The sequence below is a fragment of the Anser cygnoides genome, chromosome Z, assembly GCF_040182565.1.
Source record: "Anser cygnoides isolate HZ-2024a breed goose chromosome Z, Taihu_goose_T2T_genome, whole genome shotgun sequence".
Classification (NCBI taxonomy): Eukaryota; Metazoa; Chordata; class Aves; order Anseriformes; family Anatidae; genus Anser; species Anser cygnoides.
Window position 1 is genome coordinate 4,889,314 of NC_089912.1, and position 60,948 is coordinate 4,950,261.

Sequence of the window (60,948 nt, forward strand, 5' to 3'; positions counted from 1 at the left end):
GTGCAGCAAATAATCACCGCTGGGGGCCCTAGTTGTAAGGTCTTACTGTGTGACCTTGTGACATGGGGCAAAAATGTACCAAACATATGTTCTGGTCAATTGAGCTTCTATATGTGCCCAAGTTCTAACCCGGGAAGACCGTATTGTAACTATCCACATGAATACTTTTGTGCCTATTGGGGTTGTGAGACTATTGCCACAGACTGGAATCCCGGAGCTGGAGCGGACAAATATTTGAAGGTGGGTACGGACCACCAGGATGTAACCATAAGGGCGAACTACAGCATTACGCCACCCTCTCCAGGTCAGATTGCAAATTCCTATACATCAATGTAACCCAACCGGGAGATCAAAGGTGGACCCTAGGACAACGCTGGGGAATTAGGTTGCATGAATCCGGAGCTGATAGGGGAGGGATAATATATAGAAGGAAAGAAGAGATTAAGAACCCCCAACGGGTAGGACCAAACCAAGAACTGTCAGGAAATGTTTTAAGAATTCAACCTACACAAGCTTCTGAAATACGAACTCCAAATAGCCCAAAACCACTGAAGGTCATTAATAAATCAGTAGGCCAAAAATATGAAAAAAATGAAGGGATGACAGAGAATAACATGTGGAAAATCGTGGATGCTAGTTATTATTTATTGAATCAAACAATTCCCAACATCCCTAAACCTTGCTGGTTATGCCTTGATATAAGGCCTCCATATGATGACGCCACTGGGGATCTGGGAGAGGCCACCCGTTCACGTAACCCCAACCCTCCACAATGCAATTGGGGGAGGGATGTAGGAATAACATTGACGGAAGTAACTGGGAATGGCAGGTGTGTAGGTACAATCCCTAGTGAGAAGCTCCATCTATGCAGTATTACGGAGAAGGTTACACCAGGAAGTAAAGAAAGGTGGTTAATTCCCGCAAACAACGCTAGATGGGTCTGCTCATCGATAGGTGTTACCCCCTGTTTATCACTTGAAGTCTTTAATGTATCTCAAGATTTCTGTATACAGGTGATAATTGTACCAAGAATTCTATACCATTCTGAAGAGTACGTATATACACGGCACACGGTAGCAGAGAACCACTTAACAAAAAGAGAACCAATCACGGCTATAACATTGGCAACGTTGATAATTCTGGGAGGCACCGGGGTGGGCACTGGAGTTGCCTCTCTGGTCAGACAAAGTCAGGAGTTCACCTCCCTACGTGTGGCTGTAGATGAAGACTTAGCTCGAGTTGAACAGTCAATTACTGCCCTGGACAAATCGGCAAGGTCATTATCGGAAGTTGTTTTGCAAAATCGTAGAGGATTAGATCTGGTGTATTTACAAGACGGTGGATTATGTGCCGCCTTGAAAGAAGAATGCTGTGTATATGCAAACCACACTGGAGTAGTGAGGGATACAATGATGAAGCTCAGAGAAGGATTAGAAAAAAGAAAGCGAGAAAATGAGGCTAAGCAGAATTGATACGACTCTTGGTTTAATTATTCACCCTGGCTTACAACTTTACTGTCGACAATAGCGGGACCTTTGTTGTTATTAATGTTGAGTCTAACTTTTGGACCATGTATTCTGAATCGAGTAATCGCGATTGTAAAAAACCGTTTAGAGGCAGCACATTTGATGCATATCAGTGCCAAATATGAACCCATAACCACGAGTGAGGATGCTGAAACTCTAACGCTCAGCAGACAGGCATACCAGGAATTAAGGAACAAAATAAGTAAGTAAAAGAAAAAGGAAGGATTGTGGTGTATGAAGCATGTTTGTTCATTATTTCCCATGGCTATATTAAGAAGGAACAAAGGGAGTCGCCAGGTGGCTGTAAGGACCTTGAGGCTCCCTGCCTGTTGCTGTCTCGGACGGAAAGTTGAGAGAACTTTGTGTAAATACTATAACTGCAAAATTGATAACCCACTGTCCTATCTTAAGACAAACCAACATGACCGGTTAAGGAGGGAAAAACACCACATACCAAGCGGAGGAAGACTACGGCCTTCATCCGTGCGACCACCAGAGGGACAGGAGACGACCCCCTAGCAACAGTCGACGCAGCCGCAGTACCAGGAAGGGGGGCTACGTAATTTATAACAACGTGGTCGGAATTTGGAGGTAGACCTGTGTGGTGCCAGGAGTTGGACTCGATGATCCTTATGGGTCCCTTCCAACTCAGGATATTCTGTGATTCAGTGATTCTATGCCACCAGAACTGGGCAGCGTCCAGGCACCGACTGCCAAGTGTAATTGTGGAGGACGCTGGCTTCCTTAAGCATGAGGCTTAGTAGTTGAGTCCATGCAGCCCAGTTTCCCTCCATTCGGACTCTCCTTCGTGCAAATTCACCCAGTGACAGGGAGCGACCTGGAAGCTTCGCAGCATCTGTATGCAGATGCTGTATACAAGGAAAGCATAACCCTAACAAGCAATGGAAACAGCAAACGCTGTGTGCAAAACCGCTCTTCTGCTCTCTTCACGACTTTGAGAGCTATTGTGTCAAGGATCTCTCCCATGGTTTAGGAATGGGTTCTCTTTTTAAAGTCTGCTTTGCGCAGAGACTGCTGCTGTACTTGCCATCGTGTGTGTAAGCAGAGGCTACAACTTTCAACCCTACTCCAGCCAGGGATGGGTTTGCCACTTCACTCTGTGGGTATTTCTTCTTCCTCTGGACAGCCCTAATCTTCCCCCGATGTTGTGCTTAGGTTTTGAGATTTCTGTCCTCAAGAAGAGCTTTCTATTTCTTGCCTTGACCTAGTGTTCAGTGCATTTTTTCCTTTGGCCTAGAGAACAGCATTTTCAAATTAACCTCCAATTCTTCTGGTTCAGCCACAAAGGTTCCTTTGCTTCAGTCTTGGTCCCCATATGCAATGTGGAGGAAAGACGCTTCTCCTTCCGTATAGCCATTCCTAAATTTTTATTTCTCCTTTCCCTTTCCCTTTCCCTTTCCCTTTCCCTTTCCCTTTCCCTTTCCCTTTCCCTTTCCCTTTCCCTTTTGCCTTTTCACTTTCCCCTTTCCCGTTTCCTTTTTAAATGCAGCTTGCTTAAGGATCGAGATGTAAGACTAGGGGCTGCAAGAGAGCTTTTGTCAGCAATGTTGCCCTTCTACATTCAACAGAGAAAGCAGTGGATGGGAGCAGATTTGCATCTGTTGTGTACAAAATGCTTCACACAGGGACGTTGCAAAAGGCCAAAGGGATATTGCTTGACACAGGGCATGGTGCTGAATTATTACTAGGAACTGCTAGGCCAGGCTGGTATGAGGGCTGCTACTTGGGGATGGGATGGACATCTGTCAGCAGCTGGTCAGCGGTTGCACTTTGCCTCGCTTACCTTCCCTATTCTTTTATTCCTGTTCTTCTTATGAACATGAATATGATTTTCTCTTTATTATTATTATTATTATTATTATTTTATGATTTTTCAACTCCCCCCAATCAATTGGGAGGGAAAAATGGTAAAAACATGGTGAAAAGTATTCTGGGAGTTCTTAATATCACCTGAAGGACAATGCAGTCATTGATCACAGCCAACACAGGTTCATGAGGGGAAAGTGCTGCTTAACGCACTTGATTTCCTTTTCGGAAGTGCTCAACCGTCTAGTTGGCCAAGGGAAGCCAGCTGATGGCACCTGTTTGGATTTCAGCACAGCTTCAATATTGTTTCTCACTGTCTCCTTCTGGACAAATTGAGCAGCACACAGCTAGAGCAATGCATAATGCCATGGGTGAACAAGTGGCTGACGGGTCGCGCTCCAAGGGTTATCGTAAATGGGGTTGCATCGGGCTGGCGGCCAGTCACTAGGGGGCTTCTGCAGGCCTCCATTTTAGGGCCAGTTCTCTTCAATGTTGTCCTAACTGACTTGCACGCAGGACTCGAGGGCGTCTTGTGTCGATTTAGGCACGATGCTAAATTGGGAGGAGCGTCTGACTCCATGGAGGGGAGGAAGGCCTTGCAGAGAGATCCTGACAAATCAGAGAGCTGGGCAATCCCCAACAAGATGAGGTTTAGCGAGAGCGAGTGAGGGATTGCGCACCTGGCAACGGGCAACCCTGGCTGTCCGGACAGTCTGGGGGGAGGAGAGGCTGGAGCGCAGCCCTGCAGAGAGGGCTCTGGGGCTTTTGGTCGACGGCAAGTTGAACGTGAGTCAGCCGTGGGCCCTGGCAGGCAGGAGGGGCAACGGCATCGTGGGGTGCCTCCAGCACAGCATCGCTAGCCGGTCGCGGGCAGGGATTGCTGTGCTCTGCTCTGCGCTCTTTCAGCATCAGCTCGAGTCCTGTGTGCACTTTTGGGCACGGCACTATCAGAAGGCCATAAACCTCTTAGAGAGAGAGCATCCAAAGGAGGGCTTCAAAGTGGTGAAGAGTCTGGAGGGCAGGACAGATGAGGAGCGGCTGAGGTGCCTGCGTTTGTTCAGCCTGCAGGAGACTGAGGAGAGGCCTGAGGGCGACCTGCAGCTTCCTCACGAGGGGAGCGGAGGGCCCGGCGCTAAGCTCTGCTCTCTGGGGACGGTGACAAAAGTCGAGGGAATGGCATGGAGTTGTGACAGGGGAGGGTCCGCCTGGAGGTGAGGACAAGATCTTTCACTGACACGGGGCTTGGCCACTGAACCAGGCCTCCCAGTGAAGTGGTCAGGGCAGCAAGCCTGCTGGAGTTCACAAAATGTCTGGGCAATGCTCTCAGACACGTGCTTTGGTTTGTGGGGGTCACCCAGAGCCATGGGCTCTGAGGTCACCCAGAGCGATGGGCTCTGAGGTCACCCAGCAATGGACTCTGTGACCTCACGGCCCTCTCTGCTCATATTGGGGCGCAGGCAGAGCCCGTCCCAGCCTGGCTCGTGCCTGGATTCCTGCTGAGCGTTTGTGCGAGGCTTGGAGCGCCGAGCAAGGATTTGTTGGAGCTGTGCTGTGGGGCCGTCGGCAGCTGTTCTCAGTGCCCGTCCCCGCAGGCAGTGCCTGTGTTTCCCCGGCCCTGCCTGGCTCAGGCAGCCGGGGCCCTGTGAGGAGCACTTGCAGCAGCGCAGGTGAGCTGTGTGGGGCCACGTGCCCCAGGGCGGCCCGCGGGGGACGTGGGACCACCCAGCCGTGGGGCTGGGGCCGGGGGGTTTCCTGCTGAGGGGCCGGGGCACAGCCAGTGACCTTCTCTCTTCCTCGCAGCGTGCGCGATACCCGCTTCTGCAGTGCCGGTGCAGGGGAGTAGCTCATCACCATCAGCTCTCCCCAGCACACCTTGACGTGAAGATCATGGCCACAGAGGAGGCGTGGACGTGTCCCGTCTGCCGGGAGGGGCGAAAGGACGTGGCCTACGCGACACCATGTAACCACCGGTTCTGCCTGGGCTGCATCCAGCGCTGGGCAAAGCTGAAGGCCAGCTGCCCACTCTGCAGGACGGGCATGAGGACCATCAAGGTTTCCGTGCGGGGAGAGGAGGACTACTTGGAATGCATCGTCTCCCCTCCCGCAGTGCCCGTACCTGTTGGCTTCCAGGCAGGCAGCGCCACCGCCCCCCACAGCCCTGCAGCGCCGGCTGCGTCCTCTGTGCCAGCCGAGGAGAGGGATGCGGAGCCCGATTCCCGCGCTGCTGTGGGCGGCCTCCTGCCCGAGGACTGGGCCGTGCTGTTCAGGGAGCGCAGGGACATCCTCGACCCTGTGCTGCCCTGGCTGCGCCGCGAGCTCTCAGCCATCTATGGGACACGCTGGTGGCAGGCGAGAGCTGCAGAGAGCTTCCTCCTGCACTCCCTGTGTGTGATGGGGCTGGACAGGGACGCCATCATTCAGCACACACAGCCCGCCTTGGGGCCCCTCACCGTGCCGCTCATCGACGGGCTCGTCGGCACCATCGTGGGCCTCTGCGGAGAGGACGCACGGAGGCTGCTGGGCCTCGAGAGCAGCCGCCCTGCCAGGGCGCAGGAGGACAGCCCTTCAGCTGCTTCTGGGCACGCTGCTCCAGCGCAGGGAGCCTTCAATACCAGCCCTGCGCCCTCCAGCAGCTCTGAAGACCCTGACATGGACGAGATCCCCGGCACATCCAGCATGCTCCAGCGTGGGGGTCCTGGCGAAGTCCCAGCTGCAGCCAACCCCCAGGAGCAGGAAGAGCCCCGTGAAGAGCTGGGGCAGGAGGCAGCAGCAGGTCCCTCTGCCCGGGCCTGCAGGCGCAGACCCTCCACTCCTCACCGCTCGACTCGGGGGTCCCGGCGCCCCAGGAAGCGCACCCGGGCGAGCAGTGCCCAAGACTCTGCCCAGCCCTGCAAGAGGCCGCCCCCTCGGCGCTTCTAGCAGGGCTCCTGCGGGAGATGAAATAAAGAACAATAAAATAAATTGAATATACCACAGAAAAAGTCTCGGTGTGATTCAAACCAGAGCTGCCACAGCCCCGTGCATGCTGCTGCCTTCCCTCCCTTTTCCCGGTGCCATCCCCGTGCCCTGCTGGCCCCCACTGTCCCTCACACCCACGAAGGAAAGCGCCTCATACTTGCAATGGTAGAAGCAACCTTGGGATGGCCGGAAACATATCCTTTGTCCCATGCCACTGCCAGGAACACAATCGTGGGCTTTGAAAAACAAGTCCTACGGCAACATGGCACCTCAGAAAAAGAACTGAGTATCTCAAACAACCTCAGCGACACTCGGGCCAAAGAGCATGGTACTCAGTGGGTGTATCACAGCCGTCATCAGCCCCCAGCCTCCCGCTGTCCCTCAGACACGTTACCGGTCGCAGCGGCCGCCTCACAGCGCCGCCAGCGGCCGTTAGGGGCCGTGCGCAGAGGGGGCGCGTGTGCCTTCAAGGCCACCGGCGCTCGGCGCATGCGCGTCTGTGCGCCGCGCCGGGCGGTGAGTAGTACGCATGCGTCAAGGCGCCGCACCGGCCCCCTCCGCACCGCCCTGCTCCCCTCACACCGCTCCGGCTGCCCCTTGCGCCTGTCGGGCCGCGCGTCCGGCTCGGTGCCCGCTCCGCGCACCGCCGAGCGGCTCGCCTCGCACCCCCTCCCCAAACATCCAACGGGGCGACGCGCGGAGCGCTCGGATCGGCGCCGCCTGCCGTCTCCACATCCCTTTCTTCTCAGGCATCGCGGAGGGCAGCCCTTAGCGGGGCGGGGTCCTGGCTGCGGAGGGGTCCTGCGGTGACCTCGGCGGTCGGCAGCCGGCGCGGGGCCTGGCGGGGCGGAGCGGGGCCGGGCCGGGCCGCGCCGGGCCCACGGGAGCCGAGCGGGGCCGGGCGGAGCGGGGCCGACAGGAGCGGGGCGGATTTATGCGCTGCGAGCGGGGCCGGGCCGGGCGGCTGGAGCGGCGGCGGCGGCGGCGGGCGGGAGCAGCATGGTGAGCGGCCGGTGGGGGGGTAGTTAATTGGTTAATTAATTAATTAGCGCGGTCCCGAGGGCTCTGCGCGCCCTCGGGAGGCTGTGCGGAGACCTTGAGCCCCGTGTGCGGGTCTGTAGGTGGATACGGGGTAAAATCTACCCAAGTTAAAAAAAAAAAAAAACCTATTCAGCTCTGCTAATATTGAGATATTTAATTAATAATACTTACATATGTCTCTTGATCATGTACATTACGTGAAAGGAAGGGTAGCTCTTCACCTCCCTACATCCTTTTTTCCTTTCTTTTCATTTCTTTCCTGCAGAGATTAGAATACCGAATATCAAGGCATCGAAATAATTCCTGTAATTTGCAGTATTCCACCCATCTATCTCTGCATTCCAAGATAATTTGGGAAAGCTCTAAACAAATATCCCTTTTCCTTTCAGTGCAGGCCCTTATTTTAATAAATGGCGTGCTTTTTTTCTGTTTTCTGATGGGCTTGAGAAGTCAGTTCCAGTTTTCTTTGCTAGTTGCTGGCAGTGAGGACAAACGGTCCTTGCCCGTGGTTCCGTGGCATACGTGAAAAAACATTTTTTCATAGTCCGCGTGTAGGCTGTCTGTAAGCTGCATTCTCCAGCACCAAGTCAGTGGTGGAATGAACTGTGCAACAGTTGCTTTTGCATCAGTGGGCGTGCAAGTTAAGTCACTAAAACGACTGGAAAACACTGCTCCGAGTTGTGGCCACCCGCACTCACCTTTGCAGCTGTAATGCCTGTTACGCAGGCTCACAGCTTTCACTTCTGCACAAACATTTAAGATGTTTACATTTAACATTTAAATATAAAATTCACATAAACATTTAATACCGTGAGGTCGTGGTGCTTGGAGTGCTCAGCATGAGAGTCTTTAAACTTTTTGTTCTTGGAAAGATCCTTGTAATGGCAAAGCTTTCAATGTAAAAAAAACAAATGTTTTGATGAGAGGTTTTCAGAGTATCCAGCTTGTTTTTTGATTAGGAAAATATGGGTAAACTAGATTTTAAAAATCTGTTAGTTGCAATAAGATCTAACCTTGGATTTTTTTTTTCCGTTGTAGTAGATCAAGTTTCAGTTCTGCCTAAGGGATGTTCTTTATCAGTTGCTGCAGTAATAATGATAATTTTATGACTTTAAAAGTGCCTTGGTTCTGGTTGTGAGATTTCTACAGCAATAACTTGACTTGCCTGATGTTTGCTGGTTCTGTAATCACGATGCTTAGAGAGTACTCGTGCTTCTTGTTCCACTGAGAACAAAACAGAATCGGTTGGTGGGAAAATACATCTTGATGCAAAGGCAGTCGTGCTGCTGCTGACTGCTTCCATCTGCCAGTTTGTGACTCTCCTTTGAACGTGGGGAAGGACACTGGTCGAGGCAGAATTGACCTCTTGGGTGGGAAAGACCCATGGAGGTGAGTGGTTTGGTGGTAGTCCGGAATTCCTCACGTCTTGTTTCACACTGATTGATATTCTGTTCCTTTCTGCTATGTTGCAAACAGCAGAAGGAGTAGGAAAATACAAATTCAGGAAATTTTGGTCATAAAACAAAGAAAAAATCCAAATTTTAAGGAGATGTCTCAATGTAGATGTCTTTCCTAAAATCAGCTTTATGGGCTTTTGATATTTACAGATGGTAAGATATTCACTGTCTCAGATTGCCACCTGTATAAAATATCAGTCTGGCTTACAGGCATTTTGTTAAAGTACTCTTTTTCATAGGAAGCGTACATTTTAAGACTTTGCACAGTGAGCTCAGTTTTCTTTGACCATCCCGTGTAATATTTTATGATACTTAACAAGCAATCTTGAATTGCATTTGCATTTCTGCAGAGCACTGTTCTGCTTATACAAGCTTCAGCTTGAGCATGTATGCGTACATAGAGAGAAAACTCTGCCTGTGGAAAAGTCTGATTTAATAGTAAGAGCCACAATGTGCCATTGATTAAGTGGCATTTCAAATATATTGTATTCAGCTCTAAGGTGCCACAAATACCATCACGCTTTTGGAATTGTGTAAGAGAGGAGTATTGGCTATATCCTAGAAATCTTGCGGGTTGCTACTAGTATAAAAGCTTTTCCACATCTTGCCAAAAAGGTCATGAATTTTCAAGTACGTTTGTGTGCTGCCAAGGGGAGAGTTTGCTATGCCCTGCATTAACATCTGTAGGATACTCCAGTGCACTCGTGTAAAAATCTTGCTCTTGCAAGACGTGCACTTCAAAAAGTAAGTGTCGACACTGTGTTCGTGAAGCTGTGGATTGGATGCTACTGGCCGCGCTCTCGGGCGTGCAGTGGTGTTGCTGGTACGCCGTTCTGAGCAGTCCCCATGCTGTGTGCAGCTCTTGGCTTCAGACCCAAGGCCCTGTGCAGGGCTGGAGTTGGATGTTGTTGCAGACATGTAGTTTTAAAGTCCTGAGAAAAGCTGGGCGCTGGATTAGTAATATCCTGGTATGTGGTGAGACAAAACCTTGGAGGGCAGAAGATGAGGTAAAACCCTGACATGGTGCTACAAGAATAACCTTGGGCAAGGTCAAAATGAGGCTGAAGCCATGCCTTGGCATAAACCTCGGTTATCTTTGTTTTGCATGTTCTGTAAATAAGTTCATGATGAATAGAAAAACGTCCTTTAGAAGTACTACTTTTATAAATGTTTGTTTTTTTTCTTTTGGTACTATTACGAGAGAGCCGTAGTTGTATTATAAGTACACATCTCTTGTAGATAAGAGTATTGTAATGTTATCATAATTACTTTTTCTTACTTTTTGTTCTCCTAGTTATCACCAACAACATCTCCACTTACATGGTGTTAGAGGTATAGACTGTGAAGGCCAAAGTCTAGGTTATACTTTATTCAAACTTGCCATATTGCCTTTTGGGCTTATCATCATTTTTGAAGGCTTTAAGAGCCTGGCTATTTTACCTTCTAATGTAACTGCTAACAGCTCTCTTGTAGACCACTTTGGCATTCTCTGTTACGTTTTATTAAAAACGTCTTGTAAAATGTGTGCTGTGTTGCACAAGAAAAAGAAATAATTCCCTACTTCTTTCAAGGTCCTGGAATTCAGTGCTTGAGAGTTTTAAAACGCCTCTGACCAAAGATCTTCCTCTGAAACAGAATTTCAGCAACTGTAAAATTTATTAAACGTTGTAGTCCCTGGTTGTTCTGTTTTAGTCTCATCTTTGACCCCGGGGTTGCTTGCCAGCCTCTATTTTGCAGAGAAACTGGACGGTCGTTCCTTTGGGCTGAGTGCTTCTCAGCCCTGTTCACATTGACAGAAACGCTTCTCTGATCAGCAAGATACTGATTTATATCTCCAGTGTCTTGAATTTGGCTTTCAAATTCCAAGCTGCAGAGCTGAATCATGGCAGGGACATGGATCTATGTGGAATCAGAGGATGCTGCAGGCGTAGGAGATGAGCTCAAGTTCTTCCATTTTCCACAAACTGTTCTGTAAGTTTGTACAATTTACTTAATCTGTGCAACAGTTCCTCATCTCTAAGATGCCTTTTATGAAAGACTTTTTCTTGTAAAATTGCTTTGTCCTTGAACAGCATCTCCTTCAAATATCTGTCATATTCTGTTAAGTATTGGTAGATTTCTTTTTTTTTTTAAGTTGTGGATTTCTGGCATAATGCTAAATTCTGTTTCCTCTAATTTAAAGTGTGTCAACAGAGAATAAGGTATTGGTTCCCACCAATACCTAATCTGCATTTATATTCCTGAAATGAGCGGCTGTGTATTTAAACTGATATTAGTGGTAATAAGAAGACTTAAAAGCATGTGTGAGATTTTTTCTAGACAGGGCCCAAATTGGAATGAACTCTCTATTTTGTGGTTGTCTGTGAGGAGAAAGTGCTGTGACCTCATGTTGCAATTTTGAGATGGTTTGGGATGGTGTGGGTTTTTCTAGAGAGTACTAGTACACGTGTAAATAAGTAGTTTGTAAGTATGTGCAGGTAGAAGAGTTGGCACAAAGTTGTGCTTTGCACATGTGTTATTTTGAGTGGGCATAGTGCCCACTCACGTTTTTTTAATTTCATGTGACAGCTTCTCTCTGGTAACCTACTGGTTTTGGCTGATTACAAACATCCAGAAATCAAGAGAAAAATGCACTGATTGCACGAGTGAGTATATCCATTATTAATTGCTTGAAATGTAGAAAGATACCAGAAGGCAATACCTATCTCAAAGTCGAACTTAAAATCGAAATTAGCAGTATTGTTGCTGCTCTTATGTGTTTTGTTTTTTTTTCATTCCTAAAAACCTGCTAGGTTGTTTCCAGTTGCAAGCTGAAATATTTTTGTAGGTGTTTCTGTTTTTAAGGAACACAGGAGCAACCTTTATGGGAGTGAGCATGGTGAATTCCTGCTGAAGGGAGCGGGGGGGATGTGTGGAGGATTCAGTTGCTTAAGACAGAATGATCCTAATGGGATCAGTTAGGACTTGCAGCCTTCACTCGAGTAAAGAAATGGGTTTCTGTAGGGGCACTTCTAAATAGTCTGTTGAATTGCGAACATTTTAGCTCAGCTAGTGGACCTCCTACGTTGTTGTGGTGTTTTTTTTTTTTTTTTTTTTAACAACTGCCTTGCTTTGCATCATTTTCTCTCCTCTTAGTTGTCTTTAGTTGAAGACTTCAGCAAACAAGCTAGGTCGAGGGACAGTGGTGTTCCTGTCCCATTATTTGAATGTGAGAAATAGTTAGGCTTCTCCTAAGATGGTCAGAATAAACACTTGGTTTTAGAAATGTATGGTTTTGTAGACAAGTTCAGACAAGTATGTAAACGTTCTTGTATTGTAAACAAGTATGGTTTGGTAAACAGGTTTTTGTAAAAAGGGTATATAGTTGACGAGCAATATAGTAATTAAAACATATCAATTATATTATGCGGACAGATTGTTTTAATAACATTTCCTTTCATTTTAGGTATACATCCCCTTGGGTAGGGAATGGTTTTGAGTTATTTTAGTTGCGTGACTTCAAGACGCCAAGAATCCGTAATAAAAATGCAAAGTTTAAAAAAATACATACAGATTTCAGGACTAAGCTGGATCATAAGCAAAAGTAAGGTCTTCTGAAGTACGTCAGAGAGTTGTTGAGAGTAATGTAAAGGAGCAGTTGAAATTTCAAGGATGCAAGAGAGGCTTGAGTACTGAAGGAACTTTTGATAGCTGAAGAAACCCAAACATCTTATTTCAAGTTACAGCAAAGTAGGAAATACTTCTAAGTGGTACTTGAAACCTCATTATGAAATGTTTGATAGAGTTTGTTCTAAGTGATTGCAAATGGAAAAAGGTAGTTCATGCTATCTTGATCTTCTTCAGTCCTGTTTCATTAAAGATGATACTGGACGTTGCCTATAACAACTGATCTATGATTTTCATAAAAGCAGAATTGACAACACAATTTGTGCTTTATTTAAACAAACATTATGTTAACCGCTAGTTATGTAGCAGGTGTCTGTGGCAGGGACCTGACTTTCATGACCATGCTGAAGACTTTTATGACTCCTGTCTGAAGATTGAAGACCGTGAGGAGGGGACAGCATCCACCTGATCAAGTGGGGGTAAAAAGCATCTCTGCTAACAGGATGGCGAACCGGGTGAGGAGAGCTTTAGATGAGCAGTGATGGAGGAAAGAGGTGGTGACTCACAAATCAAGAGGAGAAAGTGGTGGTCTGAAAGTCTTTGAAAACAACTGATCCGGGCAGAATGGGGCCCACTGATGTATAAACATAAATAAGGGAATGCCTGTACACAAATAACGAGGTCAGCATTAAGGGGGAGAAGCTCTCATACCTCTTCTGGGCAATTAGTACAATTGGTGCATTTCTAATGCGACTGTATGGTAACACCTGCAGCATGGGGAACAAAGGGGACATGAGGGGTTGGTGTGGCTGTGATTTCACTGGGATGTGAGGGAGACTCACTGCTTGAGAGCAGCAGGGATGCATGGAGGTGTACCAGGGGATGAGGAGTGAACTGTCTGAGAGCTTATGGGTGAGTTGTATTAGGGCTGAGCAATGTGCGTGATGTCAGTGTCTGCTATACACAAACGTCTTATTCACAAACGTGTAGAAGATAAGCCCGTCTTCAGACAGCTGGAAGAATCCTCGTGTGACTGGCACTGGTTCTCACAGGGTACTTCAACCACACCAACATCTGCTGAAGAGCACAGGAGGGTACAAACAATCCAGGAGGTGTTTGCTGTGCGTTGATGGCAATTTCCTAACACAGGTGACTGAGAAGATGATGAGGAAGGGTGCTCTGTTGGACCTCAGACTTGCAAACAAGGAAGAACTGGTCAGTGATGTGAACGCCGGTGCAGCCTTTGTTGCAGTAACCATCAATGGTAGACTTGAGGATCCTGGGAGAAGGAAACAAGGCAAATAGCAGGTTCACAACTAGTGTTCAGGACAGCAGACTCTGGCTTGTTCAGGCCTCAGCTGGAAGAATCCTGTGGAGCATGGTCTTGGAGAGAAGAGGTGTCTGTGAAAGCTGGTTGACTTTCAGGGATCACCTCTTTCAAGCTCAAGAACAATAGATGATGATATGCAGGACATGATACATGTGGGTGAACATACAGCTCATTGCAAAACTCAAACATGGGAAGTATGCAGGAGGTGGAATTGGGGTCAGGTCATCTACAAAGTAGGTCCAACCAACCACCTGTATTAGGACCAGTATCACCAAAAAAATGCAAAGGGTTTTCATAACTGGAGATTACTTGCTCAGAGGCTCTGATGCGCCCATTTGCTGTCTGGACAATCTCTAGCGAGGTTTGCTGCCTGCTGTGGGCTCACATTTGTGATATCATGAAGAGGCTACCAAGCGTTGTGAGGACTACCACTCAATCCTACTCTTTCAAATGAGGCTGCAACAAGGAGACTCTGAAATATCAAAAGGGGTTTTATATATAATATTAAAAGAGCTGGGACCGTTCAGCCTGGTGAAAGCTCGGGAGGGATTTTGTCCTGGGGTATAAATACCTGATGGGAGCTGGGGTGGGGAATTAGCAAGATGGAGCCAGGCTTTTTAAGAGTGGTACCCAGTGAAAGGACAAGAGGCAATGTGCACAATACAGAATATTCCATTTGAACATTAAAAGAAGAAAAAAAAAGTGAGCCCATCTATGACTTCTCTGCCACTGGTTAATGGCATACTGCTTCTGTATATAGAAATATTTTTACCTCTTGATCTTCTATTACACATTACGTCAATACAGAGCTACTGAATTGTAATTCCCAACTTGTACGACTGCAGACAGAAATATTTTCTCTTCAAGGCATTGTTAGTAACTAGCAATATCCAAAACGTGATGTCTGAGAATGAATGTAAAGATAAACATGTACATACCACTTCTTAAATGTAGTATTTTGTGTGCTAATTGAAAATGTACATATACTCCATTTCACAAGAAAGCATTCCCGAAAATAGTTTGAAAGAGTGAGAATATCTTATTTGGCTGATCCTTTGTGTCTTTTCAGTGCCATGTTTTGGTGAACTTTCCTCATATCGGTTGGATAGTTTTTCTTCTTCTATTGCTTGTTATATGTTAAGTTTGAAAGTCTTGGAAGTACGAGAAAATAAAATGTACATACTTCATGTTTTTAACATGGTATTAATTGATAGAATTTCATGTGCAGGATTAAAGTAATGTAATGCAACGTTGCATTCGTTGTTATTTAGCTTGAGAAGTTTAACGTTGCTTAATAAAGCAACAACAAACAAGCAAGAGCTAACAGTCAGAATTAAAGCTTGCTGAGTGACAAGGGGTGAGAGTACTGCCGGCCCTGCTCAAGTGCCAAATCTTGATCAAGATTTGGGTGATAAAGTGAAGTTATTCATGTGCATTCCTGTGCACCCTCCCCTCCCTTCACCGTATGCTCCTTTATTTCAGTAAGGAGCAAATGCTCTGTACTAATAGAAGATTGACATTTTGAGACATAGATGTTGTAAATTCCTAAGTCCAGTGGGTTTGTTTGGTGTCAACTCTTAAATCATGCCAGAACTGAAATGACCACAAAGAGCAAGATTATAGTCACAGTCGGTGGTGTGACATCGAGGTGTGGCGTACCGTGGAGTGCCATGTCAAGATGCAGCTTCACAACCTGGTGAGCAGAGGCGCTCTGGTGTAGGCAGCATCATCTGTCAGAGAGTTGCTGATGCTACTAGCCTTGTGATCCACCAAACCTCTTCTTTTAGGTGATAACACGTAACTGATGATGGCAAGGTCCAGGTGATTTATTGAAAACTGATACAGCATATACATTTTTCTCCTATCTAGTTTAAAAAGAAATGAAAAATGTTATCCCTGTGATATGAAGGTGCTTTCAATATGTAAAAACAAACAAAAAGGTTCATCAGCACTTTTTAAAAACGCATACTGACTTGTTGTTTAACTTATTCCTCTACAGGGTGTGATAGGTGTACAGTTGGTGGTGACCATGGTAATGGCTAGTGTCATACAGAAGATCATACCTCATTATTCTCTTGCTCGTTGGCTTCTCTGCAGTGGCAGGTAAGATAAAAAAAAAACACACACGGTTTCTATCTACACTGCTTGTGAATATGGTATGAATATGAATATGGTATTATGCATCAGAGTAGAAACAGTAGAACATACCAATCTAGTTTAATTACTTTCCAAGAAAGCAATCCACTGTTCTTGAACTTTATTTACACAGCACTGTGACACCTGACTTACAGGTTCAAGGTATAACAGCAGTGCTGCTGGAAATGGACAGCCTTGTTTGTGCTATTAATTGTATCAGCCATAAAGTTAGCTGTTGTCCAGCTTCTACATTATTAAAGACAAAAGCTGCATACTTTAATATTGAAAAGCTAAACTAAATACAAAGCTCTAAAGAATATATTCTTAACAATGCACCTGCTGATATAGAGAGTGTGTAGGCATTTATTAAGAATCCTGTTTTTTTAATACTTCATACGACAGGATTAGTATAAATTTCAGTATAGTACTTTCATAACAATAGATCAAACAGATATAATGAGTTGCAAGGGGAGCATTCCCTGTGTGTTTGTATCCATAATAACTAAAAGCAGCTGCTGTTTTGAATATAAATCAGTATCTTAAATATTAAAAAATAAAAATGAAAAAAAAAGTGTTTTTTTTTCTTCTGGGAAGAAGAACACTTTGTATGATTAGAAGTTAGTATGCTGTCTTTCATAATTGTTAAAATTTTGAGAACACAAAATCTCTGCTCTTTGAGTTCTGAAGGAATATCCTTGAATAATAATGTGCTCCACAGGATTCTTAACTGGTCTTGTGCAATTTTCCACTACCTTTTTACCTCTGCATCTTGGAATTAGCAGTGTTTTTTTCTTTTTAATTTTTCTCTTTTCAACACTCAAATAATGGCCAATGAAAAATGACTCTTGTTTAAATGTGATTTAAGTATTACTTGTTAGTTGGAATGGAAAACAGATTTGTTGGCAGGCAGATGATACAAAGAGGAATCATACTCTTAATTGTTACGAGTTATAAGTTTCATTGTTGAAGTATTACATTGTAAGTGAACTCTTGAAAGTTTTTAGTAAATGTGAAACTGCAACCTTTGTTTTTTATGGTGTGGTACTACTCTAGTGTTTTTATCAATGATAATTCAAACAATATTTTCTACTTTTATGTAATATTTAAAACATTTGTTTAAATTTTGGTTTCAGAGTTTAAGTATTTGTCTTTTTTTTTAAAGACTTGTTCAATATTAAGCCCTTGTTCTTCATTCTTCTGGAATTTTCAGTTTCTGGATCCTTGTTCTAAGGCATACCTTGTGCCAGTGAAAGGGAAAGGTTTGCTGTTCAAGTATGTTTTGTCATCCTTTTCTCTTTATCTTTGCACACCTACAGATTGATAAGTACATAAAGCAAGTTTTTTGTACTTGTGCTCCCACTGAAGTCAATGGGAGTATTGTTATTGCTTTTCATGCTAGTAACCTTGCAAATCTCATTGTTGCTTTTCAGTGCTCTATTTATCTGGTAACTATTTTAGTGCATTGTAGTTTCAGTCATTGTGAATAACCCTCGGAATACAAGAGCTATGTGAAGAGACAGAAATACGTCTGTTTTCCAGAAATGAAAACAAGCCATAAGCTTTGCTGAAACAGGAATCTGAATCTAACTGTCAGAAAGAAAAATGGTTATTTTCTTATTTTAGCTGACAAGTTTATGTTAACATATTTTCCTTAGCGTTGTACATTTGCAAACAAGTGTTTTCTTTGACAGACCTGTGTTAGTGGGGCAGTGGAGAGTGCTATACACATGTATATGTACACCACACACGCTGCAGTCCAGCTTTCCTAGGAAATGTTACCACCTTTTCCTCCTTCCTCTTGTCAATATATTTCAGCTAATCTGTGGTTTAAGTTATTTGGCCTAAATGTTTTTTTTCCAAAGAGGTGGGAGGCTTTTCTAAGTGATGTCATCAGAAATACCTACAAGAGAGAGCTCTCACCAAAGGGGAGGGAGGATAAACACGTTACCAGTAAAGCCAGCATCTCCAAGTTGTCTAAGAAAAGTTGGTTTCAAGGTGCCTGCATGTGTGCATTCAAAGTCCATTAAAAGAAAGAAAGGCATTTCAAAATCTAAGAGTTCTTAGGGTGGGTACAAGGTAATCTATTCAGTTGCAGAGTGAACAAGTATTGACTGTTGAAAAACAATTTACTTATATTTGAAAAGGAATGCAAACTTTTTTCAAATGATGCTGCTTTCAGAGCTTCAACAGAATATGAATATTCACATATATTAATTAAATGAATATTAAGTATCTGCATAGGCCTTTGCATTTTTAACTAGTAAAACTGTCTCTACCAAAATGTTGCTTTTAGGTTGCTCAACCTCTTCTGTCCTTCTATTTCAAAGCCACTGTAGGAAGACAGGAGAAAAATGGTGTACTGTTCTGCATTTATTAATGACAGTATTCAAATTAACTAGGGCATATCTGTGCTGGTCTTGCTATTGAGATTAATTTGAATCTATCAAAGCTACAGGGTAGTCTCAGCTTTAAACATGCATAAGCTAAAGCAAATACAAACTAAATATTTTTTCAGCTCTACCTTTATGAAAATGTTTGAAATCTTTTGGTTTTAACATTTTAAATTGAAGGCTGTAAGATTTATTTAGTAAAAGAACCCTCTTGTATCCTGTTAGTTGTAATTATGAATCACTTGCAACACAATTTTGTAGTGTAATTAAGGCCAAGTTGTTAAGTATCCTTGATTTGTGTTAGTATACTAAACAGGTAAAGAATTTTGGCTATAATAATCTCAGATTCACTGATGTAGATTTGAGTGGTCCTACTCGATGAGATTTTTTTAACCAGAGTAATAATGATGGTTATGGCTGTTTCTGATTATTACCCTGTGTTAACCTGTAACACAAAATAGTGGCTTTCTCCAGAAAAGGACTTCCACATATATTTGAATAAATTTTCCAAGTCTGTTGCTGTTTGTAGTTGGGCTCCTCTACCTTAGCATTTCACATGGAAATCAGAGTGACAGTCTTCCTAAATGTGAAGGGCAGCCCACTTTTGCCATGTGGGAAAGACCTTATTTCAGCTACTGTGGTTCTTGCGTAGAAAGAAGGATAAATCTTTGAGACTGAACCATTTCTCTTTTCCCGCTTCAGAACTCCCTTGCCACCACTTGCCTTTTAAATAAGTGGATAACGCATTGACTCGTGAAAGGGGAGAATCTTACAGCTCAACTACATGAAAATTAGTGATTTTTGTTTTTTTAAGTAACACTTAAGTGTGAAATCCATAAATAAAATAATAGAACATGCAAATATCTTTCTAGGCTGCAGTTACATACTTTTAATTTATAAGTATCTGTGCTTTTGTAAGCCACGGTGTTCATTTCTTCCTTTTTCTAGTTAGATTGAAGTTATCAGAGGGGGGGGGTGTTGTTTAGGACAGAAATACAGATGTTACGATCTGGTCTGTGTAAGAAGAAAGACTGATAATAGTTATTTACTTTGAGAAATGAAGGGCATGCTGTGAAGGATGATGGTAAAGCTTTCTAATGTTATGTAATTAGTGACTCATCCTGAAGAGTGCTGAAGTTTAGCTGTGGCTGTTTGGTTCAGACAGTGCTGACGCTTAAAAGGGTATTTTGCTTAGGTATTGCAAATGACTGTTTTTTCAATATGCATATAGATCTGTGTTGATGCATAGTTGTTTTTTTTTTTCTAAATCACTAAGTTGCTGATACTGACACTGTTTTACATGAGATTTTCTTTTTTACTAGTTTACGATGGTATCAACATCCTACTGAAGAAGAGCTACGGATTCTTGCAGGGAAACAAAGAGGGAAGAGCAAAAAAGATAGGTAAATATTCATCATTCCCTTCCTCCCCCCCCCCATTTTTTAATATCATCCATAAAACAACTTTGCTGTCAATCTTATGTCTTTGTGGCTCTAAAACTTCATGTTGCATATAACTACAATGCTTACATTTCCACAGCTCTGTACTGAATTGTTTTTTCAGTTTAGAGAGAGTTGAACATGTCCAAATTGTGCAGGATTAGATAAATCTCAGTCCTTAAAAGTGGCTCGTGAAATTGCTAAGGACTTTGTTAATGAATCTATTCATTTCATGGAGACTGAGGAAAGCAAATCTTCTGTAGGATTGGAGCTCTTCATTCTGGAGCAAAAGAAGAAAGATCTGAGTGTACTAGTTGAACGCAGGATTATACTGAACCACTGCTCTTAGCTATGAAAGAGGTAAATGCGCTCCTAGGATGTATTAGGCGAGGTATTTCTAGTAGAAGAGAGAGGGAAATAGTAATCCTCTTGCACAGGGCACTTTCATAGAACTTGACTGGGATTACTGTGAACAGTTCTAATCACTCATGTTCAAAAAAACTGAATTCAGACTTGAACAGGTGAACTGCAGGGTGGCGGGGATCATCCAGGAAACAGCCTGTCTACAAGAGGAGGCTAAAAGAGCTTGGCTTTTTTAAGCTGTCCTTCAAATTCCCCTGGAAACAGGTTTCTCCTGTTCAGTCTTGGGGATCTGGAACACCTTCACCAAAAGTACAACAGCAGCAAGAGCAGTTGGAGGAGGTGGAGCTAGGTGTGTTAGAGCTTGCTGTGGTGCAGAATTTCTGAATTGGCTATGTTTAAACCAAACAACAAAATACAAAAACATTCTGTCTTTCTTTTTGGTAATCCGGGAGGTTTTCTGTAGTCCTTTGTCTTTTATTCCAATATGATTTGCTCTCTTACTATTCCTAACACCTGTGATAATCCACAAAGTTCACCTATAATCTATTAATTGTGCAATTTTTTTCAATTTCAAAGTTTTTAAGTTACATAGCTAGGAATTTTATTTGCTGTGTTTTGAGGTAAAGAACTAAGTTGTCACCTTAGTGTTAAGTAACTTTAATTTAAAACCTCACTTTATCTATCAACTTTCCGTTAACAAGTTGAAGCAAAAAAAAAAAAAGTGAATAGAATTGTGAATAAAATCTATAATTGTCCATTTAGTCAGTGATACTTCCTAATTACATTTTTAAGTCCACAAAGAGGAGCCTTAAACAAAAATCACATTACAAAACAATTTTACTTTGCTAATGTCTTTCCTCAGTGTTGCCAGTCTTCTTCCATGCAAAGCATGTGTGTGTGTTCTCACTTTCAACAGAGCAATTGCATGCTCTGCTGAGTGAAAGCATGACAAGTTCATGTAAGCTTAAACTTCATAATCTTTGGAAAATTTACTGTGAGACATAATAGGAACCTGTTGCATAAGCCACCTATACATACATTAAGTCTTTTTTCAACTATTAAGCTGTTGCATATAATGTTTCAAATGTGATGTTATACTGTTGTGTCTAGGCAGTCAAATCTTGTTGGTGTCAATTATTATGATTGACATAATTATCTTACTACATTAATATGTAACCAAGAAAATACATTTGTAATAAATAGGTAGTTGCTTGTGTTAAGGTAAACATTATTAACAGGTGGATAGGAAACCTCAGAGGAACCAGGAGAGTAATACAGAGGCTTGAATGCTGCTTGTATTGCTTTGCCTTTGTAAAACAAAAATATCATTACTTTTCAGTCAATGGATATACCTCTGTTCCCTCTAAAGAAGCTGCTGCTGTTGGAGAACTACTGACCTACTGTTAAAGTAGGAACTATTCCTATTGAATTGGCTTGGATATACTTCTTTAGGTTGCACCAACTGGAATGCAGTGCTCTTTTGAACCAAGGGGATGTGAAACAGAGCAGGAGAAATAACAACACATTTATTTGATTTTTTTCCATGTCTCTTCAGGTTAAAGAATATTTTTCATCAAGCTTTTAGTCTTGTGAAATGTAGTGCCTGTTCCTTCAATAATTTTTCAGTTTGAAGTAATAAGAAAAAAATGGCGAAAGGAGATCCAAGGAACTTGTTTGAAAATTAGCCTTGGGAACAGCTGTTGTGTGAACTTGTATTTTACTAGTCTGTTTTACACAATGCGTATTACATTTCAGAATATTATGCTATAGGTTATCATCGCAGATGAACATTAGGTGGATTTTTTGTTTCAGAGTTGTTTGTGTTGTATTAAATTGTTAGGCTAATGAAAAGGTCCATAGCTACTATGAATTACTTAGAATTAAAGCTGTTAGACATCCTGGGTATGTCCTGTGTCTCTTAGATTATGGGTCCCTTGGGATGACTAAAGTGTAGGAATTTAGTTGATCTGAAATGACTTCAGTTATCCAAATGCTCATCTTCATCATGATGATGGTACTCCTGGGGGCACGCAGCAGAACGTGAGTATAACGGGGGACAGGGAAGCACGCAGAAGCTTGGGCACTCAAGCAGCTGGGCAGTGCTACAAGTTCTCGTTTAGACTTGTGTACAGGAAATTTTTGAGTAGTGCTTTGTATTTCCATCCTTATATTTAAGGATTTAAAATTAAAATATAATTTTAATATCCATTAAAATTCTTGTGCTTTGGGTGATAGTAATATCAGTATCATCTGAAAAAATAGCATTTATTGATGCCTTCTGCTTGTATTCTCAGCTCACACGATAGCCGAGAGGATCTTATTCTTTAAAAGTATGTTCACAATTGATTGATTTTTCTTTTTCTTGCTTATCGTAGTAGCTCTTTCTGTGGAAAATCCACCTCTCCTTTTTCTGGTTTCAGAGTTGCTGTTCTAAAGAATTCTAAATTCTGTTCTAAAGCATTCAAAGAATGCTGTTTTGTTCTAGCCATTTTGGTTTTTTTTTTTGAGTTCTGTGGTTTTTGTTGTTGTTGTTTTGATTTTTTTTTTTGAACCTGGGAAAATATTTTTTGATCTGCTTCAATGATTTTTTTATATATAGTGATGAAGTAAGTTTTACCTAGGTTAGTGATGATCTTTCAGCCCATTTTATGTAACTTAACTTTTTTCAAGCTCTTTTACAAGCATCCTCAATTTAAAGTGTAGTGGTATGGCTTATTTTAAAGCTTATGATGTTAATATAGTTTCAGAACTCCAGATAAAAATGCACTTGGTGCTCTAAATATCTTTTCTGGTTTTTATTTGTCTGTTGTCTGGGGCGGGGGGGGAGGGAAGATTCTTTAAAACTGTTACTTCTAACTAGCAATTTGAGAAACAAAACATCATATTATATACGACATTTTTGTTTATACCATATTTGAAAGCTGATTCAGTGGAACTAGAAAAGGGGAATGATGATGTCTAAGTAAGCCTATAGTATTTCTGTACATGACCTTTTAGATTATAAAACTGTCTTATAGTTCACTTTGCTTGATGGCTGGTAAGATACATCTTTCAAGGATCTAGGTTAGTCCAGTTTAGGCAACAGTCTTGATATTATATTAGGCCCCAATGGGCCTAATACTAATTTGGGAAATTTGTTTTATTTATTTATTTTGGTGTGGAGAGGAACCTGGGCTGGACCTCAACTGTGGAGTCTTTAATTTAGCTTTGGTTTTCGTCAGGGTGTTTGTTTATCAGGACAAATATATTCTGCTCTGTAGATGTACTCAGATCACAAAACTGTTGAGACTGGCATAACTTCTTAGACCACTCTATAGCTCCCTGACAGTCTGAACAGCGAAAGCTTCCTTTAGAGAAAATTAGTCTGGAGTAAATGACGCTCACCAGGTCTTGTCCTACTACATACTCAGGACCCCTCATATAGAAGCCACTGAGACCCATGTGTGTATGAGACAGTATATGACAGTAGTATGTCAGAGCCTTGAGAGATAAAGCTATTAATTATTGACATGTGTTGCTGTTTCTCGAGATGTTTTCATATTTGAAGTTGAATTAATGCTTTTAGCCAGATAGATAAAAATGTTTGCATTTAAAGGAAAAATGGTCTTCAGACTTAAATTTGAAATGCCATTATGTAAAAAAAAAAAAAAGTCGATACTGCGTTATCTGTGTATATTTTATTTATCTATTTATTTATTGTTGTAGGAAATATAATGGTCATATTGAAAACAAACCTCTAACCATTCCAAAGGACATTGATCTTCATCTGGAAACAAAGTCTGTGACTGAAAGGGACACTATAGGTAAGAGCAAATAGATGCAGACAGAAATGCAGAGTTCTTTTAAAACTTTTTTTTTTTTAAAAAAAAAAGTACTTGGAAGTTTCAATTACTGTTTTTTGTTTGAAATGATGGCATTAAGTGTCTTGAGCAAACCGTGAGTGTTTTACTCTTTTTTTTTTAAGAGAGTGAAGAAGTATGTGTATATACATTAAGCAATTGCCAGTGAACATTTAATCTTGAACATGAGAATCATAACCCTTACATAGAAACTCTAACTAAAATTAAGCGGAGAGCCATTTTCTATTATGATGTTGAGATCTGAATTAGGTATGCTCTTTGAAATTATGAGGTTAATATATAAAGGCTGGGATGATAAAATTGTAAAAATCTTTGGTAAAAATCTTTTTTTTTACAAAAATTTGTAAAAATCTTTTGGTAGGCTTAGAAATAGCTGAATAGCAACCCAGTATCAATTAAGAGAGGTAAAGAGAGAGGCTCAGGTTAAGAGGAGAGATCGTTCAATGGAAAATGTGACTGTTGTTGTTGATGCTCTTAACTTTGATAATGTGGATCTGTCTAGACCTCAATTACTTGAAAACAAACTTTAATCATCACTGTTTATGTCAATAAAATTAAAATTAAAAATATCACATTTTTATTACATTTGCAAATTTGTATTTTTCAGCATTGCATTACTTCCCTGAGTATCAGTGGCTGGTGGATTTTACTGTTGCAGCTACAGTTGTGTATGTGGTGACTGAAGCCTATTACAGTATTGTGAAGCCCTCACAGGAAATGAATATCAGTGTAGTGTGGTGTCTGCTTGTCTTGGCGTTTGCAGTGTATCCTTTTCTGTTTTCTTAAATCATTCTATCAGTTCCAAATAGCTTACATCGTTTTGCAATTCATAGAAAGCTCTGAACTATTGGTTTGCAGAATACATAAATATTTATTGTTTGGAAAAAACGTTGTATAAGCTAGTGCTATTGTTAGGTAATGTATATGCTGTACATGCTCTCTGTACGTGGTGGTACCACCTGCTTGTAAACATTTATTCCAAACTGTTTATGGAAAAAATACATGTACATTAACATAAAAGTCATACTCTTATGCAGTATGTGGCTGTTGTAGACCCAAGACATGTTAACAAATATATTGTTTTGCCCAGCCTTACAATGCATTTCTGTACAAATAGTATTTATAATTTTTGAAGAAACATGTGATTTACTGCCCACTTTTCTGGTATGTTTAGTCTGATACTGCCTTAACTAAATAATGTATGTAGTCATTTAGTTTAAAGTTTCATGCATGAATGCATAACTCTAGATTTTTATTTCTTAGATTCCATAGAAAATACAACGTGTAGGCAGCTGTAGGAGCGGAGATGGTACTGTGTTTTCAGTGATCTGTGGAAAGCTACACTTGCTTCTGGAAATAAGGGAAACAAAAGCAGAGTATTTTAGGAAACAGGCAATATCAAACCATAAAAGAAGCAACTGTTGCATTTGTTTTTACTGAATAAAGCAGTATCAGATGTGGATGCTTGCACAGTAAGTAACTGCTTTCCACAGAACAAGCCAGGCTTTGGAGAGGAAAGTTGCCTTTTAAAGATGAGAGAGATGATGAAGCAAAGAAGTTGAGTAAGGTCCTGGAGGAGTGCAGGTCATGGGGAGGCAAGTTAGAAAATGAATTTGTACAACTTCTTTGTTCCCTCAGCAGCTGACAAGTGGTTGAAGTGTCAAGTTAGATACAACACTTGAATATTCAAAATCGATCCTTCTGTGGAAATGTCTTTTCAACACAGAGTCTTACAGTGATTTCTTTGTTGTTTTTTTTTTTTTTTTCTTCTGTTAGCTGTAGCTGGTGGTGTTATTTATGTAAAACCTGAACTCTTGGTTATAACTCTCAGATATGACTTGGTTATATCTGGCTGACAGTTGTGGATATGCTTAATACTTTTCTCTTTTTGATATGTGTTAAAATAGATGCTGCCTTTACAATAAGGGCAGACATTCCTTTTCTGACTAACCTGAAGTATTAATGGTATGCAGAATTTTCCTTGTAATGAGTAAGAACTTCTTGGATGGCAGAGTCAATACAAATTCTGGAAAGAAGTGACTTGTCAGTAGCTTGCGTCCAGACCAAGTATTTCTCCATTGACTCTTATTTGTTAGTGGAAAGACCCATGGTACAAAAAGTGGTTTTCTGATCTGCTGGGTACTGACAAGAAGGTCTCTGCTGGCTCTTGTGCAACTTTTAATGACACATTAGCTATGTTATTAGGCAGTATTTTTTATTGGGTTGGATGAAGTCAGGAATTACAGTTTAGTCTCAGGAGACAGTCAGAGGGGGAGAGAGACAGAGGGAGACAGAGGCAGATGCTGCTTAAGAAATAATTAATGAAAGCCAACATCTTTGACTCCCATTTTGAGAATGAGGAAGAGGTTAATGAACGAATGGAAGACTTCAGATACTAAAGACAAGCACTCTTAGCTTACTTGCGGAGTGTTGGGTTTATGTTTCATTAGTGACAGAATGTGGGTGAGGGTAGGGTAAGACAGGATTGAGAGATGGTCCATCTTAATAATTCCATGTTTAAATTGCTGTACTTGTACAAGTATTTAAAATTCATTGTTGAGAACAACTGACAATGTCAAATTATTCAGTTGTAAGACTTTAAATAGGTGTTGTACTCAACCCTTTCCCTTGAAAGGGCAAGGTATTTAGGAGAATTTATATGGTATAGGATAAATGAGATACTTCCCAGCTGCAAAACTGCCTTTCATCTTAAAACATTTAAGTAACCCGATTTCATTTGTAGATTAGGAAACCTGACTGGCTTCTTTTGGAAAATGTATCAGTGGCCGTATCAAAGGAAAGCAACAGCCTTTTTTTAACTTGACTCAAGGTTTATATAGAGAAACTCAGTCATCAGACCTTGAAATAACCTCTGGAAACTATAATTTTTTTTTTCAGTATACATGCAGTTAGAAATAATATAGAAGTTTGTTTTTTCTCCTGTGAATCCAACAATTTTATGAATTTTATTAGGAACTGGAGATGGATCTTTTTCTCTACAGCCATGTGCATAAATACCAGTGGACTGTATCATTTGAAAATTCCAGAATTTTATCAACTTAAAAGATAAATTTATTTTTCTAAAAAATACATGCTTCAGTTCTACAAGCATGTTTTCTTTTGAGACCAAAATAAAGAAATTGGAGGGGGGGAAGGAATCTCTTAATTTAGCACAGTATTCTCCTGAATTATTGTTTCAGTAGGTCCTGAAGCATAGGGCAAGCACTGAAAGGAAGTCATAAATAGTACTCAGATTTCTGTTCTGTAATTCTTTGATTTTCTCTGTTCCTAAAACAGCTGAATAATCACCTCTGTTGCCTAACAGAGCGTTTCAGTCACACTTAATTTGCGTAATCCTTAATTTTACGTACAGGGAACTGAATCTGCAGTAGAATTGGAATTTACTATCAGGATGCTTTTTTTTTTCTTTCTTCTAGCTACTTTAGGCAGAACCCGTAGTTGAAAACATGAAATAGGGTGTTTTAAAATCTGTTTATAGGTTAGTACTCTTTATCACAAACTTTATGAAGTACTTTGGATAACTGTGAGATTTGAAATAAGTGTATTTTCAATTTATTCTGGATATCCCTACCTGTAAAAAGGCACTTGGTTTAAGAATTATTTTTGGTGAAATATATCAAAGTTGCATTTTGGAAAAAACGTTTACAAGGTTGTGAATTATCTTGGCCTAACTTATATTTAAAAATCATCCTGACGCTCTTTTAATGGTCGCTGTTAGAAACACAGCTTTCTAAAACAGTCTGTGTAAGCTGTTAAGCATCTCTTTTTAGGATGAGGTCTTCCTTTAGACACAGGTATGAGATACCATATCAGTAAAGTTTGAAGGGAGCTTAAGTTAATTACTCTGAACTTAAGAGTTGTTAGATGTTGTGCTTAGGCCAACTTACTGTTTATATGAGCTTATTGCTATATTTTATTATTTCATACTGCTGAGATATGCAGTATTGCATATTGAGATAATTAATGAAATAATGAAATACAACGGCATATATGCTAAATATGTGCTGTTTAACGAAGTGCAATATTGCATAATTACCTATTTTTTTGAGATACTAATGACTGTTTAAATGTTTTATTGAATAGATAACTCTAAAATGTATTTTCACATAATCTACATCTTAAAGTACTTCCGGTATTTAAAGAAATGCAAATATAGATGATTGTTATTGTGTAGTGGAAAAAAAAACAATATATGAAAAGATCAAAGTCTCTTTTTTGCCTTTTTTTTTTTTCTAAGGAGGTAATGTCTGGAGTGATGTCTCAGTAGTTTATTTAAGCATGAACTGGATAATACCTGTCACTTGGGGGAAGAAAAATTAAAATACAGTGGGCTTTAGCTTGTAGTAATAAGTGTTGGCAATACACTACAGAAATTTTAGTTATCTTCTGTTTTGTTTTGGAGCTAATTATGTTTAGAAATGCATAGCTCAATAAGCACTAAAAACAGTTTGATAACAGAGCAGGTGGCTTAGATGTTAATATTTGTGACACTGGGGTTACATGAAAAGACTAAATATATCATACCAGACTTGCTAGATTTTTTTTTTTCAAAATGAGAATGGCATAGTTTTTTCTTTTGTATATAGTACTAAATATGCTGTTATTTTATTGTGTTTGATAGTTGAGAAATCTCACACACATGCATGTGGAAGTTGAGAAACACAAGTGTCATCTTTTCATATTTTTTCTGCTTAGTAAAAGTCGTCTCACAATATAAGCAGCAGTCCTGTGGCACTTGTCATGATTTCTTGTAAGGCAGAAGACAAACACATACTTCTCGTGAGTAGAAATTCTCTCCTTTTAGAAATGAGAGAAATTTTATCCCATTATTGGTAGAAGTGCTTGTTGGAGCATCCTGTGCCTTGCTGTTTTCATGTACACTGTAGAGTTGTGTGTCCTGGAAGAATATTTAAGAATTTAAGGCTTTTGACACCGTTCCCCACAACATTCTCCTCAAGAAACTGGCTGCTCGTGGCTTGGACTGGCGTACGCTTCGCTGGGTTAGAAACTGGCTGGATGGCCGGGCCCAGAGAGTTGTGGTGAATGGAGTCAAATCTGGTTGGAGGCCGGTCACTAGTGGAGTCCCCCAGGGCTCGGTACTGGGGCCGGTCCTCTTTAATATCTTTATCGATGATCTGGATGAGGGCGTCCAGTGCACCCTCAGTAAGTTTGCAGATGACACCAAGCTAAGTGCGTGTGTCGATCTGCTCGAGGGCAGGAAGGCTCTGCAGGAGGATCTGGATAGGCTGGAGCGATGGGCTGAGGTCAACTGCATGAAGTTCAACAAGGCCAAGTGCCGGGTCCTGCACCTGGGCTGCAACAACCCCAAGCAGAGCTACAGGCTGGGAGATGAGTGGCTGGAAAGCTGCCTGGCCGAGAAGGACCTGGGAGTATTGGTGGATAGTCGGCTGAATATGAGCCAGCAGTGTGCTCAGGTGGCCAAGAAGGCCAACGGCATCCTGGCCTGTATAAGAAGCAGTGTGGCCAGCAGGTCGAGGGAAGTGATTGTGCCCCTGTACTCGGCTCTGGTGAGGCCGCACCTCGAGTACTGTGTTCAGTTTTGGGCCCCTCGCTACAGAAAGGACATGGACGTGCTCGAGCGAGTCCAGAGAAGGGCGACCAAGCTGGTGAGGGGTCTGGAGAACAAGTCTTACGAGGAGCGGCTGAGGGAGCTGGGCTTGTTCAGCCTGGAGAAGAGGAGGCTCAGGGGCGACCTCATCGCTCTCTACAGTTACCTGAAAGGAGGCTGTAGAGAGGTGGGGGTTGGTCTATTCTCCCACGTGCCTAGTGACAGGACGAGGGGGAATGGGCTAAAGTTGCGACAGGGGAGTTTTAGGTTGGATGTTAGGAAGTACTTCTTTACCGAAAGGGTTATTAAGCATTGGAACGGGCTGCCCAGGGAGGTGGTGGAGTCACCATCCCTGGAGGTCTTTAAAAGACGTTTAGATGTAGAGCTTAGGGATATGGTTTAGTGGAGTACTTAGTGTTAGGTCGGAGGTTGGACTCGATGATCTTGAGGTCTCTTCCAACCTAGAGAAATCTGTGAATCTGTGAATATCTGTGGCTCATCTCTGGTTAAAAACATATTTATTCACTTCCGTGCGATTACAGTTATTGCATTCAGAAGTAAGATTTTGATTTTTGAAATTGGCATGTATTAAATCTTGAATTATGTAGTTAGGAATACTTTTCATTTGGGCTGATATTTTACGTTGAAGATAACGATTGTTTTATTTTTGGTTTCTTAAATATGTTTTGGTTTCTAAAATTCTTAAATGTAGTTATTTTACAAACTTAATTTTCCTTGACCTTTTTCTTGTGTAGTAAGGTACTGTTTTCATTGACCACCCATTATTTCAAAGTGGAAGAAGGAGGTGAAAGATCAGTCTGCGTCACCTTTGGCTTTTTCTTCTTTGTGAAAGCAATGGCAATTTTGATTGTGACGGAAAACTATCTAGAGTTTGGGCTGGAATCAGGTAACTCCTTTCTTTAGTGTTTTTTTTAACGGCCTTATTCATTGCATGACTGGAAAAATGATTTCAAGTCTCTTAGGAATTTTTGAGAAACACCTATGTTAATATTAACTCTATATGTGATGCACTTGCTTTGGAATACGTACTCTTAAAGATATCCTGTATGTTTTTCCTGCTTTGTTTTAAATATTGTGATATTAATGGGTTGTTTGTTTATATTCACCTTCCAGGCAAGGTTGTTTCCTTATCTTTGCCTTATTTTTGACCTGTTTTGCCTTGCATAGTAAAGTGAAGATCTACTGAGAAAAAAAAAAAGTACTTAGTTCATCAATTGATTTTGATATTTGTACATTTCATGACCATGAATTAAAAGATGTTTTCAAAGACTGAAAGAATTATGATAGCATATGAGTACTTTTAAAAAGATGTCCTGTTATGTAGCGTTTTATTTCAAGGGATTCTGTGTCTGTATTGTTATAAAATACATATAATGTATGTGTCTCTGCAGGATTCTCAAATTTCTCGGAAAGTGCTATGCAGTTTCTTGAAAAGCAGGGTTTGGAATCACAGTAAGTTTTTGGAAATACATTGATTTGCATTATATTTACATTTATAGCTGAACCACTTGGATTTTCTTAGCAAGCATTTGTCTCACATGCTTTGCTCTGGTACATGCTTACAGTCCCTCTAAAAATGTGAAGAGGTGAAAATTATTAGTGAAAGTTCTTTCTTAGTATTCATAAGTATCTTGTTGCATTTTTGTTTTCTCTTTTTAGTTTGGACATAGTTTCTACACTGATACTTTGAAAGGAAAAAAAATCAAAACTGTAAACATTTTTTTCAAGGTAACTCTTAGACAGTACTTCAGTTTTGCAAAGATTGGTTAAAACAGAAGATAAACTTCTTTTTGCTGTTCCTCTGGTATGCAAGAGAGTAAGCGTTCAAAAGCTTCAGACGGAGCTTGCAGTAAAGCTGGCACTAGGAGTAAAGTTTGTCTTTCAGTCACATTTTCAAGTTATAATAGTGTTTTCCTCTTACACAAATACATCTGCTTGCTATAGGATATCCAAGTTTTGTTTAGACTGTCACAGAAAGGTGTTGTTGCTTGTGATGTTGCTTCTATATACAGTTGCTGTTACAGGCAGCTTTTGTGTATTGTAAAATGGACTTCTGCTACAACACAGTTCTTGCACAACGGCTCTAACATGCGTTTATGGGGTATGTCACTACTGTGGGAGCTCAGCTTTGAATTTCTTGCTTGGAAGTTCTCAAGTACCATGCCAGAACTATGGGGTTTCTTTATTTCTGAAGAACAGAAGTCTCAAATTTTGCCTACTTAGAAAAGGTAGCATTTCTAGATACGAATAATCTAATGAAAAACCCTTAACTGAATCCTGTGTGTTTCATAACCTTTCTTCACTCTGGTTTTCCTAAGCTACTGCAAGTTTTCTAACTTCTGTATTAATTTTCCTGTTAGTGTTCATTTATTTTTTAAACTTTTTGCAGTGCTTCGGCTGTTTACAGCAGTGATTGAGTTCACGATGGTGTCTCTTGGTAGTTTAAGTGATGTAGGCTAACTACCAATCTAAAGCTCACATGGATAACTAGAATTGGTTTTGTTTCTCTTTAATCCATTTATATGTCACTTGTTTTTTGTGTATAATCTAGTGTTTATTAATTCCATAATTCATTTCATCCTGGGTACTTTTTTCTGTACTTGCTACTTAATGCATAATTCATTAAAACAAACAGCATTAGTCACTTGGAAGAGACACGTTAATTGGACACATGTATGTTTTTTATAAATTTGTGGAAAACTGCAGCAATAATTTTGACAGAGCTTTTTAATGGATAAAAGCAGAATGCAGGTAGTATATCATAAAAGTATTCATTTTGTTTTTGATCATTTAAACCTGTAATATATATGTTCCTCTGTTAGAAAAATAACCACTGAATTCATTCCAGTAGCTTACACAGTTTGTTGTTAATTACAATATAAAATCACTCTTTTTTTTGTTTTGCTCTACTAACAGGTTTAACATCTTGTAGGAAGTGGCTTAGGTTTGCTATTCACTTTAGTAGTTAACCAGGTGACTTGCTTGTTTTTGATTTTAGTTCCTGAATGGTTGTAGTGATTCTAGAGTAAAACTGTAGAACACTTTTTGATTAAATATTAGTTACTGTTGAGTTGAAAGTAATCTCTGATACCCCGCCCATCAACTTCCTCCCCAAGAAAATGCTTATTTCCTTTCTTTTCTTTTAGGGGTCCTGTGTCTAAACTAACCTTCAAATTGTTCCTGGCTGTTCTGTGTTCACTTATTGGTGCTTTTTTGACATTCCCTGGCTTGCGACTGGCTCAAATGCATCTGGATGCTCTGAATTTAGCAACAGAAAAAATAACACAGTAAGAGAAAATATATGCACATAGGTATATGCTACTCAGTCTTAAATCTTTAATGTCTGAAAATAAACATTCCACACTATTCCAACAAGAAGGTAGGGACTAGGATTTCTGCCGCTGCCTGCTTCTTTTATCTCCAGCAGACTTGCCACCTGCCAACTTTCTGGTCAACCTGTGCTCTGCCAGTCTTAACTTCTTTGCCTCATAACTAGAGTCCCAGTTACAGGATCATTCCTCTCCTTTCCTTCTGTGAGAACTCCACCAGGAATTGTTTGTTTACTGATGCCTTTCCCCCATCATGTCTCTTTGGAAGTTCAGATAAATGTCTGGAAGAAGGGATGCAGCTGTAGACTTTTTTCATTCACACCCCTCCCCAGCTAGAATGGCATCATGCTTTTGTTAATAAATTTAGGAGAGATCTGAGGCAAAACAAACACACAACCCCCCAAAACCTGAAAGAAAAAATAGCTTCAGAAAGGGAGTAAAGTGGAAAAATGTTTAAAGAGAATCTAAATCTCAATGAAAACTCTGTTAACAAATTTTGAAATTACAGTAGCATACAGAAATTTGTTGAAATTTTTATAACTTTAAATGAAAGTAAAATTTATTTTTTTCATTATTTCTGTGCTTCTTACATTATGATGACCCAGATATTTAATAAGGGTCAGACTTTAATACCAGTTTAAAGGAATATTTTAATTTTCAACTGCTCTTGAGTTTGGTAGTAAAATGTTTTCTCAGATTTAACTATCTTTTCAGCATTCTCTGGTTGAGGGAAAAACTCCAAATGCCTTTGATCCTGACCTTTGATATCTAATAGATGTTAATGGCATGGATGGAAGCTGTGGCATAGGCCATTGTGATTATTTAGTCTGGCCACTGCTAAGAGAATGATATTTTCTAAAATGAAAATTATTTATGCATAAACTTAGATCTTTTTTTTCCAACAAATTCCCAGCTTAAGAAATTAATCTGTGTTTAAAGAGGGTCCTCCTCTCTTGGTGAATTGTTAACTAAGTACCCTGTGATAGATTTGAGCTTATTGTAGTTTGAATACGTCCAGTTAGAACTGCAGGCTGTTGGCTTCTGTTTTATCTGCTGTTAAGTTTCTGTCTATGTGTAGGCTGTGACCAAGTCAGCTCTTAATCTATTCTTTTTGGCTAAATAAACTGCTTAGTTTTTCATTTTTACATGTATAAATATTTTAAAATTTCTTGTGCCTTTTCTGTGACTGTGCTATAATTTTCCAAAGTCTTCCTTGATCTATGGACATGAGATTCTAGGCAGAAATATGAAATATCTGAAACAGGACATCATTTAATCAACAACTGAAAGGTTAATTGATAATCACTAGTATGGGGTCGTGAAAAATAAATCTTGTCTAACAAGACAGGATTATATTCAACTGATTGTTGAAGATAACATTGTGCAGCACCGAGCAAATTATTTTCAGAAGTCTGGCAATACTTTGTCTGTTCAAGTGGAACAATATAAAACAAACAAACAAACCACTCCACTGAATGGATTAAAACTTGGTCAGACATCAGTGTAATTAAGTAATGCAATTAGAAACAAAGAAGCATCGCTGAGAGATAGCTTTGAATGGGCCTGAAGAGATCAGTATTTGCCCTTAGCAATGTGTTTTTAGCAGCGGGTAGATCATTATTGACTGTTTGCAGTAGTTTGACAGTGACTAAAGGGGAATAGTAAATGAGGATGACGTGTCATTGATACAGAGCTCTCTAATTTAGGTGCAGGAAAACAATGCCTTTTTCTGCAGTAAAATAGAAGCTCATACTTCTGCAAAAGAAAACATAGGGGACAAGCTGTAATTGCAGAATGTGAAACTTAGAGAAAACAGTTATTCCCATCCGCCAAAAATGTAAATGGTGAGCTGCTGCTTCAACAGCATGGTCAAAATGATTAAGATGATTCGTCTGTATATACAGAAAGAGTAAATGTTGGGGAAGAACGGAAAAAAAATAATCCGATGTCACTTTTAATTTTAGTAGTTTGATTTTAGTTTAGCAGCAATATGCTTCCCTGTATATGTTTTGGAGTCGTCCTAATCAATTTGTACCGTTTTCCTACACGTTCACTCATTTTCCAGAGCATACTTTGAGAGTCCTTTAGCCTTTCTCCCTCAGATAAACAGATGAGGGTTCATGCCACCATTTGGCACGTTCCAATCCATTAACCCAGTAAGGATGCCTTAAGTACCTAGAAGCTCAGGTGAAATCCTTTCACAAGTTACTGAAATGCTTTGGACTCTTCCTTGGTGCTGTCGAGTTCCCTAGCAACACTGGATAACTCTCAGTGCTTATTTCTTTATCTGAAACTAATGGTTTAAATGCTGAGGTGACATCTGAAACGCACAAACATTTTAATGGGTTTAGGAAATTTGATTGTTTGAAATCAATAGAGTCTTGTGTTTTCAGAATAACTTTGGATTATCTCATATTTTCTGTAGTATAGAACTGTCCTTGGAGATGGCTCTACAGACAAGCCAATTCTGTTAGTGAGGAAGCATTGCGTTAACAAAAACACCAGATTTACAGCACTGTAAACAGTTTCATAACTGTTTTTGTTTTATTTGGATAACACAAACTGATCGATATAGTGGGGTTCAGACTGTTCCTAGGAGTGGAATGAAGAAAGGTAGTTAATTTCAGGAAAAACTCCAGAAAAAGTCTCCACTTTCACCTTTTAAATTCTATTGTCTCTTTTGTACTCAAAGAACTCCTTTTACATTAACAGTGTGGTTTCATGCAGAGCTGTTAAAATGGAGTAGCTTTTTTTTTTTTTTTGTAGGAGTATCTTTAATTGAATGTAAATACCAAGTTTCATTTAGTCAAGGTTCCTAAGAAAATTCTTCATTAAGCTGGGTATTCTGACCTCTGAGAACTTTTTCCCCTGGTCTGCATAGATAATGGAAATTAATCTGAGTGCCTTTTTAATAAAGCAAAAAAAAATCTTAATATAGCAGCATATTTTCATAATTATCCGAGATGTTGGCTGTCTAGATTAAAACTAATAGCTACTGCAGTTTGGCATTATGCTATTGTATGGAAATTTTCAACAACTGTCTTTTACTATAGTGTGGTATAATAAAATGCATGTAGTTCTTTTGATTAGATTGTTAGAATATCTAAAATGTATTCCAAAGAGAACTTTTAAAATCACGGTCAGTGTGATTTCACAGTATGTAATATTACTGTTTTTTTGAAGTGTAAGTCATACTTCTAAATATACGGAAGTAATTTTATTAGTTATCTTTTCCCATCTATATTAAAGTTTGGATTAATCCTTGTGAATCCGTATCACCGGTTTCAACAGTATGGTAATTGTTTGCATTTAATAACATCCCCCCTTTTTTTTTTCTTCTTTCAGAACGTTGCTACATATAAACTTCTTGGCACCTCTAGTTATGGTTCTTCTGTGGGTAAAACCAATCACTAAGGACTACATTATGAACCCGCCTTTGGGCAAAGAGAGCATACCTTTGTAAGATTCCCTTTAAAAATTCTTTCTGGGGTTTTGAGGACAAAGCCGTAAGTCTAAGTAGTGCCCTGTGAAAGTTTTAGCAACGTGAAAGACTAAAAATTGAATAGCATCCTTCATTAAAGGTATTGTGGAAGTTACAGCTGAGCTCTAAAAGGCTTCTGTTGTATTAGAAGAATGAGTCACGGTGTTGAATGCTAAGGTGGTGGTTCTGAAAGAGCTGCTATCTTCTCTCATCTCTTTGGTAGAGTAAGGGGTTGTGCTTTATAGGGCTGAAATACCGCCTAGGGTTGTACTCTGGCAAGGTATCTAAGGCATCTGAAGTACACATTTGATGTATGGAACTGTGCATCTCAAAGCCTGCAGTTACCTGAAAGAGTTGCTTTTAGCATCCTGTCTTCATACTCAAATGCAAGCACTTAAGAGCTGTTACTGTTTACAAACAGATGGATACTAATTTGGATCTAATGTTGTAAAAGGGCTACTAAGAAGTAACAGTAAAGAGATAATCAGGGGTGGGAGTGAATATTACTTGTACACAATCTTCGTAACTGTGGACTGTGCATTAAGTATTTTTGACAATATGCTTGAAGCTTTCTTTATGGAAGATACGAGCAAATAACTCTGCAGCAATAGGTGACCTTTGGAAAACAGTATTACCCTTTTTTTAATCTACAGAATGTCAGAAGATACATTTGACACCATGAGGTTGTGGATTATAATCCTGTTGTGTGCTCTGCGGTTGGCTATGATGCGCAGTCATTTGCAGGCCTATCTGAATCTAGCCCAGAAAAGCGTGGATCAGATGAAAAAGGAAGCTGGCAGAATAAGTACAGTTGATTTACAAAAAATGGTAAGTGTAGTGGGACTATGGTTACATATTCAGAGAGATTGCTCTGGTCAGATTCTGTTTTTTCCTGTTTGTTGTGTTGTATTTTCATTCAGCTTTAGCTCTGGTGCCTAGACTATATTTCCTATCAGAAAAACACTGTTACTGAGAAATTCTGTAAACCAAAATATGGAGAGCTGTGTGATCTATTTTATGCAAACACGTTGTCTTAAGCTATTCATCCATTGTTGGAAGATACCTCTTCATGAAGTGTCCTTTACAATACTGTGGCAAGCATTTTGCTTCTTGGTGTATTCCTGTTCAGCATGAGAATAACCTGGGGAGTGAGTGCACAGAATGTGTGGCGATTTGTTGCTACAATATAAGGGGAGGAAGACGGGGACAGTCTGGTTTAGATAGAAGGGCAAAATACTGTTACCTAGTTCAAACTGTGATTTTTAAATTGCAGCAAAATTTAAGATAGGATAGTTATATTTCAGGATTAAATAAGACACATTCAGTTCTGTAAGGCCACCCTGAAATGTACTAGCCTAGCTACAAAATTGCCTGTCTTGATACTGTTGCAAGTAATAGGAAAGATTGGATTTTTTAAAGAAAAATAATAAAATAAACCATCAATGAATTAAGAAGGTAGAATTTGTAAGCTGTTGCATGCTGCCTGCGAAGTAAACTTTAGATTTCTAGTGTTGCATGATAGTGCTGCCTGAGGATCTTGCTGAATTGGGGTTTTATTCCGGGAGGAATATGTCATAAGACAAAGACTGTTCTTTTAGGGTCGTCACTGTTACCTATAATCCTGTCCTTGTCTCTACCAAATATCCTACGGTCATAAGAAGATGGAGTTTTTCAGATTTTTAGTTAAAAACAAAGTGACCAGTATTTGGCTTCAGAGGAACAGTTAGGAAATAGAGGTAGCAACAATTGGTTATGACAGAACTGTATGACAGAAGGCTGTCGTGAATGCACAGCTTTAGTTTTGGGAGCTTTAGTCCTATCCACAAAACAATAATGTCTTCTGTACATGGTGTTTCTTAAGTCTGTTTATCCAATACGTCTGTGTCTTCTTTTTATGAAGCCCATGGCTACTAAATAAAGTTCTGTCTTGTTTTATTAGCCATGTTTGCTTTCTCTTCTCCTGTAATTCTTGCCAGTAGTCTTTTCTACGTGTCTTACAGCAGTGATCATTACTTTTTTTTTTATCATATTCCGTCAGATATCTTACGGTATTTCTCATGATTCTTCTGTCAGTGTTTTACTGTATTTTCTTCTCATGTTAGTTTTTTGATGCTTGCTCATGTCAGAGCCCTTTGAAGTTTTGATGTGTTTCCAAAAATGTAAGGTCTACCTTCATCTTTTTTGCCACCCTGTATTCTATTCTTTTCTAAAATCCAGTTAGCTTTATTTCATTGATCGCTTGCTATCGATTTTATGACTTTTTCCCTTCTTTATTTGATCTAGTCTTTTAGGTCAATAGCTTATATAAAATATGCAATGCAACAATCTAAAGAAATAAGGAGCAGGGTGTAGGAATAACCTCAGTGGGTTTCAAAGAGCCATAATGTATATCTGAAAGAAATTCCATTTAAATGCATTGTTATTGATCATCTACTAATGACAAGTCCTCTTGTCATTGTTTTTAAAACTATAAGAACTTGCATTTGAAAAGAAACTGCAACGATAACCAAATTTTCATTTACTTTTGATGAAGCCTTGGACTGACTACTGCTTCATTCGTATAGCAGGATTTAGTCTGTAAATCACTAGGGACTTCAAAAATTAACCATATATTTAGTTTTGATTGTTGTATATTGAAATAGGAGTCTTTGAACAGTAATATGCAGTGCTCATAGGCAAAATTGTTTCTGTTAGTTTTAACAGAACATATGCTTTTAGTTATTTCCTTTCAGAGTGCCTTCTCAGGATTTGATGTATCCTGAAACAGGAGTTCATCAGCTAGGGATTTCTTTGTTAGGTCTTTTGAAGATAATACGTCACATACTGAAATAAGCTAGAAAACTTTTATGACAGCATTTATGCATAAGCGTTGTTTTTTAATAAGTTGCTTGTTTTTCCTGAATGTGTTCATAAAGGGTTGGTCTGATCACCCAGAACTCACCAATAACTTTTTTTTTTCCCAGGTGGCTCGGGTATTCTATTATCTTTGTGTAATTGCACTGCAGTATGTTGCACCATTGGTGATGCTCCTTCACACAACTCTGCTTCTGAAAACACTAGGTAGGCAAAATTTGATGAACAAAAGTGTGTTCTGTCCTCTACAGGGCTTTTGTATTTTCAGTTTACTGTGGAGAGTTAGATTGTTTGGGTACTTGTAATCCAGAAACAGGTTGTGGTTTCCAGCCATTTAAAATTTTCTGATATGTGGCTGTTAAGCTGTCCTCTTCTCTTCCAGCTTCTGACATCTGTCAATGATACGCTAATTTGTTTATTTCTGAAAAAAATGTGTAATACAACAAAGTAAGCTGTTTATTTTCATTGAAATATTCATCTTTTTCAAAGTATTTTGAATGAGCTATATAAAACACTGTTGATTTTAATTTTATGAATATATGTTAAAGGCTTTTTTTCCAGTTCTACAATCATCAGCAGTTTTTTTGAAAAGAAAATGTGAGATATAGAGTTCATTTTATTTCTGGGATATCTGATGTCACTGTGTTTCTTATGAGGGATATCTTTCACAGCTTGCAATGCAATCATGGCAATCTTTTCGCAAAATGTCAACAGAGATAGACTTTATTAGGCTGCAGTTCATCCCATCTTGAAGCAGACATCTACATATGGTAGGATTAATCATACCCAGCACTGACAGGGGTCCCAAGGCATCTGTTTCAGATGTAGATGTTAGGATGTGAAAATGTAGGATAAATCCTGCCCTAATAGCTTACTAGTATGGAAGTAATAGCTTACTAGATCGGGAAGTCATGTGGATGAATACAGTTAGTATTTACTTAATTATAATTATTTTGTTTGTGTAGAAACGTATTTAAGATGATGTATAGAGTGATACAATTAGAGGAGAACTTAAATGTAATTCTACAAAAATTCGTTACTCATTTCTTTTTAACAGGTAATTATTCTTGGGGCATCTACCCGGAACTGAATTCTGACACTCCAGTAGAAAACAATCTGCTTCCCAATTCAGTTTATTCTGAGTCTCCACCCGCTGATGGAAAGATGAAAGTAACTGTAGTACAAATAACAATGGCTTTGGGAAGCCTAAAGAATATTTTCACTCCTCTCCTGTTCCGGGGACTCCTGTCTTTCCTTACCTGGTGGGTTGCTGCTTGTCTCTTTTCTACAAGCCTTTTTGGGCTTTTCTATCACCAGTACCTGACTGTGGCATGAACAGATCAACTGATAACTACAACGTCAAATTCTAGATACAAACCCAGGTACCCAAGAGGAGATGAAGATAAAAGAAGAAAGCTATATATGAAGAGAAAACATATCAGATTTTTTTTTTAAAACTCTTCGTCTGTGTTCTCAGGGTGAATATTCTTAAAATGTTTAAAATTACAACTGGGTTTGTTATTTTTGTTACCGAGATGGTAGGTAACTAATTCAATTATAGTAACAAGACTGACATTATTGTGTGGCAGGTGTTGGTGGCATGCTGAAAAGATACAACCTCTTTGTATCTTGGTTTCCATTGAGAAGATGTCACCCTCAACAGTTTGTGTTTTAAGAATCAGCTGTCAGTGACTGAACTGCGTAAGTAGGCACTGGTTATGCTGATGATGGCTGCCTATTCAGTTAAACCTTGAAACTGAGCCATACAATGGAATATGAAAGGGGATTTTAAAAAGTTCTGTTGGATAGCTGTTGATCACTTTTCTCCATGAAAAATGAAATAATCCAACAGGACAACAGAGATACTGTATATTACAGTAAGAAAAGTTGTATAAAATTTAAATTTAACATAAGATAAACGAGTGGACCTGGCAGGTATTGCTGCCTAAATATTATGCAGAAATGCTTGCACAGTGAGGGGAATTATTAAAAAATATATATATATATATATATAAAAAAAAAAAAATACAGTCCCTGCAGTCATTTTGAAGTAATGGCCATCTGTATTGGTGCTAATATTGATCCACAGATTCCATTTGGATCTTTTAAATTTCTTCTTTTTAGGTAATAGATAAATTCCATTGAATTCACAAAATAATAGACGTAGATTAGTGACAGCATTTAAACATTTCAAAACAGTTTAATCCTGCTGACTAAGAGTGTATGTATCTGTAATGTACATATAAATATATATTATATATCAAATATATAATATATATGAAGTTACAAAATACGGAATCTTTATTTTAAATTGCTGAATGTATATTACAAGGCCATGGGAGAGGTATACATGTGTATCTAGTTAATTCAAGATCCCATTTGAAATGAAAATTAAATTTGTTGAAAGTTCAGTTGAAAGGGCTATTTGATTTTGGTGCCTCTACAAAGGTACTTAGCTATACTAAAGAACTTAAGCTATTTTGCAAGAAAAGATCAACTTCAACTGTTAATGTTAAAATACCAGCTCTGTCAGATTGTCTCCTTTAGCCAGTGTAATCTGTGTTAACTTGGCCGTATGGTAACAAATAATATCTCTCAGAAATAATATTTTTCTGTGTAATAAACAGTTATTGTAAGGAGGAGCAAAGCATTAACTTTAAAAGTTTTGCTTCAGTGGAGGGTTAGACCCTACATATCAAACTGTTGTGAAACAATGAATTACAATGTTTTAGATGTTTTGTGTAGTTGGAGAACAAAAATGGGGATTCATATGTAGTAGCTTTTTTAAAATGTTAATATTACACTGCAGAGTTCAGTGCTTTTTTTTTTTTTTTTTCAACTAATACTGGCTACTTTTCTGTTACTGTTCTTTTTCTCTTGAATTTGTGCTTTGGCATATAAGCATTTATAAATGGAAAAGCTTAAATATTTAATATGTTGCAAACCTGCCATATGGGAAAGCAGACTGTCCATGAATGCAGAAAATTCAGAATTTAAGCTGGTGATAAATCGTCTTGGTATGTTGAATGCCTTTTAAGTTATTTATTAGTTTATTAAATTGCATTTACTGATACTAGGAGAAGATTTGTGTACACCAGCTAGTACCTACTGCATGCATTTGGGATGTCTTGAAACACCTTGCATGATTCAAACGGTTTCATTGCAGTGTAGTATTTCAGTGCTATTGGTGCTGCAAGCTTTGTTTTTTCACACCGACCTTTCATAATTAACAGGGACAAAGACTCAACTGTGTGAATTAACCTAAAAAATATTTGACTTCATAGGTTCAGGTCTTGAAACACTCCTAGGAAATGTCATTCAGATGAATAGAATAACAAATTATAGCACTGGGGGAAGTATTGTATCTGTTAGTTCAAGATATATCATTAATATGAAAATTAGTAAGGTCAGCTTTTTAATTTATAGGTAGGCATCCAATATTGATGTTTTATTCTGGAGAATACTTAAACAATACAGTGCAGTTTGATTCTGATTGTGAACTTGGTCCAAAAAGCTCACTACGTGGATGAGATGTATCCTATTGCAGCAATCTGAAGGACAGGAATGAAATTCCAATACTGGAGCAGACTTAAAAATAACGTTAGATAACAGTTTCCTTTGGCATAGCTACATATTTTGAAAGCTTGTAGTTTGTAAAAGTGAACTGTAATTATATCAGCAGAGCTTTTGATGAGGAAGCACACTGTCTTACTCTTCAGGTGTCGCACAGATCACATGGAAAATATGCACTTGGATGTTGCTAGCATTAAAATCAGCACTTCTGTCCCTTGTTCCACATTTTGTTGTTCCACAGAACACGATGGACGACCTTCTGGTCAGCAATTTAATCCGAATGGGAGGTGGTCTTTCTTTGGTTTCACTTAATCATTACGTAGGTCTAGGAGGTTTACTAAAAACTAACATACAGCAATAAACATCTTTGAAATGTGACAGTGAAGCTAGAGGGAGTATATTGCCATAGCTGTGAGCAGTGCATTTTACAACTACCTGATATGCTCAAAAATGACTTTTAAAGTAAAACAGCAGCCTTGATAGTCCTTACTTCCATGAATATTATTTGAGCCTCCAAGCAGTATCTGCTCACTTGTTCAGGAAGCTCTTTTAAATCAGCAACTGGCAAATGCTTCCTCCAGTCCCTACACCCCCTCCCTGGAGAGCTTTATCAGCAGCTTGGGGTTAAAAAAGCAGCTTACAGAAATGGAAAAGCAAGTAAAACCTGTCAGAGAGGTTAGTTTTTATTCAGGATTCTTAAATACTTGCTTTTTCCTCACTGTCTACTACATTTCTGAGAGATTTTAGAAGGAAAGATTCTTCTGACAAAGAGTCAACGTGTTTTTTTTTCTTCTTCTTCCTTTTTCCTGAATTCAGAACTCTTTTTATCACTCCAGTACTGTGACTTGTTGGCCTGACACTTCTTTCCTTCGATCCACAGCTTTTTCCTACATTAACCTACACAGAAATGACATAGCTAGATTAGTTAATGTTGTTTGTATTTTGATTTTTTATTCTTTTGGTTTGGTTTTAAGTTTATTTATCATTGCAGGATAAGTCCCTTTAAATAGTTTAAATAACTCCAAAGTCCAGCTGAAATACAAACTTGCTATCAGTTGGTTAAACACTGCGCTTCTGTGATGGAAATCCCTTTAGACAAAGTTAGGATAGTGCTAAATCCAGGTCTTCCAGCAAGATTCAGGGAAACCCAAGTGTAACACTTGCTCTATTTCTGAGATTAGAGAAATTGATTAGGAAAAAGAGAGGACTGTAACAAGCCTGTTCTTCCACTTTGCAGGTGACATTCTCAGGCAGCACTTGACCTCCTTTGATACCTTCTCAAGCTTTAGGATTTTCTGGGTGTCGAAGGACCTGTGGCAAACTAATTTTTTTTTCCTCTTCCTTCATGTTGATTCTCTCGCAAGAGAATCAACAGCTAAAGTAATAATGGAGAAACAGGTATTATCAACACAAGAGAAAATCCTCGTACAGACTGATGTGTTTTAGAAAATTAATTTCTACGGCAATTGCTCTTTCCCTTCTGTTAGTTGCAAATCCTGGAAGACAAGTGAATAGAGATGTATCCTTACCTGGATTGTAAAGTCAAACTCACCAACAAACAAAAGTGCCATCAACATACATCAGCACAGTAATTAGGTAGCATAATTTCAACGTATAGAATGGGTAGTGAGTACAGAGGTTTCAAGTAACTTCAATGAAATAATCACAAGTTTGTTTACTGTGCTGTAGCTAACTACAGCTAAATGGCAACAGAGGTCTTGGATTTAATGCATAGAAAATTTAAACTATCTTAAAACCTATAGAAATCTTACAGAAGGCCCTACAAGATTAAATGCCTTGTACATTTTTATTCTTAAAAAAACTATTCTTTTGAGCACTAGTTTGTTTTTCGTGGGAGATTTTGGATGGTTTTGAAAAGTTATACTTTCAGTTTTGCCATTTGACACAATTTGTGTATGTTAGCCACAAAAAAATCATCCCACAGATAATTTTGTCCCTACAAAGTAACTAGAATGTTGTGGCTGTGACTGAAGAATTAAGTGCACAGTAAAAATGGGAAATCATGAAGGGAAGTAAGGCCAGAGAAAATAGGATTTCTCTTGGAGAAATCTTTCTTTTATGGCTAAGCAAAATCTTAACAGCGGAGGGCAAAAGCAGGTCATTTGGATTTTAAGTGAAATACTAAAGGTAAATGTTTACCGTTATGAGTAAATAAGACTTTCTTCCAGTACCTGCAGCCCAAGTCCTAAATCCCAAATGATGATTTAAGAACAATATTTTGACCTTGCTGTTAGTTGCTCAGAGCTTCTAGACAACAGGTATTGAAACCAAATAACCTGATCTAGCCGAGCAAGCTGATGCAGAGTAGTCAGTCTGTGCTGCAGAGTGATTTCTTGAAAGGTCTGCCATGCTTTCTGTCTTTGGCAGTGCACGTACTAAAATCGACGGTGTATCTAATCTTCATTCTCAATACTAGACAGAAGAGTTTTCACTCTGTGGAAGAGATAGTGAGACCAACATGTTATTTAAAGGCTGCTGTTACTGAAGTCTGTATATGCTGCACTTTTTCAGGGTTCTTGCTGTGGATTGCCTGGAAAGTTATGCTGAGCTGCACACTGTTTTGCATGCCAGTGTGTTTGTGTTTTTATTACTTTGGTTTCAGTGGCATTTTTAATGGAAATTATTTTTAATCCTGTTACCATGGAACATCTTTGCATTTGTCATTAATACCAGTGCCTGCAACTAGAAGTCAAATACTTCTACACTCAATTTTTTTTTTAAAACTTGGTGTCCAGGCTGGAGTGCTAACACATACACACTTTTATATTGATTTGTGGAATCCACCTGTAAATACCAAACTTCTTTCACATCATCACAACATCAATCCAGAATAAGGGAGGAAGTCCAGGTTGGCAGTATTTCAACATATTGTGACTCTGCTATTAAAACAAACAAACAAACAAAAAACAACTAGGTTTTACAAGTAGCTTTTTACAAACTCTTTAGTAGTAGGCCGTTTTTATTTAATTTATTATGCTGATGAGTTTTTTTTTAAGCCTGGCTTAAAATATCTTCTGCTAAAGTCAGCCTTTGTTCTCTTTTCCTTTGTTCACTTTCTCTGTTCACAAATCAAATTTTGCTTCCCATGTATATTTTAATTTTCAAGAATGTATATTTAAAGTATTTTTGATAAAAAGCCAGGACAACAATAAACACTCCAAAAATTTTACTTCATAAGGTACAGTTCACACCCATGTCATGACATGATAACAAATGTTTTTAGTTTTCCCTGTCTTCAGTCATTCCTTTGTCCTGTTGTTAACACTCTACATGTTCTTAGTTTGTAAGGTTTTCTAGGAAGAATACATGGAGCAATATTTCGTAATAGTGATCTTAGGAAACTTTGTCTGATGTTTCAGTCATTCCATTTATGTGAGCCAATATTAATGTAAACATGCTATCAAATAATCTAAGCCTAAAAATTCTCATAGATAAACTTGTTACAGATTGCACAAGGAGCATCCTCCAAGTTGTAAATACTTTAAATTAATGTCTCTGTTGCTGGGACCAGACATAAATTCAGTGCTGTTGCTTTGTTAAGAGTCTTTAAGAAAAAAGCACATAATACTGCCTACACTACAACAAACCTCAGAGTAGAGGTCTCCCCATCCTTCATTTCAGTATTTGCCAAATGGACAAGGCTCTGATATTATTTATGTACATTTTAGCTTCCTACGTCTGCTAAATTACTGATACAAGGTGATTTTTATAGTTAGAGCTTTGTAAGTATTATGATTGGCATGGTTCACACTGAAGGTGGTATTAGATGACAGTTGCATTACATAGACCTCCTGACCAGTGTTGCATCACCTGCGTCAAAACAAATTATTGCATTTGCTCTGTGCATTAGGGGTTCGTTGGGACTTACGGACAGGAGAGTGCAGCACAAGTTGGAAAAGCTGAAGAGTATTTGAGGTTTTGTTGGCTTTTTTCTTCCTTTCCTTTCCTTTTTTTTTTTTTGTTTAAAGTCAGTGTGGATAATACCTAGGTGCAATTACTACAAATAATAAACAGTGTACAGAAACATTGCATTCTTTTTGTGCACCATAGACTGAAGTGCCTAAACATGGGTGGTCTGTAAAAGGCATGCTTAAAATTTGTTGCATCTACTTTTCTGCTTATTTTGCTAAATAATAGAAGGTCAGCTTTTGGAAAGAAAATGCAAGGACTGCTAGTCCTAAAAAGGGGATATACTATAAAATTATTTCCATAAAGCTTTTGTTATGTAGAATGTCTGTGTGTTTGTAAACGTTATTAAACACTGGAGGCAAATAAGATTTTGTAGAAATCTTTTCCATTTGCATTACTTCAGTGATATTCTAACAGCTTTGCCTACCACCTGATTGGTAATGTAACACCCCACTGCCACGTATACATTATTTTCTTCCTTTTTTATGATTGAAGGAAGGGATGTGTGCGCAACTTTGAAACAGTATAACAAAAGTTTTTTAGTGACACCCTTGATATTGCTTACGCCCCAATTCTGCAGCAAACTTTGGCCAGGTAAGTAGTTCTGCCTGAGTTCAGAAAGACTGCACTGAGGTTCGCCACATCCTTGTGGATTTGGGGTACAGGGAGTACAAGAGAAGCTGCATTGTAACGTGGCTGTCTGGGACCGAGCAAAGAAAATGCACGAGTTCTGTGTACCAATTTCACAGAGTGCTTTCGGGGTATAGAATAGTAAAGTCATCCTTACCTGTAAGCTAGTTCCCTGCCTCTGAGCGTGGTGAGCACTGAAGGTGAAACAAGACTAGTCATATTCAGCAGGCGGACGGGGGAAAGTGAAGGAACAGTAGGTGCCTATCCCTGAGTTAATTATGCACCCTAAATGTGAAGTGCTTGTAAACTGAAACGGTGTTACTGGTTTAAATCTACCAAAGGAAGCCTTCCTCCAAGGAAGCCTTATGAAACCATTTTGAGCTTTTAGCTCTAAAAAGTGGCTTTAGCAACCTATACTGTATGTAGTACACTGTTTGGGAACGCTTCCTCCAGTAAGTGTGCTAAATGCTTCCTTACACTGTGTGTAAGAAATTGTTGCTTATTATTTGACTGTGGAGCATTTACTAATCTGTCTTTACAAAGTCTTGTTTGGTAAGTCTTAGTATGTATGTGGCAGCATTTTATTAACGTCGAAATAGTAAGAATTGGTTTGTCATCTAAAAACCTAAATCCTTTAACATCAATAAATGCTGCTAAGTGAAAAAAGATTATACTTTCTTGTTCCCCTAGTCATTCTGGAGAGATGTTATATATATTTTTTTTAGTAATGCACACATTCATAAATTTGTATTTATGAGGTACTAGTGGTAATACCACAGCAAATCTAAGAGGAACTGTGATACCTGCTGTATATCAACTGCCCCATCAACTTGCTTGCATTTGTAAAGCATTGATCCGTATGAGACATTTATTGTCTACTACAGTGATGCTGATATAGTATTTTAGTATCCCTACGTGTACTCTGCATGTCTTGCATTTGTGGACTGTAGAAGGATAAATTGTTTTACAGTACTTACTCTAGATTTAAAAACCAAATCCATTATTTTATATAGTATTTCCCACATCCAAAATAGGACAATTTCTAAAGCCAAAGATCAATAAATGTTTATTGTCTTATCAGTGTGGTTTTTTCCTATTTTGATTAATACATCCCATTCGTTATGAACTCGTACAAAATCTCCAGGTTTGATGAGAAACGTGGTAACCAAACTTTATCCACTCAGTTTCTGTACTAGCCTATATTATCTTTTTTAGAAATACTTGTGTTGATTTTTTTCCCCCTCCTTGCTTGGGGTGCAGCAGAATAATCACTTTTTTCCAGTATAGATACAGACTGGGGGTAAATTGCTATTCATATGATTAAGACAAAGAACCACTTACAGATTTTCTAAAACTATTATGGTCTTTTCTATTTGTGCCATCCTAATAGCGCTAAGAAGCAATAGGCCTAAAAAAGTGGTTAGTAACATTTTTTTTTTTAATACATGATTTTTGGAATATTGATTTCGGTTATGCATGGCTTTTCTTTCTGGGCACGCACACATTGCTACACAGTAGATGGATGAAGCAAAAACTGCTCAGGTAGTTCAGCAGCACCAAACATCCTTGAGAAAACACTCTTCTTTAATCTACAAGCAAAACTGTATTTAAAAAACAAACGAACAAAACCACTTTGATTAAAAAGGAAAGTCTGGCTGCAGAGAAAGGAAAGTGCTGCACAGTCCCAAGGACGAGCGATAACCTTTCCTATTGAGCAAGGATATTTTTGTACTTTACAAGCATCAAAATACATTGCAGACTGTGAAAGCTTCTATCAGTTTCCCAAAGCCACATGTCTTATTAGCAATTTTGTAATATTGTCATATATTATGGCCAGCAGCTTTGGAAAAGAGAAAAATTGGAACACCATCTTAATTTTGGGTTGGGAGTGGGGATTGAAAGTGTGTAAGATAACTGAGCTGTGGGACCTCCTCCTGAAAGTGATCAACCCATTACAGATAGTAGGGTGAGTTAAAATCACAGGAGGAAGGTAATGAGCTGTGGTGGGATTTGTTTGTTTGGTTTGGTTTGATTTGCACAAGCTGAGAACAGCATTCTCAGCCATTTGCTTTCTCCATGCAGCCTGAAGCTGTCTGCCTTGAGACTCTGCAGTCCCTTAAGCTTTGCAGTAGAATGGATGTTTAGTCTGGCATGTATAAACTCAACAGTTCTTATAGTCTGTGGTTCTATTTCAGACAGTGTATTGATTCTACTTTGCTACTTCAAGTTAATCAGCGGGTGTAGATGAAGGGTATGTGATTCTCAAGGTTTATTCCAGGCTAAGTTTCAGTGCCCTATGAAGTTTGTTGTATTTAACCTTCAAAAGGACTTCGGCATGAGCAAAATCAGATTATTTGAGCTGCTAACTCTACAGCATCTAATCTGTGTGTGCTATGACCACAATAAGTGCTCAAGTGGTGTATAGCTCAGGCAGCCAAGCAGTTGTCTGGAAAGTCCTTCCATTCATCGGCTAGACACAGCTCTGGGTCTCGTGAAGGCATGTGCTCTGCTCTTCTAGCTCCTCATCTGCTCGGCAGTAAGAAGCTCTCCCAAGTCTTGGCAGCACGTTCCTGCAGCAGGAGGGAACCTGTGGTTTCAAGCATTTGGTGAAGTCCTGCTTTTGAACCCAGAAGCAATCTGCAATCTATCTGCAACCTATCTGAAACCGAAGTGATCCAAAGTGCCTTCAGCGAGGAAAGTGGGCAAAGCTGACTCCTGTTGTAAAGTGCAAGCATGCATCATGGACTGGTCATCACGGAACAGCTGGGGGACTGTACAACTCTATGAACTGTGCTGCAAGAGTTGTGTGGTGGAGGAAGGCCTGGAAGCATACACCAGCAGAGAGGGCAAAACTTTGAGTACCTGGCTGCTGCCAGCTGTTCTGGGCAGGATGGAGAAAGCAGTGAGGGAAGACCTTTCTGTTTCAAGTCAAATGCATGAAGAATTTGCAAAGAAGATGTAAAACAATTACTGTTGCTTTCCTGGTATGGCACGCTGTTGCCTGATGGACTGCATAAGGGACACAGCAGAGGCTGGGAGGAATGTTCTATGTAGACAAAGGGCAATGGCCACAGCAAGTGTGTCACTAATTGAAATGCTGCGGCTGTGTACAGCAGTTGTTTTCTGGATGTTATCTTGAAGAGTGGTTGCTAAAGCACTGTTTCTAAGACATTGTTACCATGTCACCTTCCCAGAGAAGGAGAGGGCCCTTTCCTTTCCCTGAGCCTCATTTATGGGCTATGTCTCATGTTAGAAAGTAATGTATTGTCCTTGCTCTGGAAGTGAGTGAACTCTTCAATATTTTGTGCCACTCATAGGAATTAAGTGTTTGAAGACATCTCTAAAGCACAGTTTGCTGAGGATTAGTGATTTTACTTCCTAGCTGTGCAGCATTGGTGGGGAAAGTCTGGGGAACAGGCTTCTTCTCCATTCTTGAAAAGTGGGGCCAAAGTCCAGTTCTGTCTCTCCTGATGGCTGAAAGGAAGATAAAACACCCTTCCTGAATTACGAAATTCACGTCACTCTGGATAACTAACACATGCCCAGTATTTCTTCGTATCTGTCAACTTTGAGTACACTTTTTTCAATGAGGGCACAACTCACGTGGTTTACATTTTTATGGGTGCGTATGGTATGGTATGAATAGTCCTACACTTGTCAGAAATTAAAGAGAGGTAGGCTCTTAGTTGGGGTTAGATGTAGCTGATCCAGGAGCACAGGCGTCCAGTTGCTTCCTGTTCACTTGGGAGATGCAGGGAGGAGGAGTTAACTGCAAGCTTTGGCCCTGAAATCCTTCGCTTTCCTTGTCCCACACATGCTGTTCCGCCCACAGGATGGCAGTGGCTGCGCCAGGTGCGGCCTGCACAAAGATGGAGGTGGGGCCTGGACGGGAAGCGCAGCTTTCAGGGAGCAGAGAGCTCTCTGCGGCGTGCAGGAGGAGGCCAAGGGGTTAAAACACCTCGCTGTGGAATAAAAACTCTTTCATCCTCGGGGAAGGATGGGAGCCAGAGACTGGAACCTGATGGTAGATAAATTATAACAGTAAACAGTGCTGTTTTAACAACATCACTACTTACATCACGACCGGCAGAGGTCAATTCTCCACTGGGTTGTCTTCAGACAACCTCTGTGAGCTGCTGTGGGTGAGCAAGTTATTGCTTTCCATGCAGTGATAGCCAGCAAAAGGTAAAGGAGATGGAGGACAGACAGTTAAAACGATGTTTGGTTTTCTTCTACAGATTGGGATTGCCACAGTGCATTGGCACTGCTGTAGTGGGATCGCCACAGGGCTGAGAGGAGACATGTGGATTTAGCGTTTCTTTAACACATCTGAAACACAGAATATGTGCAGCCATATGTATATTGCATGCTGTCTCTCTAGTAGGATACTGGTATCTGAGAATAGAAAATGTTTCCTCTGGAGATTTCTTTCTGTAAAAGGTGCTGAATCTTCCTGCATGCCAAGAGTGGAGGCAGAACATCACCCTTACAACATCAGAAGTGTAAGCCTTCAACTCTTGGCTCTGAGGTTCAAATCTTACAACCTGAAATTTTCAGGTAAAAGTAGAGCAGGTGAGTTTCTGAGATAGCTGATACATGAGTGCCCAAGGACTGGCACCTAGATTCCAGCTGGATTTTTCTGGGGCTTTCCACATGGCAGACCTCATTAGCAGGAGAGGTATGGCTGTTGTGGTCACTGACCTCAAGTCTGAGCTGGTAACTTAGGTTCCACTTCTCTTAAATGGAAGTGAGAAATCTGGAGGTGAGAAACATTTTTGTTCTTTTCCCCCTGCTTTCGTTGTTGCTCTTATTAATAATAAATAATTTGATTACCATATGGATTATTTGCCTTTTGATGGCTGTATTACTGAGACAGTTGTTCCACTGTCAAGAAACTCCACTTTGGAGCCATGCCCTCAACTCTCTCCCTGCAGCCCCATCTTTTCATTAGAACCTTGCTCGAGAAACTCAAATATAATGGCTTATATTTGTATGTGTATTAGTCATATACGTGCATACATGTATGTGTGCGCGTGCTCCTATGTATTTATGCACATAAACATGTATGTATATGGGTATGTACTTTTACATATAGACACCACCCCCATTCTAGACTCCATGTCTTAACAGCAAAATGTTCACAGTCGTCCTTTTGAAACATTTACTTGCTTCATGCTCTTAATCCATATGTTCTATTTTCCTTCAGAAAATCTCATGCTGGATTATCTCAGAGACCTTAAAGGCAAGAAAGGTCACATCTCTTGCTTTCCTTTTCTCTACCAGGCCAGTTATGTCAAGGAAGGACATGAGGCTGGTTTGGTATGATCTGCCCTTGGCAAAGCCGTGCTAGCTCCCTTGCGGCTGAATCCTCTCAGGTTGACAATCCACCTGGCTCTTTGTGTGTCACCCCACACCTGAAAGTTGTTGCTGTATTTCCTTGCCTTCATTCCTATGGAGCTGCTGAGCCTCCATGAGCTTTCTGGAGGAGGCTCTATTAGGTGGTGCTGTGAGCACACAGGGGAGCTTTTTTGGACCCTCCTGGCTGCTACCTGCATGTAACACCTGCTGGTGTCCCGTAGCCTTCGTTCTGTGCGCTGGCCTGCCACTATGAAGAATAAAAAAAATGATAAGGAGCAGCCCAGTAGCTTGTTTAATTTCCCTATGAAGCAATATCTACTCTTTCTCCTTCTGATTTTCCATGTCCCGGGGATACCCTTAGCTCTCTCAGTTCTATCCCAGCCTACCTGTTGTAGCTCTTCATGTTTCCTCGTTGCCACATGCTGCTGCATGGCTGTGTCTGTTCCAAGCCTGGCAATGAAAGAATTCCAGCTTTGTGGCTTTCTCTGGTTCCTTTTTCCCCTCCGTGGTGCTGTTATTTATCCTCTCTTTACTCCTGCTAGAGAAGGCACTTTTCTTACACACATGAGAGAAGAGAGCTGCTGCAAGATTCAAAACGTCCTGAAGTCAGCTTGCAACACAGATTTATCCTTTTGAGAAAGTGTGTGAAGTCATGTTGCTGCCTTTTGTAAAACCCTTCAGTCTGTCCACGCCAAAAGTTCCTGATTTTGTCTATGCAAACACAGAGCTATTCTAAATTATAGAATAAAAAAAGATAAGTTGTCTTATGACAGAAGTAATAGTTGCCTTTAGCGATGCTCTTTATTTTTACAAGATTTTGATGAATACAATGTTTTCAATGTGTTCTCCAAACTAGTTGGCACCACAAAAAGTTGTAAGTATTTTTCTCTCCATTGCAGACCTGGAGCAGAGAAGGAAGTAGCCTTTTGTGGAAGGCCACATACGTATTTGTTTCTTTGTGTCCTGCATTAAACAGGACAGCTCTTCAGCAGGTCAGAAACTGCCCTGGCACTTGGCATATTTGCTTAAGTAATTCAGTAGCATTTCTGCTTTTTAACGAACAAAGTATGTTACATTAAAATTCCTCCAAAATACTGAGAAATAAGTTTTGAACTGGTCAGGGCATGTGCTACTTACATGAAATATCCTTCTGTTTTATTCACTCTATAATTCTGTTTTTACTTCCACCTGCTATTTCTTTTGATTCAACCGCATAAAAGTGTAAAAGGTTTATTGTTATTATTTTTCAAGCTCTTTGCTGTGAGAGGACTATTATGTCTGAGAAAATGACTACAGTAAGCTTTTCTCGTACAAATGTTTTGTATACTTAATAATAAAAAAATAAAAATGTCAAAATGTTGAAAGAAATTTTGTCTGCTAGTGCTTATGTGTTTCAAAGCGTGTTCTGCTGTAGATGAAAGTGCAACTGGTAGAGACCAAACATATTTATTTACTGGTGGTTTCATCATTCTGTATTCAGATACAAGTGGCACGTGGCAGCACCAGCATGAAAATACGGGATTTTAGAAGCAGCACCAAGGAAGCATATTTTGATTGCTGTAGGTGAAACATAAGAAAATCAAAGCCTAGAGAATACAAATTAATTGAGGAAAGGGTAAATTGCTGATGAAGTGAAGAGGATGAGGATAGTGGGCTGAAATCTAGCCACATGCTGGAGCATCTCCCTGGGCAAAGACAGCTCCTCACCCATTGCCTGCAGGTACAGCCTCCATGTCATGTTTTTTTGCTGCAAATCCTTGGTGGTGTGAGCAATGGTCAAAACACCTCCTCTCAGGAGGCAGCCCCCAGGGCTGACACCACACTGTAGCGAGACATGCAGCTTGCTTCGTGGGCTTGGGATCACAAAGAAAAGCCTCTGGAAAAGTAATACAGAAATTACAGGAGTTAATATCCTGGTTTAATTTTGTGTCTGTAAGTGACCTCCTGTCTCAGAAGAGTTTCCTAGCTGGGCATGTGTAATAACTTACATCTATGTACGTATGTATTTTCACCACCATTTCATCTCTGGGACTAGCGATGAGGGAAAGAATTTGACACTTAACAGTGTAGTGGTCACCTACAGCAGGAAGCAAGGGAGCATGGAGGCAAGTTTAATCTCATGCAGTTCAACAAGGAGAAGGGCAGGGTCCTGTGTTTGGTTAAGAACAGCCCGAGGCACCAGGGGGCACCCCGTTGGAGAGCAGCTCTGCAGAAAAGGCCCTGGGGTCCTGCTGGACACCGGGCTGGACAGGAGCCAGCAATACTGCTGTTGCACATGAAAAATGCTCGCTATGCAAATGACCTTTCTTTTAGAAAATTTTAAAATAATTAACTTGCTTTAATATACTTCTAGCACGCCATCCAATAAAAAAAAAAAAAGTTTTAAAATGAAGTTTCCATTGCTGAACAAACAAAATCACAATTAATCTGAATTAGCAATGTCTATAGTTTGTTTAGTGGGTAAATATTAGACCACTGCATAGCTAGAAGACAGAGATTCACAGAGCAAAGCTGTCAAAGCTGCCTACCTCAGGGGAAGCCTGTAATTCTGTGCCGAGGCCCGGGTCATGATTTGCAATACTTTTAAACCGGGGTGTATACCCACATGGCAATGTGGGAGATCAGACACAGGTCAGTCCTGTGTTCAGGCATGGCAGTGTCAGACCCATTCCAGCTTCCTGCTCCAGTTCTCCCCAAGGTGACTTCAAGGGCTGCTAAGACCAAAATCCACCCCCTTATCTCAGGCTGGACACTGCCCCAAGGACGAGGAACAGCCCAGGAGATGCCAGATTCCCCCCCATACACACACCTCATGGGCAGAGATGGGGGTGGTGGCATGAAATCCACCACGTCTGTGTTAGAGTTACGTTGGTTCTCCTGATTCCTGGAGCAGCTGCCTTTCTCAGCGCTGTTTCTAAACTCTTGGGAACACCTGACGAATGTTATTTGCTCAGTCATGCACGCATTTTTCTCTTAGGCAGTCTCCAGCAGGATTCCTGTTCTGGTCGTGCTTCTTCCCATGGTTTTCTTGTGCTCCGAGTGAATTAGAACCGATGGCATGCTCCGACACCAGCTTCCTGCATTTTACTGATAAATACAAATGGAGCTCTACACACTATGCGGATGGGAGGTTTGTGAGCAGACCAGGCATCAGTATTTTTTCAGTCCTTGCTGAATCAAAAGGAAGGGATTTCAGTTAATTTTAAAAGGCAAAGAAACTTGAATTGAAACCTTTATTACTTATTAGGATTTAGCGATGAGTTTATCATGTCATTTGACACAAAATGTAGTCCCCATGTTACTGTGAAATGCTGGCTTCAAACTCACTGTAGATCTCAAGAATGATCCCGTTACAAACCGATCAGCACCACGTGGAGCAGTTCCCCAGGGGTCTGAGCCCTCCCTGGGTTCACAGTGTGCCCTCCAAGCTGCTGCACCCATTTAGTTTGTAGCTGGCCCACTGTGCTCATTTGGAAAGGAAAAAAAATAGAAAAAATAAATAAAAATTCTCTGCTTCCAGTCCCAGCAGGGTGCTCAGTTCTCCTCACAGCCATCCCTGTTGCTTCGGCTCTTTTAGGCAGGAGGGTGCATGTGTACCACACCATGCTGCTGTGTTACAACAAGCCTCGGCGGGACGTCCCTCTTCAGAGGCATGAGAAGTTTTTGCAGTAACAGCGTATGCAAAAGTGCAGACACTTGGCAACATCTGCTTGTGCTTCAGCAGTGAGCAGCCCAAGAGAAAGTGTGCTCTAATAAAGAATGAGAGCCAAAATGTCAAACTGCTCAGGGGGCTAAAATATACTTCAGTCACATGAATACCTGTGGAAAAAAACGGTGTTATTTTAGTTTAGTTTAGTTTATTCTAGTTTAGTTTATTCTAGTTTGGTTTAGTTTTTCTTTCTTTCTTTCCTTTCCTTTTAATTTAATTTTATTTATTTTTTTTAAGTGCACAAGCTGAACCATCTTCCCATTTTTTTTTTCTTAGTAAGAGTTTTCTATTTACATAATAATACTTTTTAATGAGGTTGAACATATTTTCACGGTCTTTCGTGCCATTATGAAATTTCCTTGCCCACACACTGATTTTCTTTTGGTTTAGTAGATAAACTGAGATATCCACTATTCACACACCCTGCTAGTTGTGAAGAGCTGACCTAGACAATTCAATGCTGCTTTCTGCTGTGTGGTGCAAGTTATTGGAAAAAATGTTAAATTTAGCATATTTAGCATATACACCTTTCAGTACCTGACAAAACGTGCTTCAAAGTGTGCATCTTCTCCCTCTTCTCCTGACCATTAAACATTTTCATTATGTCTGGAGACATCTCTGGAGATTGTTAAGCCCATTCATGGATATATTTTTGTTCGTGGGGTGGATATTCAACAAAGAAAGTCTGTGAGAGTTTAGTCAACCTTGCCAAAGTTAACTGTGAATTTCTTTTAATCCACACAGTTTTTTGAACTTTGCATAGGAATCTGAAAAAGGACTTTTTTTTCCTTGCATTCTTATGACCTTCTTTTTATTATTATTATTATTTTTTTTTTTCACTTGGTGAATAACAAAAATGACAAGGGAAAAATACAGAACAATTTTACACCTGAGATTGAAGGAGCTGATTACCATCATTTTGATGATGTGCCTTTTATACATCTGTGGTGGTTAAGAGACTTAGCGGTTTGGAGCATGAGCACTTTAAACCGATGCAAAATTATTGAAGAGCTGCAAATTTTATAAAGTGCTTCAATTTGTTAGTGACTCAAGCGGCATTGTAAGGAGTTCTGCAGGGCTTTTAGCGGCGTCGTATGCACAACCTATAAATCTCCCTGTAATCTTCCCTCACTTTCTCTTTTCCTCCCTCTCTGTGTGTTGCTTGTAAGGCTCCCCCTGCTCGTGCCAACATTTCTGTTCCATGGGAGAGGCTGCTGCTCATGGCCACAATACCAAAGGCGTTCACCCTTTCTGTGCAAAAAGAGGCTGCACTTCACTCTCACATGCTCTAAGAGCAAGCAGTTTGCAGAACTAACATCAGAAAAGAGGTTTGCTATTGGAGAAAAGCATCCTAGCACATGTGAAAGAAAAAAAAAAAAAAGAAAAAAAGAAAAAAGGAAAAAGGAAAAAATAAAAATAAATAAATAAATAAATAAATAAAAGTCCCTGCTAAGTTTTTACTTTCTTACTAACTCTTATGCTCATGAAATTACTTTCTTTTTTGAAGTATTAGGTATTCTGAAGAAACTGTCTCCTTACACGATGGCATGATTTGGTTATTCTGAGTGTAAAGCACAGCTTTTTGTACATGCTTTCCTTCACCATTCTTTTTTTTTTTTTTCTTTTTTCCCCCACTCCTCATTTTGCAGAGCAGCGTGAGAATTGTTCAATTTGCTTAGCAATCTCAGTTGCTCATCCTAGACAGCCACTAGTGCTGGAGAGTGGTTGTTTTACAATACAAAGTTTCTCCCTTAAAATAATTAGGAACATTCACGTATCGCATCAATAGTGCGTCTCTTCTTCAGTATTACACACAGTCAAATTTCCTGGCAAATTTACGCTAAGTTTTCTGCAAAAGCTTGACTATTTTTTCAGCACTGCACATTTGGAATGACCTGTGTCTTCCCTCTCACCTCTTGCTTTTGACTTCTGAAATCCAGTGTCTGCTTAGATGTGATTGGACATAAATTGCATTTTGTCTTCTGAATGAGTATAACTTGTCTGGATTACCCTGGCAAAATAATTTTGTATATGTCTCTCTGGGGATGTGTACTTGTGTCCTGGGGGACTGGCTGGAAGCAAGCACGAGCACTTTGGTTCCCCAAAACTGATCACAGAATCATAGAATATCCTGAGTTGGAAGGGCCCCATAAGGATCATCAAGTCCAACTCCCGGCACCACACAGGTCTACCCAAAATTTCAGACCATGTGACTCAGTGCACAGTCCAATCGCTTCTTAAATTCAGACAGGCTTGGTGCAATGACTGCTTCACTGGGAGCCTGTTCCAGTGTGCGACCACCCTCTTGATGGGAATTTCCTGATGGGAACTTCGCCACCACCTTCTTGATGGGAACTTTCAGATGAGGGGAAAAATAAGTTGCAATCTGAGCCAATATTCAATAAAATTTCTATTGGGATTTGCCCAGTTCTATCCACAATAATGAGTCTATAGGGATTTCACTTATTAAGAACACATTAATGAATTAATACCACTTATTAGGAACACATTAATGAATTAACACGTGACTACAGATTTGCCATACTCTGTACAGTTATGATACTGAAATAATAGCAATAAAAAAGCAGCAGTCTGTTTTTATTTGTAATCTTTGAGACATCTGATCTTGTTAGCACTAACTATGATCACAGAGTTTGAATGAAAAGTTGCAATAAGCCAACCACAGTCATGCCAATCCTGTGGGCTGTAAATGATGAAGAATCCTGCTCTGGCTTCCTCCTGCCTTCAACAAGTCAGAGCAACCCCTCTTCTTCAGTGCCGCCCCGGAGCCTCCAACAGCACAGTTTTACAGGCTGCTTGTAGTGCGACCTCCTGAGCTTTTACTCTGTCACTTGTCCTCTCTTTCTGCCAACATTATTTTCCGCTTATGTCTTCTCATCGCAGTCTACAACTTCCTCGCGAGGGGGAGTGGAGAGGCAGGCGCTGACCTGTTCTCCATAATCACCAGTGATAGGACCCACGGGAACGGTGTTAAGGTGAGGCAGGGGAAGTTTAGGCTGGACATCAGGAAGAGGTTCTTCACCGAGAGGGTGGTCACACACTGGAACAGGCTCCCCAGTGAAGTAGTCACTGCACCAAGCCCGTCTGAATTTAAGAAGCGATTGGACTGTGCACTTAGTCACATGGTGTAAAATTTTGGGTAGAGCTGTGCGGTGCCAGGAGTTGGACTTGATGATCCTTATGGGTCCCTTCCAAGTCGGGATATTCTATGATTCTATGATTCTCTGGGTTGTCTGTGTGGCTCCGCATGATGACAGGTATCTCGTACCACTTTGTAGCGATAACTTTCACTCTATGATCCTATTTCAGAAATTAGCAGCATCATTCATGGTCACCTTGGGCATGTCTGTCTGCTCCAGAGACGTCTCCACCAAGCCTGTTCCTGCCTTTCCAAGCTCCTGGTCAGTAGCCTCTGACTCTTAGCTCTGCGGGTTATGGTTGTTACTGCCCCTGCACTTGGACCTCCAGCCCCTCCTATGTACAAGTATGTGCAGAGCTGTACGCATAAACAAAAAACAGTTGCAGAGGAAGGAAGCACAGTCAGCAAAACGGCTTGCCCCCTGACACTGTGCTCCCTTCCCGTCCCGTGGGTGGGTGCAGCAGGCAGCTACCCCGTCCCTCATTTCAGGTCCAGCCGCTGGGTCGTGCCAAGCCTCAGTTTTGCTGCTTTCCGTCAGCCTGCTCACCAGGTGTGCTGCAGAAGCACTCGCTGGGGCCTGGTGGAGGCCGAGGGAGGAGCAGGGGGAAGACTTCAGCACTTCCAAAGTGTTATAGCCAAGAGGAGGTGGAAAGGAGTTAACCCTTTTTCTCACTGCATGAGTGGCAACATCGGTATAGTAAGTTAATGGCGCAGAAAGGGGGAGAAATGCAGCAAAATAATGTTTATAGCAAAAAGCGTAGGCAGTATTTTCACCCAGGCTGTTACAGCTGCTCTTGCTTTTTTCATGGTGCCTGAAAAGCCTCATGCTGAGACATGCTAGAGAGGTCCCACGAGCCCTCACACTGCCGAGCCGTGGGGACTGCAGTGCGAGCTCCGACCTGGGCCTGGCACCACGGGCCTCCAGGTCAGTTTGCTAGCAAGGTACACACAAAAGAAAAAAAACAGGCAAGAGAGGAGTAAAGTGAGAAGTGAGGTTTTGGGGTACTTGTTGCTACATCTCTGGAAAGCCTTCTGGAAACCTTGTGCTGCCCCTTGAACGTGTTGCACCAATTTAATCAATCCGTTCCCTGAGATGTTTTGGGATGTAGTGCTCAGGGAAGGCCTTTGGTAAGACCCCGCATGAAGGGATGGCGTAGGAAATGCGGTCCTCTGTAGTGTTTTGGATGTGTCAAGGCTGAAGGGCCTGGGAGGGTTCAGGCATGAGCGAGGCCTGCTTGTGGCCTGGCTCCAAAATGCTGTCAGTCACAGGGCCAGGAGGGCGGCTGTGCCCCAACACCTGCAAGGAGCTGCAACAAGGGCTGCTCGTGTGCTTTATGTTAAGTGTAATTAACTATGCTTAATTAAAACGTCTTAATTGAGC

At 40.2% G+C, this 60,948-nt stretch overlaps 1 protein-coding gene across 3 annotated transcripts; it reads left to right on the forward strand.

Moving 5' to 3' along the window:
- The first annotated feature begins 7,154 nt into the window (after positions 1–7,154).
- Positions 7,155–48,420, forward strand: TMEM161B (transmembrane protein 161B). Of its 3 annotated transcripts, XM_048055026.2 has the most exons (12): positions 7,155–7,313; positions 15,745–15,848; positions 19,594–19,674; positions 23,779–23,876; positions 24,541–24,697; positions 30,279–30,430; positions 30,936–30,996; positions 32,691–32,831; positions 36,219–36,332; positions 37,008–37,182; positions 39,318–39,414; positions 40,265–48,420. In XM_048055026.2, exons 1-12 carry the CDS (start codon positions 7,311–7,313, stop codon positions 40,540–40,542), a joined length of 1,461 nt encoding a protein of 486 aa, XP_047910983.1. In that variant the 5' UTR covers positions 7,155–7,310; the 3' UTR covers positions 40,543–48,420. The 3 variants fall into 3 exon arrangements, with proteins under 3 accessions (XP_047910983.1, XP_047910984.1, XP_066843969.1); XM_048055027.2 differs by lacking the exon at positions 32,691–32,831; XM_066987868.1 differs by lacking the exons at positions 7,155–7,313; positions 15,745–15,848; positions 19,594–19,674 and adding an exon at positions 22,385–22,403.
- The last annotated feature ends 12,528 nt before the right edge of the window (positions 48,421–60,948 follow it).

Coding starts and splice junctions, on each gene's coding strand:
- TMEM161B (XM_048055026.2), top strand. Junction 19,675..23,778: donor GGGAAGAGCAAAAAAGATAG/GTAAATATTCAT, acceptor TTATTGTTGTAG/GAAATATAATGGTCATATTG. Junction 39,415..40,264: donor TCTGCTTCTGAAAACACTAG/GTAGGCAAAATT, acceptor TCTTTTTAACAG/GTAATTATTCTTGGGGCATC.